Below are 67,046 nucleotides of genomic sequence, written 5' to 3'. Positions count from 1 at the left end.
GTGGGAGGTTTTATAAGGAGTGGGAGGTTTCATAATGTATATTTAACGGCTAATGTTGGCATGAATCAAAATTAAGTTATTGATTTGCAGAGGCAAGCGATTGAGTGGGAGAACAGGGAAAGGATGAACTATAATTGCAAGTGAGTGTTCGCCTTGAATTTCGGTTGAATTTGTGTAGATCTAGAGTGTTTTGTTTGCATTCCTTTTTTGTTGATCTTATTTTTGTGGGTATGTGATTCTAAATTTTGCACTTACATCAAGGATTATGTACATAATATTTAGCTTATAAATATGTTATTTAAAGGTTGAATATCCATGCATACCTACTTACCTTATGGAACTCAAGCATACCATTTTTGATTTAATGTTTAAATATTATATTATGTGATTTATTTATTATGCTTAAATGTTGATTTGTATAGATTTTTTATTCTCATATAACTAATATTCTTACTCATATTGTTCATTGTTAATATTAATTCTAATTTTATTTAATTAATTTAAAATTAAAACTTAATATTTTAAAAATATGTTATACTAATAGGGTTACAAAGAAATGAAGCTGATGGGTTTGCATTTTAATTTTAAAAAATGCCATTGTGGTTAATTTAAATGCATATTATAAGTTTTAATCACAATTAAGTTATACTAATAGGGTTACAAAGAAATGGAAGCTGATGGGGTTGCAACAAAGAAATATGGAAAGCCAAAAGACTCAACGATCCCATAAACTATAACAATTGGTGTATTTGGCATTCTCTATTAGCAATTACTAAATCATAAGATGTGCCAAATGAAACGCATGCATTATTACTTCATATATTAAAGCTTCAAACTTTTCATTTGCACCAACCCAAATTGCTTTGGTTCTTTGGTTCTATATAAACCATCTACATCATACTCCTTCCTCAATCCTCTTACTCCAGTGTCTAAGAATCTGTAGAGCTTCGGGAAGGACTTGAAATGAGATGGATCGAGCACTGTCGCCTAATTGTCTCAATCCAATTTGATGATCCATGAGGATAGATCGGGAAGCGGTATAGGAAGGAATAGATTGTGTGTTTCGATAGGTTTAATAATGTTAATTAAACCAATTAATGTAATATTTTTTTTTACGGTATTAACTCAGTTGTTTACGGTATGAATCTAAACTAATCCTAGTACAAACCCGGTGTCGTAGACGAGGTCTTCATTAAGAGCCTGGTGTGGTCAACGTTCCTTTCACCGGGACTATTGACACCTCGCCCAAAAAAGCAAGCAAGCACCTCTTTGCATCTTCTGTAGTCACAGTGATTTGAAATTTCATCCACGCAATCAGTCAAGAGACCTCTTTTTAGGGGAGTTCCAGCACCAGCCCTTCGCTCGGGTATCTTGGAGTCTTCCATCCTCTGATGTCACCAAAATTTTCCATTGCTTGCAATAGGGAAAATGGAAAATCCGGGCACCATCCTTTCACCCATATGCTTAAGCGCCAAAAAAGTCGTCTCTTTTCGAACTCCCAATTAGGCTTGAAAGCTTGAAAGATAATCTTATTTCGAATATCCCAAATGGACCATGTGCCCGAGGCTATCTCACGGGCCGGCCATTGTTATCTAATGTGTACCAAACAACCATAAATAACCTGAAAGCACTCTTTTTAAGCCTAAATATGACTCAGCGAATAGGCCCTTAAAGTTAGGGCCATTGTTCGTTGGGTCTTCGGTCGTCAGCTCCCATGTAATAAGGTCACCAACTTCCTTGTTCTTCCGACTCTAGGTAGACATCAACCGTCATACGTGGTGTTACAGCTACCCGAGCATGGTCACGCCGACCGCTTTGTGAGGAGGCACTCCTCTTACTTGTCTAAACTGTATCCCATTTATATTAGTTACTTCACCTCTCATCAATAGTCCATCTAACATCTACTAACAGTATTTTCAATATGATCAGTCATTAAATTTGAGGATTTGAGTCTAATTCTAAACAAGATTTAATCTTTTAGAATTTAAATTGTTAGTATTATAATAAAATATGGAAAATTGCCAACTTGTCTTATTTATGGTCAACGCCAACCAATTGAAAATAAGAAATAATGGTTCATTAGAGGAAAAATAGTCTTGAAAAGCAGCTGTAACATGTGTTTAGTTTGTAATAGTACTAATTTGACTTCCTACCAATAATTATGAATGTGCTCTGCATTAATTTTCATGATATAATCTCAACCTAGCTAGAACGTTAATTAAGCAAAATACAGGTCAAAACTAAGCCTAATTATTTGATAGTTGATACTCCGCTTGATAGTGTAAAAGTATCTAATAGCACACATCCATTTAGACTGAAGCTAAGACCTTTCACTTAATTAGAGGGTCTTGCTTCGCCTTTGCCATTTTCGCTAGGCTCAATGACGGATTTTAGAAATGAAATTGAACTTAGATACATATTGCTAGGTTGTTGGTGGCGTCAAAAGGCCGAATACAATGCGGTTTTCATTGGCAATGGACTGTATAAAAAGAACGAAAGTGAACCTTAATCCTATAATATTCAGCTTTTCGCACTATCTAGTTGGAGTTTATTGTTAATTCCGAATTCAGCTATCTATTCATTTAGCTGCCAGAGCAACAAGACACATGTTGCACCACTAACAATAGATGAGGTCTTGATGAGCCAATGGTAATATCGTCCGACCTCCTGACTCAACCCAGATCTGCCATTAGTTAGACTGTGTATGTGATAATAATGAATCCACTCCATATTATTTTAATTCAATTTTTTATATTATCCAGATCAATGGGATCTTGTCGCATAGCATATAGCTTGAATTGACTTAGTCTTCTAATTATAAATAGGAATATAATATATTATTTCATTATTTCTTCATAGTATATCTATTTCAGGAAGTTTTCTTTTGCAGTGTTTATTGTACATCCAACTAATCTCTAGCTACAAGTTGTAATATAGTAGTATCATCTTTGCCTTGGAATTCTTTCGAAATAATAGGATAAATGATAATTGCCTTTGAATTTTTCATGTAGTTGGCCTCATTATTCCTTTTTCCCAATTAAATTTATGCAGCCGTGTTAGTATTGAATATATCATCATTTTTCATCGACATCCAATAGTCTCCAATACTAAATCTTCCCAATTAATTTTCAACGATGCATTTCAAGTCAACTCGTAGAGGAGGAATTTCTTTGGTGCTTCCTTCCCTCCCCTAATTTGCTTTTTCATTTTATTTTTAAATAGGAAAATTTTGACTTATATATACACATGTTGATCACTATAATATCACTAGTAGGAATAATATTCAACTCTTCCTATCCTTCTTCACATACCTGCCACCATGGTCGGAGCACCAATTTCTTACTCCGGCAACCCGCCTCAGCCTCAGCCTCCGCCCGCCGCCGGTAAGTCCGCCAACTAAGCCTTATGCACTAATTCAAAACATTTCAAATCTCAAAATTTTCAATTATAGTCTGTTTGGTACATAAAATTGGAACGGCGAATTTTGGAATTGAAGTACTAGTAAAATATTTCAATTTCGAACACAGTTCCAATTTCATTATACTAGCACTAATTTTATAATGTTTTCGCGATATGTAGCTACTAATCCGGCCATGTATCCCGACGCGACGGCGAGATACGCTGCGCCGCCACCTCAAATATACGCCACACCGAGCGCGCCCATCTCGACGCTCCTCCCATACGGCGGCCAAACGCCGCCTTACGGGGCGCCACCGCCGACATCCGCGCCTATCAATACGAGCAACCTCTATCCACCGAATCCGCCGCCGACTTCGACTTATCCCTCCGCCGTCCCATACCCGCCGTCGTCGGCCGCCGCCCCGCCGCCTTTTTTTCCTCTATACTCGACTGCTCCGAACAGCAACACATATCCGCCCAATCCGGCGCCGACGCCTTTTCCGCCGCCGGCTTATGCTTATCCATCCGCCGCCCCCTTTCAGCCGTCGTCCGCCGCCGCGGCGCCGCCTCCTTTTCCTCCATGCTCGGCTGCTCCGAATCATAATAAATATCCTTCATCGGGTCAGCCGCCCTTTGGCGGCGGTTACCAGCCACCGGCCGCCGGCGCTTACACTCCGGCGGCGTATCATTCTTCACAGCCGCCCGCCGGTTACGGTGCGCCGCCGCCGAATGGTGGTGTCTATCCTCCCCAATATTGAAGCTCAACCACAAAAAATTGAATTATCAAATTTGTGATTGCATATGAAAGTATTTTCAGTAAATTTATTTTATCATTGTATGTTTGTGGATTGATTTTGGAGTTATTGATTGATTCATCATTAATTAGTTGGGCTCGATATTTCATAAGTAATTAGTAATCTTGATTTTTTGTGAATAAATTTTAGTCAAGATCTTCTCTTATTTTCAGTATTCTATATAAGTGTTTTTTTAGAATAGAAGTATAGAACTTTGAATTTTGGCAATTAAGTAGTAGTAGTAGTAGTAGTAGACTAGTATTAACTGATAAATTGGCGTTGGAATTAAAGTTGAATTCGTTCACCGATAAATTAGTGCAATTACATTTGATTGAAACAGAAAATTGCAAGTTGCAATTACACTTGTATTCAATTGACTACCGTGTTGAAATTTTTTAAAATGTTTATATAATTTAAATTGTTTAGAAAATTAAAGAAAATTCAGGTCATTTTAGAAAGGAAAAAAAAAGGATGGAGACAATGAGAATTGACAAAGTCCCGTTTTTTTCCTTTTTGGTGTGCATTTATAATTAGGATCCACTCTCACAACAGGAGAAATCCAAATAATTTTTAAAAAATAAACACTTTCTTATTTTAATTCTTAATTAGTCTGTTTTTGAGAGTGACGAAGGTTGCAGCTCACATCGAAAATAGAGGTGATGGATCTTGACGTTGATGTTGATGGCAAACGAAGAATAAAATTAAATCACAACATGAAAATGTTGAAAAAACTGTAAATTCGACGTCAACACCAACTTTAACAACTAAATTAAATGAATTTCTCAGTTTTTGTGGGCTGATGATATTTGTTGCGTAAAACTCTCTCGAATTCCAATTCCATCTAAATCCACTGTTGAATATTTTTACAAATTAAGACCAAGTCAAAATTATTAATTTATAAGAAAAAGTCAAACGAATGTCCAATAGATAAGTGATATTTTACAGCTAAGATCTCAAATTACATATTCGTTTGACTTTTAAAGATCTATTATAGTTTACATTCTTTTTGCATTAATTATTACAATAAAATCAGATACATCCAACGAAGTTTAAAACAAGATAATTAAATTATGAAGTTTTAATTATTCTATCTAAGTGATGATGAGGGGGTAATTGCACCGGACATACAAAATGTTTCAACAATGTTTCAAATCAGTAAAAAAAAATTTGCTTGAGAAAAATCCTTGTGGGGGTTGTCTGAGCCGGAAAGGTGTTTGAGTATCTTGTTGGGGAGCTGGTGCGGCGGCGGGCTGTCGACGGAGATGAAGGAGAGGGTATAGAAAGGGAATGGGAGGGAATAGAGGAGTTGGAGGAGATGCTGATGGTAGTGGGAGTTACGGAGGTATGATCTTGGATTTGCTTGAGATGGGGGGAGGGCGGTGGCAGACTGTGGCAGTGGCAGTGGAGATAAAGGTGGGTGAAGTTGAGAAGAAAAGTTAACGGTGTCAATAATTTAGACGGAATGTACTAATCTTGAACACTAATTAAATTTTTTGTATAATACTCTCTCCGTTCCAGATAATTTGGGACACTTTAATCCGGCACGGGTTTTAAGAAATCTAATGAAAAGTGAGTTGAAAAAGTTGGTGGGATGTGAGTCATACTTTTAAAGTATTAGTTTTATAATAAAATGTGAGTAGGAATGGGTTAGTGGAATATGAGGTCCACTACCAAAAATGGTAAAAGTGAAATGGGACAAATTATGTGGGACGGCCCGAAATGGAATACTGGGTCAAATTATCTGGGACGGATGGAGTATTTGTTAACTTAAAACTTTTTGTACTGATTTGAAACATTGTTGAAACATTTTGTATGTCCGATGCAATTACCCCGATGATGAGCCATAATTTTAATGTTGGGAGTCCAAACTTAAAATTCATAATTGTAAGGTATTTTCGATGTCTTCGTTGCCAAAAAATTGATATGACCTAAGTAGCAGAAACTAAAAAAAAAAAGATGTACATGAGATAAAAATTAGGTCATCCACAACGCTATCTCTTATCCATTTTTTAATCCTCTCATCTCTTCACTATTGATGGGTCTCACTGTACTTTTCACTCCATCTTTTAACTAAGAGATAGCAGTTAGCACCTACATCCATTCATCTCTTAACCATCTCATCTCTTAACTATTCATTCAATTTCATTTTTTTTAAATTTTCAACAAATCCAATTGATAAAAACCACACTTCATTAAATAAAATAAAATTACAATTTAAAATCTTCAAAATATAAAAAACACATAATTAAAATCATAAAAAAAACACCATTAAAAGTCTCATTTGTTTTTTTATGGTAGATAATTTGTGGGAATGATTTGGTATTTATAAAAATGATTGGTGGCTATTAAAAAAATTGAAAAAAAATTACAAATTTGAAAAAACGGCTAGTATAATTTTTGGAATTTATTTATATATTTTTTTTAATTTTTGAATTTTTTATGAATTTAAAAAAAATAAAAAAAAATCAATTTTAACGGATATAAACGACGCCCACTCGCGGGCCAACGAGTGGGCGTCACGCACAAACCACAGCTCGCCACGTCGCCAAGTCGCATGGCGAGCTGTCTCTCCAGCTGCCTCTTCGGAAGGAGACGCAGGACTCGACGGAGACGAGATGGCGACGAGACGGAGGTTGCATCGCTATCTCGCTGCCATCTCGTCTCGGAGAGACGAGATGGAGACACCTACGCTATGCGCTGTGGGTGCCCTTACTCCTATTTTCTTTTCCCATCTAACCATACATGCTAAATCATACTCCCTTCATCCCAATTAAGTTGTGGTAAAAAAATTTGGCACAAAAATTAAGAAATTGTGTTAAACGAATAAATAGGAGAGCGAGAAAAAGTAGGCAAGATGATGGAGAGTAAAGTAGGTCATTGAATAAAATAAGAGTAATCAAATGTTTTATTTTTGGTCAAAAAGTGAAATGACTCAACTTTGCGAATCAATTTAGTTGGGATGAAGGGAGTAGTGCAGTACTATTTCACAATCCTGTCTAATTATTTTTCCACATAAAATTTTATCAGAAATTCAGTATAAATGATAAATAAATAGATTTATAAATCTTTTTTGAAAAATATATAGGATAACTTCAAATTAATTAGAAAAAGTCATAAAACTAAACAAAAGAATTTTATGAAACTAAACAAGCAATAAATATAAACAAATCGATCTTCATGAAACTTAGGAAATGAACAAAAGGAGCTTTTTGGTGTGTCTCATGATATAGGGATAATACTCTATCGTCCTTTTATAATTGACTCGTATTTCCTTTTAGGTTATCGCATTAATTATAGTTGAGTTATTTCTTTTGAGCAAAAAATAACTTATTTCTTCTTACTTACTAAGTATTTTAGTCTCTGTTATTTTATTTTCTTTTCATTTCTATATCTTTTTTATTTCCTACTTTATTCTTCATTTATTTAAATCATTTTTAATACAATTTTTCAAATTTTGTGTCTGAACTAGAAATACTCCACTTAGAGTGGCATGGAAGGGCCATGTATTTTTGTTGTATATAGTGGCGTTTCCTTCACTTATATTCTGGCGGCTCAACAACAGACATGTATGTTGGTACAGCTCACGGCATCGTGCAACCATGACCGGTGTAGTTAGTCTATATAAACCTAAGTACCTGACACATACCAATTTTAGTTTTTAACGGTTTTTCCAAAGGTTATTTATTTGGTTTTATGTGTTACTCCTTCCAATCCATAAGTTAAAAAGTCATTTTGATTCCGCATGGATTTTAGAAAAATGTTTGATTTTGTAAAAAACAAGTAAGGGAGAAATTGAGTGAAACATTGAACTCAGTTAAAGTATTGATTTTTTATTGGATTGTGAGTTAAAAATTGGTGGAATGTTAGGTGTGCATACTAAAACTGAAATGAAGTGAACAGTTCTATAAATCATGGACAATCTAAAATGGCAAAATGATTCTTAAATATGCAGAGAGAGTAGTAATTTATTCATTTTTTTGCGGAGTTATGCGAATTTGTTTTCAACAAACGAACAAAACTACTTCCTTCGCGCGCCAATAAATATCCTAATTTTGACTTGTGCATATTTTAAAAATTGTTTGACCGGAGTATTAATTTCATATTAAAATGTGAGTGTAATGAGTTAGTAGAATGTGGTGTCTACTTACTAAAATTAGTAAAAATAAAATGAATTATTTATTGATGGAGAAAAAAGAAAAAAATGTGACATTTAATAACATACGGAGGGAGTATTATAATAACACCTCAATCAACCAAAAACCATAAATAATGATAGATGCATCATGCATTAACAATCCAAAATCATATATTAAATCCATAACAAGTTTAATTATTAAGAGTAACATTTGTAATTTCACTAGTGGAGGAGGAGGTGCTTCCATTCCTCACCTAATTCGCTTGTTGTTTTCTTTTAAAATAGGAAAATTTGCTACTTATATATACAAATTGATCATAATCACATTACATCATCCCTTCACATATATGCCACCATGGTCGGAGCACCACTTTCCTACCCCGGCAACCAGCCTCAGCCTCCGCCCGCCGCAGGTATGTACCACCAACTAAACCATCTGCATTAATTCAGCATTCCAAATCTCGGAATTTTCAATTAATCAACTACTAATAATATTCTGCTTTCATTATATATATGTAGCTACTAATCCGGCCATGAATCCCGATGCGGCAGCGGAGAAATGCGCTCCTCCGCTACCTCAGATGAACGCTACATCAAGTGCACCGCCACCGATGTCCGCGCCTATCAATACGATCTACCTTTATCAACCCAATCCTGCAACTTCTACTTATCCAGCCGGCACCTATTAATTTTCCACTTTAATCATTTTTGCCGCCCCATTAATTGTCTACTTTCACCATTAACCACAAATGGTAAGTAGATTTCACATTACATTAACTTATTTCATTCACATTTTATTATAAAATTAATATACAAAAGTGTAATCATATTCCATTAACTTTTTCAACTCACTTTTCTTTACATTTCTTAAAATTCGTCTCAAAATCAAAATGAACAATTAATGTTAAACTGAGGGAGTAAATGAAATGGTATGCATGAGTAATACGGTGTTGAAATTTGCCAATGTTAGAATTGCATAATTGTAAAGAACCTAAGATAATATATCTCACTTTCTACTAATTTAATCCACTTTCATTTTATTACTAAAATATAAAAATGTGACATATATTCTTCCGATTTTTTCAATACACTTCTGTTCACGATTTTTTAAACTCTGTGTCGATTTAAAAGGGGACTTATTCTGGATGGAGTACATTTTACACATGAAATTGTGTAAAATGATAGTAGTACTATATAATTCGTGAATATAGTATATAATTCTACTAATGCAATAGTATATAATTCGTGAATATAGCTGGTAACATGATATTTGCCGGCGGTTCCCAGCCACCGACCACCGGCCGTTACCCACCGCGGGGTTATCTTTCTTCACAACTCCAACCAATCAATTATCCGCCTCCAGGTGGGTTATGCAGGTATATATTGCAGTCGAATTTTCTGAATTATGGATAGTAGATTGCAAAATTAGTAGTATATATAGAGTATATTTTTAAGATAAAAATATTTCTTAATTTAATAACTAAAATTGAATTACACAAGAAGCAAGGATATTTTGTAGTTATTAAATTAAGAGATATTTTTATCTTAAAAATATACTAGTACTACTAATTTTGTAGTGAGCCATAGTACTTGCAATGGTAGACACACATATAGAAGCAAGGATAGACTTAAGTAACTTTTTATTCGTATAACATTATTAAATTTTTGGTACCTTATTTGATTCGTTTCATTAAAGTCTCTATAATCATAACAACACGTATGAAATTTTGTTATCTCAAAATATAGAATGTATAGCCTATACGAAATTTTTTATTGTATTACATGTATAACGGATTAATGTTTCCCTCTATAAACAAAAAAATCAACATTTTTTTCTTTAAACATTTCCAAACATTTATGTTGTGAAGCTGATGATAATGTTACCGCTTGGAACTATTATCCACATAATATAAATACAAGCGAAGCACCGCCGCCTGCCGGTGATGGTGCTTACAGTGTGCCGCCACCCAATGGCGGTGTCTATCCGCCCCAATATTAAAGCTCAGCCACCTCAAAATTTTGGATATGCATCTTTCAACAAGTTGGTTTTGTTATATTATGAAATTTGTGATATCAGTATTTTCAGCAAATTTTCATGATCAGTGTGTTTATGGAAAGATTTTTGTAGTTCATCATCATGGTTTCCGCTTTAACTTTTAGTTACTGATTTATCATTAATTTGGCTCGATATTTCACACTCCCTACTATATTAAGTACTAGTAATCATGATTTTTAGTTTAAAATATATAATCAGGATCTCCTTTAAATTACTACCTCCACCCACAAAAGAATAGTCTTAATAGGAAATGACATTAGTTGGAATGCAAAATTGATGATACTACTTGCTTCCTTAAAGTGAGGAATTTATCTTAAATAGGTAGAGATTAACTTTGATGAATAATATAAGAAATGGAAAATAAGAATATAATTTATAGATAATACAATACATATTTGAAAGCTCACATACATTTTAAATAGATGAGATTACGGAATTCTTGTATTGTACTATGCAGTATTCAATTCATAATAAATTAGTGCAATTGAAATAGAAAAAGGATGAGACCAAGTTCCATTTTTCTAGTTTATAATGGCAGAAATAGAACTTGTCAGATTAGATACAACGAATAAAATCTTCTCTAAAATCAGAAGATAGAAGCTAAGTTGACAGACCTTTAATGAATGACACATGAGAAATAAAAGTGAATTTCAACACCAAATTGCTGAGACTTGAGATTGAGCTCACGCCTAGTAAAATAATCTCACCATCACTCAACCATCACTTACATATTATAGAATTATTTTATTAAGTTATGAGCGTGGAGTAGGAATGGAATAGGAATGGTGGTGTAGAAGATCCGCTCCGCCTAAAATGACACCAACTTCAACCCTTGCGGTGATGATGGTGGGTCGGGTTGCTCTCTCTTGACCCACCATTGCATATTTGTAAAATTTGAGAACTAAGATTTTTTTTTATAAAAAAGTCAAACGAATTCCCAATAAATAAGTGATAATTATAGCTAATTTGATCTCAAATTGCATATATCCTTTTAACTTTTAAAGGTCAATTAAAGTTTACACTTAACATTCTTTTTGCATTGATTATTAAAATCAGATACATTTTAAAAGAACTTAAGAAATAAAACGTTGATAAAAGTATTCTTCATAAGAGGGAACATCTTTTTTATTCACGAAATTTGCCAAAGTATCATTTCAGATCCCGTGAACTTTGAAAATATCATTTGAGGTCCATCAACTATGAGTTAATATCATTTGAAGTACTTTTTTACTATTTTCAAATTTTTTTGAACAAAAATACTCTCAATACATTAAAAGTATATATTCTTAATAAACTTATTATATACTCATATTTTTTATAAATATCTTTACAATATACTAGTATTTTTGAATTTTAAAAAAAAAACAAATTAATGAATTCAATAAAGTGAAAGTAATATACCCAACCTACGTGCAGTGTAGATCCAGCAATCCGAAGACTATTCATCTCTGCAATTCCACACTCAAAATTATTCACACACAAAGGTAATTGACAACAATCAGAAACCAGTGAAGATTTAGGCGAAATGATAGAGATGAAGTTTCTCGGTATGGATTTCACCTGCGCTTTGAGTTCGTTGCAAAGCGGTCAAATTCCAGAAAAAGACTGCTTGCTTCCGTTAATATCAAAGCTATTGGGTTACTTGATCGTCGCCGCTTCCACCACCGTTAAACTCCCGCAGGTAAATGCAATAGCCTTTCCGATGACAATTGCCTCTTTTTTAAACTAGGTTTTGGGTGAATTTGTTGAAATTCTGTTATGATTTGATTTCGATTGGGTTTTCGTGATTATGATTATCTATAATTGATTTGAAGAAAGACTTGATTTTTGCGTGGGCGTGATGTAGTTCTGTATATTTGGATAATGAGTTTATTGTCTTTAGATGTTGAGATAACGAGTCTACAGAGTGATTTGGCTGCTCAAGAATTGTTGTTGAGTGGAAAGTTATGCGATTCATGAAGCTTTTATGGGAATTTAATGTGTGATTTCTTTGAATGCGTTAGGTAATCGAAAGAGGTATTTGTTCTAACCTAAGAAAGAGTAGTTGGATTTGAACAAATCATTGTCATTTAGTTTCTTCACTTATCCAACTCGATGATGGGCTAAATATAGAATCCCTTGGTCATAATGTATTGTCATCCGTTCGTACATGTGTATGGACTATCACAATTTCTTTTATGTGCTCCTTGGAGGTTTCGATTAATGTATAAGATAAAAAGATTTCTTTCTTGAATGGCTAATTGGTCTTAAAATAAAAATTTGATGCCAATTAGTAAGGCTGTCTATGTATTAACTTCACAGTAACCTGGATTTCGTGGCTCTGTGGCGATAGACAGTGTGACAACTAGAAGCTTAGAGTGTGAAAAAATGAGAAGTAAGCACTAGAACCTTTTTCCATCAAACTTCTATGTTAGTATCTGATATCGCAACCTGCAAGTTTGAATCTCAGTCCCATTAGTTTCTTCCATGATTGTTTTTTTGGTTAAGAGAGGTATTGTAAGCATAACAATGGTAGTTGGTACATCTCCATAGACCATAAGATAACATAGAGACGTTCAAAAGGGTTTAGTCATGTGCAAATCAAACACAGCTCCAATTCACCCTTTTGATTGACTAGCTTGTGGAAGGCCTTTGAGAAGGGTATGCCAAGGAAATTTAGATGAGTTCGTGTAGCTACCAGCAAGACCTTCTAGACCTTGGGTTAAGTGATGGCATGTGAGAGAGATCGCAGCTAGTAGCTGGAATAGCTTTTGATGATGATGATGAGACGTTAAGTTTCTTCCTGGAAGTTTATCACGGCCATCAATAAGCATGTTTATAGTTAAGATATTAATCAGAAGCATCTTCCCCATTAATGAATAATGAAGAGAAAATGCGGTTATGTACTTGAACATCTGTTGGATGCCAAAGATTGAGAAATTAGTCCTTTTTGCTTAATGATGAATTGTCTATCATTTGATTCATATTTTGATATAGGTTTTCATCTGTATTTCTGTTATGGATCTGAAATTTTTCACTTGGTCAAGGTGAATATTTTGTCATATGCTATCACTTTTGTAAAGTAGGGCCTTTTTGTGCATGAGGAAAGGGGGGCTGTGACAAGTTTGAAGTATATTGAGTCATTGACACGAACAATTATAGGTTGTTTAACAAATAAGTTGAATAACCTGACAAGAACTATGAATTTGTAGTGTTTGTCTTATAATGATAGGTCAAGACGCCATAATAATTGTGTTTGAAGATGTGTGTTTAATTTCTCCTCAGAAAAATAATTTTTTTTGTTTTTTTTTCAGATTCTAAAAATTGTACAAAACAGTAGTGTCAGAGGGCTTAGTGTTGTGGCGTTTGAACTTGAAGTTGTCGGCTACACAATTGCGCTAGCATACTGTCTTCACAAAGGGCTTCCATTTTCAGCTTATGGGGAGCTAGCATTCCTATTGATTCAGGGTGCGTACAGCAAAACTTTATCTATCTTTCTATTAATATAAATAAGATAAAGCAAAAGCAAGAAAAGTCACAAACTGTAGGTTGTGACTGTTGCAAAGGCCGCAATTTGGTTCCACCTTTTTATCATTTCTTCTCTGTGTTTCATCTACTGATATTCGTTCCTTTTATTTTTGCAGCTATAATTCTTGTAGCAATCATCTATTACTTTTCTCAACCTCTAGGAATAAAGACATGGATCAGAGGCTTATTGTATCCTTGAACTGCTCCATAATATTCATGTTTCCATCTAACAAATAAGCACATGCATAATGACATTGAACTGTTAATTCGTCTAAAAAATAAAGCCTGCAATCTCCTCAGCATTTTAACACAGATACTGTGCAATAGCTCCATCGGTGTTGGCTGGCAAAATTGATCCTATGCTTTTCGAAGCTCTATATGTAAGTCCTGGTATTTTTGTTTGTGCTTTTAATTTTTTCCATTTCCATGTCCCTCGTCTCCTCTCCTCCATTTGTTTTCCCTGATAGTTTCTTTAGATTTAATCATCCTATACCGGGCATTACATTTTCCCACAAATTTAACAGGCTTCCCAACATGCAATCTTCTTTTGTGCTCGAATTCCACAAATTTGGGCAAATTTCAAGGTATGCTACTTCGTTTTTAAATTTTCTATTCACGATGCTAATGGTTCTCTGATATTCTCTGCAAGTGAAATTTGCCGCTTAGTTGCTTATTCAACTTTACATTGAGCAGAATAAGAGCACCGGGGAGCTTAGCTTTTTGACCTCTCTAATGAATTTTGCTGGATCCATGGGTAAGTTGATATCGATATTGTTTTGGGCTAGCAGATTCGACTTAAGTATGTAGATTTATATAACTTTTTATGTTTGGCAGTGAGAGTCTTTACCAGCATGCAGGAAAAGGCACCAATGAGTGGTACCTATACTCTCACTTGATCTTCATCAACGCTTTCTTGACTTGTTTCGACATGAAATGCTTAAATCTGCTTACTCCATCTCCTGCATAAGTATAAACCACTAATCTTTCGACATGGACAAACTGTTGAATGTGTTATCATAGCTCAGAATTTAATCTATCTTTCTGTAATTATAAATTCACACATTTTATATCCCTCTTGGTTCTTATCTCTCTTTAATTTGTTCCTTTTTCGACCCATTTTCAGTGGTTATGGGCTCGGTGATCGGCATTGTCACAAATGGTACGATCTTATCGCAGATAGTTTTGTACCAGAAACCACCTGCAAGGAAAGAGAAGAAATCCGACTAGGGAATGAGCAACTTTTTCAGGCAAGTTCGTTGCATCGTGCCGCGATCTGTTTAGATGATCATAAACTCTAGTTGCAGAAGAACTACAGTTGTGTGTTTCTAGAAGATTTTAGAAGAACTACAGTTGTGTGTTTCTAGAAGATTTCCATATAATTTCATTTTTCAATATCTGGATTTTGTGAATTCATTGCCGGATTTTGTGAATTCATTGCCTTTAAATATTGTTGTGAGTTCAAGAAATATAAGCGCAAATATATTGATGAATGGCATTGAGGTATTGTCCTCTCTTTCCAGTCTGTATCAATTGCTCCATAAATTTAGTTAAAGATGAAATTTTGAAAGTTATCATGCAATTTAACTGTCAATTGCTCCATAAATTTAGTTAAAGATGAAATTTTGAAAGTTATCATGCAATTTAACTGTTAAATACATAAGTTATAATCTCACTCAATTTCTTGATAGTGTTGGACGATTCGCTCAATGAATTGAAAGCATCCATTGGGCGGAGAGGAAGCGGAAAAGCACAAAAAATAGTGAATAAGCGGAAAAGATAGACGAGAGAAATTTTGGGCGGAGATGTTGTTTTCAGCTGCAGAGGAATTTTGTGATTATGTTTGTTGGTAGTGTGGGAAATGAGTAATTTAGTCAAGAATTAGATTTGTTTATGTAAAAAGATGTGTTTTTCTTTAAAACTTTTGGGATTAAACTATGATTAAACAAGAAACTGTTGTAATCACTTGATTTGAGGCAATTATGGTGAGGAATTCGGAGGTGGCAGTTCATCTCGGCTGATTTGGTGTCCTTATTTCAATTCGTTCATATTCACCTTACCCACCATTTCATTGGTCAAAAACGATGTTGGGTGGGCGGTTAAAAATGCCACATATTTGGGCGCGTGTCTTGTCGCTCGCAGTAAAGTAAGTGGAGGGAACATCTTTTTTTAGTGTATCAACTATCCTAAATGAGTAAATTTGGTCCGTAACATTTCATAATATCTTTTGAGGTCCATTAACTACTCCCTCCGTCCGCCATTAGGAGTCTCATTTCTTGGAGGCACGGATTTTAAGAAATGTTAAGAAAAGTGAGTGTAAAAAAGTTAGTGGAATAGATGTCTCACTTGTATATATTAGCTTTAAATGAAATGTGAGTGGAATGAGTTAGTAGAATGTGGGACCCTATTACCATTTTTGGTAAAAATGATCGGGACTCCTATTTGCGGACGGACTAAAGTGGAAAAACGGGACTCTTATTCGCAGACGAAGGGAGTATAAGTTAATATCAATTCAAGTACTTTTTGGCTATTTCCAATATTTTCATTACCAAATTACCCTTAAGTCCATAATGGGCAATTCAATCTATTTACCATCTCATTGTCATTAAAGTATGTAATTTTTTTTTTTCTGTATTCATCCACTTTCTTCTTTCTAAAAATTTAAGTTAATCTAAATATATACTCCCTCTGTCCACAAAAAATAGAGCACATTTATCATTTTTGGTCGTCCACAAAAAATAGAGCACATTCATTTATGGAAAGTTTTCAACAAATAATAACCATACACATCATTCCACTAACACTACTTCTCACTTACTTTATCTCCTTCTCTCTTACTTTTTTTCTCTTCTCTCCTACTTTACCAATTCTACATTAAAATCCGTGCTATACACCAATTGCTCTATTTTTTGTGGACGGAGGGAATAATATATACTACGTTGAAATAAAAAATTTAATAAACTAGAAAAAATATGATTCACGAATAGTCAAGGGAATAGATATGAGAACTATGAACAGTTTTCATGATGTTGTTGTAAATGACATAATGATAATATTAAGACGTGACATTGTGATATTAAATAATTTATAGCAACTATTATTTTTTTATTTAATTAAACAATCATAAATTTAAATTATTCATATATTCAACTAAGGAATGCCATTGTCTTTTTTATTAAATTGATTATTGATAATTTCAACTAATTCTTTTAGACTACAATTACTACATAAGAGTAGATAAAACAAAACTTAGCTCTTTGAATTATTTAAGATTTTGCGTATGTTAATGAATTTTAATTTATTTTTAATTGTCAATTTTGTATTACACTTAAAAATAACATATTCTTCTATGTATATGGTATAGCTTCAAGATTGAAAAATTAATATTCCATCTAATAAATTGAACTACTAAAATTAAATATAGTTCAATGTTTACATATATTTATACCTATATTATTTTACTATTAATATTAAATATAGTACAATGATTTAAAATATTACAAATAAGTAAAACTAAACGTAAATAATTAATAGTAATAGAATATTAATATCATTAAGATATTTAAAAAAAAAATTAAAATTAGAGGGAACATCTTTTTTGGTATATCAATTATCTCAAAGTATATATTTAATGAAAATGAGAGGGTAAATAGATTAAATTGCTCTCATGGCCTTAAGGGTACTTTGGTCATGAAAATATTGGAAATAGCCAAAAAGTACTTGAATTGATATTAACTTATAGTTGATGGACCTCAAAAGATATTATGAAATGTTACGGATTAAATTTGCTCATTTAGGACAGTTGATGTACTAAAAAAGATGTTCCCTCAAGTAAGTGAGAAGAAACATAGGAAATGACTTCACTATTATGGAATGTACCAAAATAGAAAAAATGACTCTATTTTTATGTACCGAAGGGAGTATGATACAATGTTACAAATATATACTCCCTCCGGCCCATAAAAATATGGGCAATGAAGATGTCACGGGAATTAAGATAAAATTGGTAAAGTAAGAGAGATGAGGAGAATGATATGGTAAAGTAACAAAGAGGAGGAAAATTATAGTTAAAGTAGTATTAATGGATAATGAGACTTATATTATTAAATTGATATAACTTTCCAAAAATGGAATGCACATATTTTTGTGGGGCGGACAAAATAGAAAGTGCACATATTTTTTTGGGACAGAGAGAGTAGCATTTAATATTATACTCTCTCCGTCTTAAGATAGTTGAGGTGAGAAAATATTCCCTAGTCCAGACATAGCCCATGTCAAGATAAGTTGCTATGCCCAACAACTAATATTTCGACAAATGAATCCACAAAGGATCACTTGCATATGGAAGTTCAAGTAAATATAGAATTTTTTTCTTAAAATTGGGATCCTCACTAATATTTATACAAATACAAATTCACACATATATTTAGCATACTTAAAAAACAAAAGTCATACTCCATATAATTTCATGACATGCTTTAATTTTTCCTCTTTTATATTTGTTGCATATATACACGAAATATACTAATAATTAAAGTTGGTTATGTCTTATATTTTATTTGTATATTAATTAATTAATATTATATTTTAACATATCAGAAATTCAATAAAATATTAAAAAAATATCAAAATGGATTATTCATACATTCCGTAAACATAATACTACTAGACAAACAATTTATCTTTTAATTAAGTAGAGTTGTTAAGGAAAAAATAATAAATAAAAAAAACAAATGGAGTTGTTAAGGTTTATAGCATGATTAATTTTATTAATAATTGTAACGCAAGTTTAGAACTGCTGAAATAAATCAGAAAATAATCAATATGCTGATAAAATTTAAATATAACACATTAAATTAGTGTTTTTCGTATATGTATACATATAAATATAAAAGAGGAAAAATAAAAGGATGAAATGTCATGACATTTTATGATTTATCTTTAAATAATGCAAAATAGGGACATGATTGCTAACTAATTGTTAATCTCAAATTAAGATTTCATCATAACCGTTCATTCTTCTAATCCAAGGACTTGATTTAGCCTAGATTTGGAATATTTTTTTCCCTTTTATTAGTTTAAATAATATGAAAAGGGTATTTTAGTTCATCCAAATTGTTTTGCATACCAATACTCTAATTCACGCTCAGATTTTTTTCCCTAAAATCCCTCCTCTCTAAAATTTCTCTTCTCTTCTCTTCTTTGTATCATCAAATCAGTCTTCAAATCTCGGAGATTTCTTTCCAAATTCATATTTTCTTAATCACACGATTATAAATTGGAGGAATTGATTCTCGTTGTTCAATATCTACCGATCTTATCAAATTCAGTCTTCACGTATCACGATTTTCTTCTTTTTAAAGCTATTTTGCTTGTTAATTTCCGCCGAGCTCATCAACCTATCGCGATTGTCTCCTTTTCGAAGCTATTTTGTTTGTCTTTGTTCAATAATGGAAGATATGTGTTAATAATTGTGCTTTTATGTTTTTATTTTGAATAATTCGATATGCATCTTCTTAATTTTTGTATTTGAAGTTTCTGTTTTTATTCGAGCTGTTGTTTCATATATTCGTTAGTAATTTTTGAATTTTTTTTATTCTGATGTTCATGTTCCGATACATGTTTATGTTTTTAGTAGTTTTTTCATTGATTAGTAAGTACTACTAGTTTTAGTGGTTTTGTCACAGTTTGTTTGATGATTATTCTGTCAATTTTATTCATATGTCTGTTTCTTAGTTTTAATTTGTATATTTTATGTTGTGTGTTGATATTTTCAAATATAATTTATTGATGTTCTGTTCTCTATTATTGATTTTTGTAACTTGATATGGAGACGTACAAGAGACAAAAGATCAAAGATTGGCAAATATGACTGCCAATTAGATGATCGAAGACTCTGAGAATCTTACGTGCCAAATATTGCACAACTCTAGTGACGTCTACATTCAATTGCAACTGCAAGTTGGTGAAGGAGCAAAACACCATCTGACTGAATGCAACAAATTTGTCAAGGTTGATGTGGAAGAACTTATTGCAAATTGGGAAAAACAGTAGGAGCTTTGAGGATTATAAATAAACTTCTTTTGTGACTGTTGTCATTGAATATTTTTGTATGTAGAAATATTAATGGCATTACCTATATCATTTTGGACATGTTATGTGAGTATTCATTTTGTCAGTATTGAGAAGTATCATAACTCATCTACAAAATATTCGGAAGTACATGATTTGGTATTGTTTCAATGTTGTGTTGATATTATTTTGTTATTCACAGCTATATGAGAATGTGTATAGGCCAATTATTGAGAATTCCAAATAGTAATGTTGAGAAATTTTACACGAATTATTGTGAATTCCAAATAGTGATGTTGAGAAATTATACACGAATTATTGAGAATTCCAAATAGTAATGTTGAGAAATTATACACGAATTATTGAGAATTCCAAATAGTAATGTTGAGAAATTATACACGAATTATTGAGAATTCCAAATAGTAATATTGAGAATGGTTGTCTTCTTTATGTTCAATGTTTATGTCTCCTCCTCGTCTTTTTCTTTCTCCGCCTTTATAGTTTCTTTCTTCATCTTTTGTTTTCCTGCCTTCTCTTTCTATTTTCCCACCTTTTCCTTCTTTTTTTTCTGACTTCTCTCCACATTCTGCCTTTTCCGTTTCTTCTGAAGAATCACCATCAACTCCCTTGTTATCTTCCTGTTTATGTTCTGCTGTTTTTGCCTTTTTTAACTTTTTCAGCAAAAGACCTTAAGTTCTCATTGTTGTCAAACTTATTGTCATCTTCCTCTGATCTAGATCTTTTCCCTGTAGCTGTATTTTTGATAAACATAAACCATGATAATTAATTTAGAAACAAACTTATGTCAAATACTACAATCATTTTAATAGGCTGTTGAATTCACAAATGTCAACATATAGCATACATTTAGCTAAGACATCATTAACACATATCTTACCCAATATCAACATATAGCTTACACATTATTGACATTTAGCTACCTCAATATCCATATTTGTATTAGATATAGTAAACAAAAGCTTTCTAATATTATCAGAACTTCTAAATAATTCATCAGAGCTTCAAGCTTTCAGAAAATGAAGATTCATATTTATCAAATCAGAAATCAATCTAACAACACAACTATAGAAGCTTATAAACATATTTCACCAAAATCTGAATCCTAATTCTTTGTTGAAATCAGAAATCTCAAACTGCAATGCAAAAAAATCATCGGTAAATCAAATTGAAAAATACCTTTCGATTCAGCAGGAGCTTGCACTTTTTTTGAAGTCGTTCACTGCAAAATAAATGTATTAGTTTCGTTTCTGTTGAAATTTTAGCAAGTTTAATACAAATTTCGTAGTTTAAATTTCATATTTGCCGTTAATTTTCTTCAAATTTGTGAATCTGCCCTAGGTCGAGCTTTTCTTCGGAGAAGAAGGGGAGTTTTCGAGCTGTTCTTCTATGTTTGAGTGAGAGATATGTGTTTTGGAGTAGTGAATCTGGTTTTGAACGGCGACGAGTTTGAGAGAGAAAATAGAGTGAACGGCGACGAGATTGAGAGATTGGGAGAGAAAATGTAGTGAACGGGCGACGAGATTGAGAGATTGAGAGAGAAAATGGAGTGAGTGGTGTGGTTGTTGAAGGTGGATTAAATGGTTTGAGAAATGAAATTGAAACATGTGCTTTTAATTTTATGCAAATTGTCAATTTTACCTTTTCGTTGAGATTGTTAATTCAGTGTATTGATATTTTTTTTATTCAAGCTCAGCCTTTGATTTTTGAATCAAATGATCCATATCCGGTTTCAATTTGGGATTAAAGTGCTAAACTCATTAGAAGATGACCCATGCAAAATATATGTATGAATTTGTACTTATATAAATATATTGAGTAAAGGCCAAAATTGGTCCTGAACATATGGACCATTTTACGTTTTTGGTCATAAACATTATCTTTTGGATTTTTTAGTTCTGAACATATGAAAATTTGATCATTTTGGTCCTTCGTCAACATTTCCGTTAAAAACTTAACGGTCAACGGGTTTAATCCCAATTTTGACCAAATTAGACTTTTAATTCTAATTTTTTACTCCCTAATTATTTTAGTAATTATTTATTTAAAATCAGATTTAAATAATATGAAAAATAAAATGAAAAATTGTAATTCCTCTTCTCCTATGCCCCAATCTCCATCTCCGTCCAATCCAACTCCATCGCCAACAAAAGCGGATTTCCAACTCCGTCCAATCCAATCCAATCCTACGCCCCAATCTCCAACAGCTCCGCCTCCGCCATCTCCCTCATCCACCCCTCCACATACAAAAGCGGATTTCTCATTCCCAAACCAGGCATACAAAAGTGGATCTCAAACTGCAAAAAATGGCCGAGGGAGAATAAAAGTGAAGAAGAAACTAGAATATGGCAGAACTCACTTTATTTTGGATGGAGAAATTGATGAAGTTAGTATCCACCAACCCTAAAGCAGTATTGTGCTTGAAGTAAAGCGCTGATGAAACTCGAAATAAAATTTAGCATAATAGTATAGTATAGTTCCAATATGAATTCTAGGCTTGGAAAGATGAAACTCACACATTGCGGGAGAGTTTCTCCTTGGTCACTATTTATTTTGAGAGAGATAGACTTTGAAGGCGATGTGGAGGGGTGGAGGTATGGATGAGGGAGATGGTGGAGGCGGAGCTGTTGAAGGCGGGGTAGGTGCTGTTGGCGATGATGATAGAGTTGGATTGGACGGAGATGGAGATTGGGGCATAAGAGAAGAGGAATTACAATTTTTCACTTTATTTTTTATACTATATTTAAATCTGATTTTAAATAAATAATTATTAAAATAATTAGGGAATTAATTAGGAATAAAAAATTAGAATTAAAAGTCTAATTTGGTCAAAATTGGGATTAAACTTGTTGACCGTTAAGTTTTTAACGGAAATGTTGACGGAGGACCAAAATGATCAAATTTTCATATGTTCAGGACCAAAAAATTCAAAAGATAATGTTTAGGACCAAAAACGTAAAATGACCATATGTTCAGGACCAATTTTGACCTTTACTCAAATATATTTGATGATTGCAAATTTGAAAAACTTTCTATATACTCCCATTAGAAATGAAACGTTTTCTTTTTTCTCTGTCCCATTGAAAATGAAACGTTTCTAAAAGTGGAAACAATACCCTCTCTACTTTTTATTCTCTCTTACTCTCTCTTCATTAACCCACAAAACAACACTGCATAAAATCATGTGTCGAAAAGCAAATGTTGCATATTTAATGGGACGGATGGAGTATAATTCAATTTCTATTGTAAGTAATTATTTGTGGATCCATTTGTCAAAAATATTAGTGGTTGGGCATACCAACTCATCTTGACATATGGTATGTTCGGACTAGGGAATATTTTCTCGTAGTTGAGTCATTTTTAAAAAAAAAAACTTTATTCCTCACTTATTTTACTTTTTTTTCATTCCTCTTACTTTATTCTCTCTCATACTTTACTCTCTCCATTTTAATCTTTAATAAATTATTTTTTAGTCTCATGTAAAAAAAAAATGCTTTATCTACATAGGACGATGTAATATTTTCTAAAAACTTTGAAAATAGAATATTCATGTGTACCAGTATCAACTATGTGCCTGTTAGGTTTAACCAATAAAGATCACTAGTCCGATTGACGAGCCAAATCATGAATCTTATTACAACTATTATCATGTCTAATCGAAATATAACTGGTCTATTGAACAAGCCATGCGCGTCACTATCAATAATCTCTCTTTCATTTTTGTATTTCTGGGCTATTGAACAGCCATGCGCGTCACTATCAATAATCTCTCTTTCATTTTCGTATTTCTGGGCTATTGAACAAGCCATGCGCGTCACTATCAATAATCTCTCTTTCATTTTCGTCCAAAATGATTTCCACACCAATTTATATTTTATATCTCGAATATCTGTATGTAAGTGAAAAATTGGCCTTCCTTCGATATTTTGAAGAAAAATAAATAATTCGAATACTAAAATTTATCTAATTATATGAGTAAATAAAAAAAATGTATGAATATGAAATGGGAAATCGTGTTTGACTGGTCTTAACCACAATTTCCTCTTTAAAACTCCAAAAAAAACAAAACATCTCCACATTTGTTTCATATAGTATAGTTCCATTCCATGGCGGATTACAGCAGATCAAACATGTACAGCGATTCAAACATGCAAATAGAGGCTTATTACGGGCCCACACCCGATTTCCGGTCATACAGCACCTCCGGCGCCTACTACCAAACAGCGGAGGCGCCGCGGAAGCTGAAGAAGGGGAAGAGCACCGGCGGGTCGATGTCCAAGTCTTGGAGCAACTACTCTTTTTCGATAGAAAACAATTCCTTGAGTTCAGAATTAATGGCTGCTCCGCTTCTCAGAGCTCCGCCGCTCCTCCTCCTCCGCCTCGTCCAGCGCAGCTATCATCTCTCCCTCATAAATGTCCCGCCGCCTCGCAGGCCTCTGTGCACCTCCGCCGCTGATTCCACCGGCGCCGACGGTGGCAAATCACCCTCTCTAGCTCAAGTTTTTCAATCAACCGATGTAAAAGATCGTCCCCATTTTCCTAAATTGGACGACACTCTTGTGTGTTTCTAGATGTTCTGACTTTCAGTTTTCATAGAATTTCATTTTACAATATCTGGATTTTGTTGTGAGTTCAAGAAATATAAACGCAAATATATTGATGAACGGCATTGGTATCAAGATGCATAATTAAGTTTGTCCTCTCTTTTTCTCAGTTTTAAATTACTCTTTTTCAATTGGTCAAAAAATTTAAGAAATTTTGAAAGTTATAATGAAATTTAATTGTTTGAGTACAAATATTATATACTATATTGCATTCAACCGAGGAGATTTAGCTTAAACAAACAAGAAAACATGTATTTTGTGTTCATAAACAACCCTACAACTAAAACTAAAGCAAATTTCTTACAAGATTGCAAAGGGAGTGCAAGGGCTTTCTCCCTTTCCCTATTCTAATCAAATCCGCTATTGTTAACACTTCTCATCAACACATCAAAAGGCTTAACCCGAAAATAACGAGTCACGTATAATCGAGCGCAGGGAGTTACCGGCATCAGCCCCTTCCAGAGCAGCTCCTGAATCTTCCACCAAAGCTCGACCACCTCTTGAACGTGCACATCACCAATCCTCTCCGCGAGAAAGACCCTAGCCTCATCTTGAACCTCCCGTTGCTCCTGCTCGATGCAACGTTGGTGTCTCCACTTCCCCCACCCGATGGAGCCTCACCGTCGCCATCACCACCTCCCTGCTCGCTAACGCTTGCCTCGGGAAGTTCAGGCTCGACAGCATCCAAATTCACGCAGAGAGACCCCCTGTTCGCCCTCAACCAATCCGCTCCCTCGGATGTCACCCCCCGACACTTCTTCACCTTCACCTTCACCAGATTAGGGCACCCTCCCGCCAACGCCTCCATGCCATGATCCGACATTGGACAGCTCTTGATGCAGAGCTTCTTCAACGCGAAGCATTTTGCAGCAATGCAGGATATCTCCGTGTCCCCAACGGTTTCACTCCCGCAAATGGCTAATCTCTCCAAACTCTGGCAATTCGAAGCCAGCTTCTCCAAACTCAACCGTGTCGGATTCACACCAATCAAGACCAATTCCTGTAGATTCAGGCAGTGAGTAGCCACAGCAATCAATCCATCATCGCCTATCCTATTAGTCTTCCATCCATCGACATGGAGCTTCCGAAGCAACCTACATTTCTCCGCGACTGCAATAACCCCTACGTTCGTGCATTCGGGCGTTTTCACCAAATGCAGCACCTCAAGATTAGCAGATTTGGAGAGGGATAAAAGCCCTGAATCACTAACTTGAATCCTCTCCAAATGCACCTCAATCAAACTATCAACCCTATCAGCAATCAATTCCAACAGTTTATCCCAATCACCAGAGCATCGAAAAAGCTTCAAACTTTTCAAATTCTTAGCCCCAATTATTAAAGGGCTAAAACACTGCCCGTTGTAAAGATCCTTCAAACAGATCATCTTCAACGAATCAGCAGCTTTACCCGGCCCGATCGATTCAGCAGCTCCGGCATTATTAATCCCTCGCAATCGCTTCACCGAGAGCTCCTCGAGCAATCCGCAATTCTCAATCAACGCATTCATCCCTCTCGCCCCAAAATTGGAAGAACCGCACGAGAATTTCCGGAGATTCCTGCAATTCGCGGCGAAAATCGACATCCCCTCGTCGGTGAGCTCGCGGCAGGCGCGGAGCTTCAGCCGAGTGAGGCTCCTGCACCGCTGCGAGATCAGGATCAGCGATTCGTCGCCGATGCTGACGGATCGGCGGTCGCATTTGAGGGCGAGCTTCGTGACGGAATCGAAGCGGGAGAAGAGGCGGGGGAGGGCGACGGAGAGCTCCGCCGGCGCCTGGAGGGAGAGGCGGTGGCGGCTCTGGCCCTCCACCGCGAGCCAGCGGCGGCAGACGGCCGACGCGCGCTTCCTGTCGGCGGCGGAGAGGGAGTGGAAGATGCACGCCAGGCATTCGTCGGGGAGGCTGAGAGAGTAATCGGTGTCGGAGGAATCGTCGAATTCGGCGGCGGAATCGTCGGGGCTGTCGGGGCGTGGCTCGGGATTGAGCGGCGAGATGGCGGCGGTGGATTTGGAGGATCTGGGCCTCGCGGAGGAGACGGTTTGGCCCATCGGCGGCGGCGGGTAAAGGTGGGATTTTTAGTTTCAAATTTATTTGTTTTCAGCTGCAGAGGGATTTTGTGATTATTTTTGTTGGTAGTGTGACTGGAAATGAGGAATTTAATCAAGAATCACATTTGTTTAGGTAAAAAGGTTGTGCTTTTTTGTGTTAAAACTTTTGGATTAAACTATGATTAAAGAAGAAATCGTTGTAATCATTTGATTTGAGGCAATTACGGTGAGGAATTGGGAGGTGGCAGTTCAACTCGGCTGATTTGGTGTCCTTATTTCATTTTGTTTGTATTCACCTTACCCACCATTTCTTTGGGCAAAAACGACGTCGGAGTAGGCGGTTAAAAAATGCCACCTGGGTGGGCGCGTCTCTTGCCGGTATAGATCACCTCCAATATTTTTTAAAACATCACCTATTAAATCTCTTACTGTACATTCCACCGTTAAATCTCTCCCTTTCCTCACAAATTCGCAACCACCATTAAATCTCTCTTTTCCCTCTTAATTTTCAAGCATTGCTTCCAATCTGAAATTGTATTGATGGTTTATGCTAATGTGGAAGATTAAATTCATGGTTACACCATGCACAAAAAGAACAAATATGTAAGAAGAAAAGAGATGGGAAGTTTTTCAACATTGTTTTGCAAAGCTTTTGCATTCTCTTCTTTAGGAGTTCATGTGGCAAAGTTTTGGTTTTGCACTGAGATCTCGATTAGAATTTGGTAAATCTCTCTACCTCTCTTCTTTATATTCAATTTTATTGCTTGAATTCAGATTTATCACCATCATCGGCTTCCCGCGGCGGAGGTCGTCGACTCATTGAATTCCAACAAGGGAGATCATTGCCGGCAAAATTGAAGACGCCGGATTTTGATGTTGTCCGGTTTAAATTGCTAAAATGCAAGTTTGAGTGGGGATGAGAGGTAGAGAGAGAAAGGGTGTTTGGCGTGAGGAATTTGGAGTTGCAATATCTTTATCATTTTTAAAATAATTCCACATGTCAATTTCTTTTTGGTATATTAGGTGATGTTTTATAAAATGTTGGAGGTGATCCTTACCGGTGTCCCGCTCCCTCGCGTAAGTAAGAAGAAATGTGAGAAATGACTCAACTACTAGAATGTAGTAGTACCAAAATAGAAAAAAGAATAAAGGCCAAAATAAACATATGTCTATTTTATGATTTTAGTCTTATATTTTATCTTTTGAATTTTTGCATCCTGAACATTTTTACTCGGATCACAATTGGTCATACACTAACAATTCCGTCAATTTCTAAACGGTTTTAACCCGATTTTGATCGATTTTGATGGTTCTAACAGTCCTATTCGGGTTAAAACCGTTTAAGACCTATTCGGGTTAAAACCGTTTAAGAATTGGTCAAAACCGTGTTAAAATCGTATAAAAATTGACAGAATCGTTAGTGTAAGACCAATTGTGATTCGAATTGAAATGTTCAGAATGCAAAAATTTTAAAAGATAAAGTATATAACTAAAAAAATCATAAAATAGACCTATGTTTAGAACCAATTTGACTCTACTTTTATGTAAGGAAGGGAGTTTTCTTTTTGAAAAAACTTTATTCTTTACCATTTTCATCTCTCTTGTTTAACTCCCTTTATTTTGATCTTTAATAAATTATTTTGTTAATTTCATATTCAAAAGAAATGTTTTAACTAATACACGAGGAAGTAATATTTTTTAAAACTTTTGAAAATAAAATATCCATTACTAGTACCAACAAAGATCACTAGTCCAATTGATATGCCAAATCCATGAATCTTATCACGACTATTATCATGTCTAATTGAAATATAACTCCTCTATTGAACTATCTATGGGAGTCATTATCATTAATCTCTCTTTCATTTTCGTCCAAAATGATTTCCACACCAATTTATATTTTATATCTCGAATATCAGTATGTAAGAAAAAAAAATCGGCATTCCTTCGATATTTTGAAGAATAATTCAAATACATAAGGTCTCTTTTTCGATTGAAAACAATTCCTTGGGTTCAGAATCAATGGCTGCTGCTCCGCTTCTAAGAGCTCCGCCGCTCCTCCTCCTCCGCCTCGTCCAGCGCAGCTATCACCTCTCTCTCATAAATGTCCCGCCGCCTCGCAGGCCGCTGTGCACCTCCGCCGCTGATTCCACCGGCGCCGACGGTGGCAAATCACCCTCTCTAGCTCAGGTTTTTCAATCAACCGATGTAAAAGATCGCCCTCATCACCCTAAATTGGACGACCCGGACTACCGGAGATGGAAAATCAAGGAAGCAGAAATATTTGAAGACATCGAGCCCATTGTTTGCCTCACCAAAGAAATACTTCACTCGAACAGGTGCGTGCTTTCCTTCTCTCTCTCTGAGATTAGGTTAAATTGTTTCAATTTCTTTCTTATGTATACTATTTTCAATTTTTTGTTGTGGATTATTGTTTGATGATGGCTTTATTTTTCAGTTTCACATTGATTTTAATTGTTTTGGGGCTTGAATGGATTCTTACTTGAATGCAAGATTTTCAATTGGGGGTTTGATTGAAGGCATACTATGTAGGAGCTGTGAGCTTCTTGATTCAGGTAGAAATAATCGATAAAATGTCACTTAAATTGATGAAAGGAGTACATGAGATTGGAAAAGATAGTAGCTAAGTAATCAAGGAATGTCGTCTAATCCCGTGGAATACGAAAACCAAAATCAGTAGAATGGACTTAGTTGCTCTCAAATTAGATAATTTAGAAGTAGAGTTGGAATTCGATATTTGGCGATGTAGCACAATTTAGTTGGTATGACGCTTCTTTTCCATCCAATAGGCTGGAGTCTGAGTAACCACGGTGCAAAATTGGGTCCTCTTAAAAGAAAAATTAATTAGGTATTTAGGTCCCAACAGGAACTTGTAAAGTTGTTTGGACTGTGAATGTAGTTGCTTTTGATTCAAAGTCGATGAGCTCTTTTATTAGTTTTCTATTCTCTTGAAGGACTCTAAGCTGAATAGTAAATACTGAGATTGTGTAAAAGGCTAGTAGTGACGTAGTCATTAGTAACCTTTTGATATGTGTTGTGGTATCTAGATTTTGTTTGTTAGCCTAAGTCTTGCATTCTCTGGTAACATAGATTTCTCTATATTTCAGCCTAACCTTGTGGCCGGGACAGGTTATGAACTACCACTACCTTCCGAAATTTTGTTATCGTATCACCCAGTAGCATTTCCATCTTAGCATCCATTTTACTCATTGCTACTTGTTTGTTTTCCGGTAGGATCTTGCTATCCTTCTTCTAGTATAACTGTTCTCTACTTGGGTGATCCATGGTCTATGGCACTTAAGATTCTCAGACTAATGCACAAAGATTTTCCCTTTCTGTTATGTCATAGTAATATTTTTAGAGCTTGTGTTCTACCGTATTTGAAATGTAGCCAAACCTGGAATACAGTAGAAAATTAGAATAACAGTAATATTACCACTACAGAAAATGAGTTACTTATCATGCCAAAACATCTACTCCCCTCTGGAATCTATGGTCAATCCATGTATCATATAATCTATCACAGATTAAAACTTTACAAAGGTGACTGCTGAAAATTTTGGCGAAGGGTTACTCTCTTTGAGACTTTACTTGTTTTTGGCTTGTTCAGGTAAAGAAGTGAGATTTGATAAAAAAAAATCATCCAAAAAGCATTATCATTTTAGTTTCCCTGCTAAAAGTACTTGCAGAAAGTATAACTGGCAATGAAATTCTTTTGCTGTAACCTTTCGATGAAAGCTCTATCATGGTTCTGAGAGACTTATTTGAATATATATGACTTGAATAAAATTGAGTGTAAGTGGATCCCATGTTTGCTTGAGTTTTTTCGTAACTGATGCATGCATTCTTCAATGAATTGATGTAGTTTGGTTATGCAAAGAAAGTAAGGAAGTCAAGATATCATACTAACATAAGAGTAAAAGTTAGTTTTTCTTAATTAAATTCAAATTGAATGGATCTAGTGCTCTACACAACAAGCTGGAGTAAGCCTATTTTGGAATGACCTTTTACATAGCACATCTATATATTCTTGTGAAAACCGATTGTAAAATCTTGTCGATTTTGTAAGACTTAGAAATGAACCTAGACTTCCTGGTCACAACTTGTCCTTCCTAATCCTTATATAGCTAATTGGTGGATTCTCGATCACGAACTGGTATTGTACAATAGAAATCCATGAGGTTCCATGTTTCTGAATCAACTGGTCAGCTTCCTTGATATGGCGTGCCTGTGCGGCTGTGCCAATCCAACCAATGCTTTTGGTCTCTCCGTCATTGCATGTGCATTAGATGATTGAGAAACTCAATTTTAGATAATCGATACTATGCTTTCGTCTTTGTTGGTTGTGTGATGAACGAAGTCCACTGGCATGCTTACCTAGTAGTATGTTCGTCCGCCAGGTATATGGATGGAGAACGCCTCACCCCAAAAGACGAGCAAACTGTGGTAGATCGGCTTCTTGCACATCACCCTCATTCCGAAGATAAGATTGGTTGCGGACTTGATTCAATTATGGTTAGTTTCATTTCTGTGGCAGACTGATTGTCAATTCAATCCCTATAATATGCTTCTTTGGAATTATTCATCTTCTAACTTGTGATTCAAATGAAGGTTGACCGGCATCCCCATTTCTCGAATTCAAGGTGCCTCTTTGTCGTAAGAACTGACGGCGGATGGATCGACTTCTCCTACCAAAAGTGTCTCCGAGCCTACATCCGAGGCAAATACCCCTGTTATGGAGAAAGATTCATAAAGGAGTATTTCAAACGCGGCAGCAGCTGATCTTTTCTCGAGAAATTAAGCTTCTTCTCCGATGTTAAAACGCCGCTCAATCCTTCTCGATGGGGTACCACTTTGCGTCGAATACGGAGTGCTAATAATATCTGCAGATGATGCATAATCTTGTGCCTAAACTGATGTTTTGAAGGGAATGTTAAAGTAGATATACAAGTTGGTAGGTTTATTTAGTTTGAGCTGATTGAAACTGGTTGGATAATACCAATTTCCTCTAACAAGAGCAGAAACTATTCTGCTGAATCCATTTCAGAGAGCAGATTGTAAGTCTGTTTTGGTATCGTGTGTATGTCTAAACGATGTCGTTTTGTCGTTACAAGTAGCTCGATCTAAAAAGCGTATTTCAAATGTATTTCAAATGTGTGATCTTTGAATTGGAGCCTAATTATTTTTATGTAATAGTTTTATATAAAGATTTTATAATAGAACGTGAGTGTAATAAGTTATTTGAATCGGGGGTCTACTTCTTAAAATGGAAAATAATAAATGAAACTTTTAATAACGGATATCTTGAAATGACAAAATAAGACTTTTAAATCATGGAATTACATATATTTTGAAATAGCAAAATGAGACTTTTAAATTGTAGACAGGTGGAGGACGGAGGAGAATAAATTTATAATATACTCCTCTGTCTGCGAATAGGAGTCCTATTCGCGGACGTACTAAAATGAAAAAGCGGGACTCCTATTCACAGGCAGAGGGAGTATATATAATAATGAGGTTTATATTCCATTAACTTTTTTCACTCATTTTTTATAATATTTCTTAAAATTCTGTTGCCGAAGAATGAGACTTCTAACATGGAAAGAGTAACAAATGTGTGAAAAGTGATGATGGGTCAATGCCATGGGTTTGGCAAAAAGTGTGATGTGTCCTTGTTGGGACTATAAAATCTTGTACCACTCGCTGGAAAAGTGGGACAATGGCCTCTTATCACATCAGATTTCCTATTCTAACCCACCACCTGCAATCTCCTCTTTTCAATACATCTCCACCATATTTTATTTTTATAGGTTCCTAAATAAATAATTCATCTTTTCTATTTTGCTTTGTTCTTCAAAATCTACCTACTCCTATTTTTGTGAGTTTTTCTTTTTAAACGAATGAGGATTATTTTTCACAGTTAATTTTTTTTACTCGTTCTTAATTACTAATTTCATAGAACTATTAAAACTCATGGCATTTCTAAATATTCTATTTTGTGGCTAGGAATATAACGTGAGTTGGGGTCATAGCCAATGTGAACCACTATTTTAAATGATATGGCCATCTTCCAAAGTCCAAACCATTGAATTCAAATTAGTAATAAGCCAAAATATTGCTCTAACTTTTTTGACTTATTGCATACACATATGGAGTATTAGTTCTGTTTCAGTTGAATTTGTTGTTGCCCATCCATGTTCCATAATTAGAACAACACTAGGGCTGCGTTTGGTATATAGAATTGGAAGTCTGGAATTGAAATTGAAGCCTTCAATTTCACATCCATTGTTTGGTATTAGAAAAATTCTTGGATTTGGAATTGAATTCCAATTTCAAATCCTCCAATTCCACAATTTGAATTCCGCATGAAATAGTGGAATTCCAAATATTTATTAAATTACACACACAATGCATAATTCTTACACACATTCACACACACACACAACACACGTTCAGACACACACACACTACACACATCCTCACACTACACACACAGAGCAAAAACACACACACACACTGCACGCACACAGCGCGCACGCACACACACACTGCACATCACACACACAACACACACTGCGCACACACACATCACACACACACACATTCGCACGGCACAGCACACATATTCACCATTCAAACACACACACAGCACACACATTCACCATTCACACACACAGTACACAACACACACATTCACACACACTGCACACACACACACAACACACTCACATTCGATTTTTTAAATTCAATTCCATAACAATTATTTCATTTTGCCAAATAAAGGATTTGGAATTGAATTCCAATTCAATTCCTTCCAATTTAATTCGATATAATTTCAATTCCAATTCCGTGTACCAAACGGATCCTAACTTTTTTTTATTGCATGTAATTCAAAACGTTCAAATAATAGTATATCGGATATCATCTACTCATAACATAAGCAACAAGCAACACATAATAGGACTTTGTCCGTCAACTTTTATCCACCAAAGTATAATGGTTTCAACTTTCAAAACAATTATCGGATGTCATCTACGCATAAAAATCGAACTACACATATATTTTTGGCCTTGTATAACCAAACATAAATGTGATATAATGATCATAGACAAACATAAACATAAAATTGAAAAACAAAACTAAACCAAATACCTAAATAAAACAGTAATCTTCCAAGAATACTGCTTCCTCCGTTCCAAGATAAGTGAGCAAATATTTTTCGGCACGGGATTTAATGAAATACAGTAGGATTTTGTTAGTAAAGTGGAAAGTGAATAAAGTAAGTTAATAAAATAGAGAAAATAAGTAAAAAAAAGAATATAAAAAAAGGAAATGACTCACTTATTTTAGGACGTCTCAAAAAAAAACGTGAATCGCTTATCTTGGGACGGAGGGTACGGTGTATGAATTAGTGAATAAGTGGATGATTGCTTGAAGCAAGAGCTTTCAACTTATAGTGGATTAGTGAATAAGTGGATGATTGCTTGAAGCAAGAGCTTTCAACTTATAGTGGAACTTGTGCCGACTAATCAAAACAGTATGTTGCCGGAGCCTATCTACTGAATTTCTGATCGCCGTGAATTAATTGATTTCACCATTCATCTTTTTAGTAATGTACTGAAATCGGGTACAAATTTAATATTTTAAATATCTCTTCAAATTCCAATTGCAATATTGCCCGATTATAAATTTAATGCCATTAACAGGATAATACTCTGTCAGTCCTGAAAAATAGAGCACATTTATCATTTTTTGTTGTCCACGAAAAATAAAGCAAATTTTTTTTTAAAAAAAATCAACAACTTTTCTTACTTTTTTCTCTTCTCTCTTACTCCCTCAGTTCCATAGTAATAGAGGCATTCTATTTTACGCATTCGTTTTGAAAAAATAATTATAAATAGTTAAAGTGGAGAAAAAATGAAGTAAGAGAGATAATATTATATATAAGTCTCCTCTCTATATTATTCTCTATTTTACTTTACTTTTTCTCGACTTTAACTATTTATAATTATTTTTTCAAAACGAATGCACAAAATGAAATGCCTCTATTAATATGGAACGGGAGGAGTATTAATTATATGGACCCCACATTCCACTAACACTACTTCTTTCTTACCTTTTTTTTCTCTTTTCTCTTACTTTACCAATTCCACATTAAAATCCGTGTCATTCACAATATGTCCTACTTTTTTAGCACGGAGGTAGTATGTACTAGTAGGAACAAGTGGAAGGGGATTAATAGATTTTTTTGATTACTCAAAAGGCTGGAACCTTAATATAGGCGAGTTGCGGAGCACAGAAGAAAAGAAAATTACATAGATAAAACAAACATAAATAAAATAAAACACTCCATCCAAAACTAAGCAAATAGCGTGATATCAAAAGACCATAAAAAATACCATATGCCTACCGGAGAATTTGCAGCTAAAAAAGAGATGCTCGATGATCTCACTTTCGTCCTTGCAAAGGAACACATGTGATTCCGAGGATTTGGTGTTTGTTCTTTGGATACTATCCTAACAACCCGATTAATCATATCTGTTTTCTCTACTATTTTTTCTATTCTACTTTATTATTTTTTTATTTTTACACATTTTTTTCTAAATCTTGTGGCATTAAAATTCCTCCACTAAGTACTATGGTACAGAGAGAGTATGATTTAATGAGAGTAATAGTATTAAGTCATACCCGTCCAAATTAAAACAAAATTTATTTTTAGTTATTTAATCAAATATTCCCTCCGTCCAAGATTAAGAGTCACTTTTTGCCATAAAAGTTTGTCCCAGTTTAAGAGTCACTTTTAAAATTTTTCATATTTGGTCATACAATTTTACCTCATTCTTCATCAAAATTACATAAAAATGTCATTATCTACATTAAAATAAATCAAAATAAAAATCAAAAGTCAAAAGGGACCCACCTTCAACCAACTCTACAATCTCACTTCATTTATTGCACACTCCACCATCTCACTTCATTTATTACACACTTCAACTCTATCTTAAAATCCGAGCCATAACAATAAGTGACTCCAAATGTGAGATGAAGGGAGTACTTCATTCATCTTTAGAAACGGCCATTTTTGGCAATCCATCCCAAAGTTGATGAATTTCTAATTTAATAAGTGTATTTCTTTTTAACTGAATTATGTATATTAATAATATTTCAATTATTTTTATTTTTATTTTCTATTCTCTTTTATTTTATTCATTTTGCATTATAGTTAAAGCATAATGGTTTCTAAACTTTCAATTTCTATTTAATTAATTATTTATTTGTAGAGTCAAATCATCGCCTCTCCTTGGAATAACTCAAATGATAGTAGTATTAAAATAATTCTAAGCATTAAAAAAATAATTAATAAAATGAATAGCATAAAAGTACATTTTCTGTAAAACATTGAATATTTTCTGTAAACGCTGACTATGAAAAAAGCAAACAACATTCGTATATCAATCATTCCAACGCATCGTTCATATTTGCAGAAGTCCTTTTATTTTTGTTTCACTTTATGTCTCTAAGCATGTTGCAGATTTGCCGAAATCAATTAATAAATCTCCTGTTCATATTTGTATTTGGCGACGCATTAATTTAGTGCAACCTTACATATATGTCTGTCTTTTTTTTTAATTATGTCTGCCAAAACTACTCTCAAAATGTATGCATATTCATTGTTTTTTACTTATTACTACTATTACAACTTCAACTTGTACAAGTTACACCTTGGATTTTAATTCAATTATGCTATTTTTTTTAAAAAAAAAATCATTGCCTAAACCCTGATTTAATCTAACAAAATCTAACAATTGACACATATTTTGGGTTATGATTTGGTTGTTGTTCACATTCTTGCATTTTTCTATTAATACATACAAGCGTTCAAATCCAAACAAGTCAAAACGAATAAAAAACAAACATAAAGACATTATGTCAAAGCCCTCGAAACACTACAAGCGCGACATAGACAAGAGGAGATATCGGATCAAAGAACATATAGAGCAAAGACAACAACCAATTAATTCATCATCAAACACGCTCAACAATCACCTTCACGTATTTTCAATTTCTTGCTATTTCCGCAGTTAGGATATGTATTGACCATTTGCTTCTCTTTCTTATAATTGTCCGAATCTTTTCTCACACAATGGCTCTGAATAAAACGTTTACTTCTTTCTTTACCATGATTTAACTCCTCATTTTTTATTATTTAGGTCTTAACTATTTCTATAATGGTCACTAATTTTTTACTCTGATCATATTTCTTTTATAGAATAGAAATGAAAATTTGCCATGAATTTTTCGTGACCTATAAAGTATCACCTATACGAATGCCATTAATATATTCTGCAATCTTAGTATGTTGTACTTTATTATATGTAAAAAATAAATTAAAAATGATTCATATGTATTGAATATACCATTGGCGTACTTGGTGGATGATGAAAAATGTGATAATTGTGTTGCCACTATTGCAGAATTTAATTTTTATTGTTGGTGGCAATAATTCCTTAAATTTAATGACGCCCACGATTGTTTGATTATTTCTAATATTCATGACTATTCATCCAATTTCGGCGCAACAGTTTATTAAATTGACTTCTCACTACTTATAAATGTAAGTTTGTATTTCGTTTTGCCTTGTATTTAATTAAACAGCTAAGTAAAATAATAATACACAATTATTTTTCCAATAAATGCAATTAATTCGCGTATAATTATAGCCCCAAAAGCTGTCGATACTACACTTAATCATAGCCTTCATTCTCTTTCATTTTCGTGATTCCTCTTAATCAAACGGTGTATGATCATTAAGTTGGGATCTAGAACTTGGATGATGTACTAATATGAAATCTCAAATAATTTTAGAATATAGTATTAAATTTTTTATTTAAAATCAGGAGTGATCATTGCAGATTATTGTACATAAAAGGTGACATATTGTACTTATTAAGATCTACTCAATAGTACAAATATCATACCAATTCAACACAAAATATTAAGTAAAACAAATATAACTCCATTTTTCACCATTTGTCTATATACACAAATTGCAAAGTACTACCACCTATAGGGTCATCTGTTGTAACTTCTCCAACACTTGAGTGGTTTAACATGTACGCATAATAAATTATGTTGATAGGAGATATGTATTTTAAATTTTGAATTAAAATTTTATGATAATATCTATCATATGTTTTGTTTTGTATAACAATGCGCATCCGCACATAGATGATATTATAAAAGAACTTTTTGTTATTAAATTGGGGCTTAAGCCCCTTGTTACCTCTATATCGGTCTGTCAAAACACATATTCGAGTTTTAGATTTTCAAAATCTCCAATTTTTTTGAATATTATCATGTAATTTCATTTTTCTGCTTGGTTTGATTTTTTTTAATTTCAGTTTAATTTGGTTTTATTTTTCACAAAATTTTAATTTTTATAGTAGTAGTTTAGTTGAAACCGAATGCTCTTTCTCATACACTCTGTCTCATTACATATAAAACATTTTGGAATCGGTACATGATTAATATAATGTTGTTTTTGTGAGTTAATGCAAAGAAAGTAAAGTAAAAGAGAAGAAAAAGTAGAGATATAATTATTTTCATTTTAAGGAACGTTTCATTTTTAATAGGACAATCTAAAAAAAATATTTCACTTTTAATGTGACAAAGGGAGTATATAGTTTGGGTTCAATTTATTCAAAATTCAAGTTCGATTTTATATTTTAGAAAAAAATGGTTTTCCAATTCGATTTGGAACCGATCACTCTCTCTCTTTCACACACAGTCTGGGTTCAATTGTATTCAGATTCGATTTGGTATAATTTTGTTTCTGAGAGAAAAAGTCATCTCCCCATCTCAAAGAAGATAACTTTTTTTTTTTCAAACTAAGATGATTCATTATTAGAATTAGAAATACATTTGTCTTAATTTTAATTGTACCCTTATTTTCTCTCTCACACACATACACACACTCTCACTTAGGAACAGACTCATAAGGGCATTCGCAACGCGGCTCGATGCTGTCTCGGTCTCGTCTCGACGAGACGAGACAGCATCGAGACAGCGTTGCGACGCTTGTCTCGTCTCGACGAGACGAGACATCTCGTCGCGCGACGCGTCCGGAAGAGGCCGACCTCGAGCTGGCGAGACGACGCGCGGGGCCACGTGGTGGCGCGCGCTAAGCGATGGCGTGACGCCCACTCGCCGGCCCGCGAGTGGGCGTCGGAATTATGACGTCATAAATTTATTTATTTTTAAAAAAAAATCGAAAATTCGAAAAAAAAAATTGTAAATTTTAATTTTTAATTATGTATTTTTAATTATGTATTTTTTAATTTTTTAGGCCTTTAAATTGTAATTTTTATTTTATTTAATTATATTATTTTTTAATTACGTATTTTTAATTATGTATTTTATAATTTTTTAGGCCTTTAAATTGTGATTTTATTTTATTTAATGAAGTGTGTTTTTATTAATTGAATTTGTTGGAAATAAAAATAAAAAATGAAATTGAATGAATAGTTAAGAGATGGATAAGAGATGGTTAAGAGATGGAGGGATGCAGGTGTTGTCTCTTAGTTAAGAGATGAACTGAAAAGTACAGTGGGGCCCATGAATAGTTAAGAGATGAGACGGTTAAGAGACAGCGTTGCGGATGGCCTAAACACGAAAAAAAAAGGTCCATGAGAGCAAAACCCACCCATAAATATCCATTCTTTAGCCGTTTCCTCTACTATCCACCACTCTCACACATGTCTCACACCAAATCTCCCTCCCCATCTCTCTCTCATCTCTATTCCCCTACAAAACTAGAATGACTCCTCCCCACCTCCCCCAACAAACATGCTTCCCCACACACAGTTCCTGGACACTCTCCTCTGCAACGAAGACCATTTCGACACCACCCAAAACACTCCCCTCCAACACCAACATTCCCTAAACTTCAATTCCTTCACCACTCCCTTCGAACAAGACGACGAACTTCGCTCACTACTGCACAAAGAGCAGCAAAACGAACCGCACCGCAGATCCCAAACTAAACCCCAAATCGAAGAAGTAATTCGATGGATGCTCAGAGCCATCGCCTACTATTCCTTCTCCCCTCTCACTGCGGTTCTTGCAGTCACCTATCTCGATAAATTCCTCCACCGATTTGACAGCGACAAGCCGTGGATGTTTCAGCTCGCCGCCGTCGCTTCTCTCTCCCTCGCCGCTAAAGTGGAAGAAACCGATGTCCCTCTTCTTCTAGACTTTCAAGTATGTCGATAAAAATCCAATCTTGGCGATAAAAATCCAATCTTGATGATTAAAATCCAATCTTTTTGAGATTTTCTTGATTTTGATGAGATGGGTGTGGCTGATTTGTGCAGGTGGAGGAGCCCATTTATGTGTTTGAGCCCAGAAACATTCAGAAAATGGAGATTTTGATTCTGTCGACGCTGGAGTGGAAGATGAATCTCATCACCCCATTTTCGTTTCTTGATTACATTGCAAGAAGGCTATTGTTGAATGAACATCTTTGTGGGGAGTTTCTTGCGAGATGCGAGCGTTTGATTCTCTCTGTTATTGCAGGTAATGAAGCATTAAAATTCTCATCTTTTTCGGTAAATTGTTACAAAAAATAATTTTTGGTCTAATTTTGGTCAATTATTAGTCAATGAATAGTAGTCTTATTTTAGAATGCATGAATTTTAATAGATAGAAAATAAAAAAGAAAAGGTGATGAGGAGAAAATGAAAAATAGTTAGAAAATGAATCTAAATTCTGTGGACACCTAAAATAAAGAATTACTGTGGGTTTTTTTTTTGAAGAAATTATGATGGTGAGTTTTTTTGGTCAAATAGTGTCTAATATTACTATAATTCACATGTGAGTTAAACGAAGTTCTTTATTTATAAAGAAAATATGTTATTTGATTCAAAAATAAAAACAATAATACTCCATAATTTATTGTTTCCTAGGCTAATGTCTAAAGTTGCTAGACCACAATTGACTCTTTTGACAGTTTATATTTATTTATTTATTTCAATTTTATTATCTTAATAATTTATTTCTATTAAATCCAGACAATAGATTCATGGCATATCTACCTTCTACAATGGCAACAGCTACAATGATCCATGTGATCACCAACATTGAACCCTCAATTGATCCGGAACACCACAATCGATTATTGGGCATTCTTGGAATCAACAAGGTACAACAATTTCCATGAAAAAATGGGATTCAATTTTTAGAAATGTAAATACTAAAATTCTTGCAATGTGCTATGAAATTAGGACAAAGTTGAAGATTGCTTTATGCTAATTCAAGAAGTGGCTACAAACGTCAGAATCAACAAAAGAAAGTTTGGATCTTTGCCTTGTAGCCCAAAAGGGATGTTTGATCTCTCATTCATCTCAGATTCTTCCTCAAACGATTCTTGGGCAGTTGCTTCGAATTCTTCCTCAGTTTCTTCATCGCCACAATTGAAGAAAATCAAGATCTCAGATCGCCAAAGTTAGTATAGTAGTAGTAGTATATTTATTTTTAATTAAATATATTTGTTGATTTAATGTTTGTATTTAAATGCCAATCACCCTTGCAAGAAATTCATATTGTGGGCCATGTTAAAAAAATTGGGCAAAGATGGTTGGCATTTTAGGGGAATGAAGGGAATAGAATGCAGAGAAATTAAATTTGTACTACTTGGTATTTTATTATTTATATAAGTTGATTTGTAAATTGATTTTGTGAATCGTCTACACTCTACAGAAGTTTTTGTCTTTTGTCTGTGCATGATTCTTGGATATGTAAGATTGAATAAAATATTTTACTGCTATATGTGTTTTATTTCAATATTTTTTAGGTGTATGCTTTGTGTGCGCATTAAATGGTGGTATTAATTATATAATGTATAGTGCTGATCTAATCATAAAAAAATTATTTGCAGACATTCTGATATAAATTTTCCAACCTGGATCTTTTATTTTTGTGATATTATTATGGTAAGAGATAAAATAGCCCAAACTTTTAACATTAATGCAAATAATTCTAACATTGCTTGTTATTATCAATCTCTAGATCGATTGGAATAATAACCTTAAAGAGTTAGTATATTTTTTTTTGGTAGGAATCGCATTATATTCGCTAACTTTCTTAAGTTGCTAGTTCTCCTAACTCATCAACACAATATATTAAAAATATTAACAAGATCACATTAAAATATGTAATATTAATATTTTAAATATCAATATTAGCACAATATATTAAAATATCAAATTACAACTATACCTATACAGTTGAGGAGGTCCAAATTCGACAAAATATTTAATTGTTACGTATGATTGCTTAGATTATGGAGCCAACTAAATAATGCACCATAGAACTTAAAAGTAGCGTGAATGGCGGTGGGAGCATTTATAAATGAACAACACATATCTATATCTAATATTTATATGAATAATATATTCATTAAAGTAAGTTCATTTCCGCTGAATCTGACTGTCTGTGGAGTTGATACTGTATCTTTGTGGACTGTGGGTTGTATGAAATGAATTATTAAGCAACGTGACACTTTGTTTGTATTATTACATCATTTTCCTCTATAGTGTTCAACTTTAAGCTAGCAAAGTTGGCTTGTGAAAATTATTGATCGCCTATTTTTAATTTCCCTTTAATGAAGGTGATCAATTTCCCTTATTATTTGTGGGCTATGTGTGAGCAAATACATGGGTGCGGGCAATTAATTTGTTGGATGTGATCAAATTTGGAAATAATGTTTGGTTTTTGTTTGACAACTGAAATTCTTAGCTGATGCTTGCATTGACGGACCAAGAAAATAGAATGTGGAGGATCAGTCTGGTCAGACAATGATAGTGTGACACCTTGCGCTATAGTGGATATGGATGATGGACGAAGAACAAAAATAAATCGGGTTGGCGCGGAGTGGAACTACCACATTGGATTGATAGAAGCTCTGGAGGTTGATTTTAATGGATTGAGTTGCAGTAGACTTGCTCAACCCTTAACTCCACCTAAATCCGGCGTTGAAAGTTCACATTGAATAAACTTGTAATACATCGAGCACAATAAAGAAGATTGATTCTACCATCAGAAGACAAGGTTGTATTGACAACTACATCTGGCAACGAGAGATGGACAAAGAACGGAAGTGAAGGCAACTCCAAATACCGAAGTTGTCTGACCTTCGTATTCCGATGATAGGGTCGACCGAGAGCTTACTATGGTTGGAAAGAATGATAATCACTAATTGAAAAACACATATCAGGACTATTAAAAGTATCACAATATAATGAATAAATTTGTGCATTTGAGTGTTTGTCATTATAATTTATGACAACAATATAAAACAGTCCTACTTCTGTCTGTTAACAGTAAAAACTTTTGAAATAGTATGAATTTTAATATATAATTGGTAAAGTAAAAAAAAGATAGAAAGAAAATATAAATTAAATGTTGTTAGCGAAAAAAGTGTATCACCTCATCAGAAATAAAAATATTTTCTAAAATAGAAAGTTTCTAGTTTTAAATAAGTGAAGAAAAAAAAGTTCTATTTTGAAAGTACGGGATAGTAAATGATACGAATCACAGGACAAATAGTTAATTAGGTGGAATTAGATTAGAGGTGGATTAAGATCGGACTAAAATTGGAATTAAGATTCACCTAACAAAAATCACATAAATACAAGAAAATTAGAACAGGTGGAAGTGAGAGATTGGGAGACAGTATCTTCTGATTAAGGGTTTAGATGCTTTTGTTGGCTCTTTTGGTCATTGGTCGAATAGACTATAGTTTTTTTTTTCAAACCAAATAATTAAATGGAGTATAAGAAAAGACACACATCCATTATTTTATTTTATTCAATAATATGGAGTTGGTTCCAGTTAATAATTCCTCCATTTTGGGACATATTTGACCATGTCAAGGCTAATGTGGTCTAGCTCTTTTTTTTTTCTTTTCTACTTTTTCTTTTTAATTTTTGTATCTTACCTTTAATTATGAGAATTTGTCTTTTCCTGGTGCTACTTCACATGTTAGTTATCAATTTTTAGAAGAAATGATGTTACTCTACAAATCTACATCTATTTAACCGAATGGAATGAATATGCAGCAAAGCCAGAATTTTTTTGGTGGGGGTTCTAAATCACTATTAATAGTTACATAGTTCATTTAACGTTGCTGATGTCGAAAGTTCGAAATAATTAATACTCCTATTTACTATTTTCAAGTTTTATATAAAAATAGTATAAATAAAAATGAATTTTCAAATATAAAGTGATAAAGATTTAAGATTAACATAATTAATAGTGTAAAAAAGGAACAAATAGAAAGCATGTTCTGAAAAATAGAGAGTAGAAGTATTATAATATACTACATAGTATTATATTGCATTAGAATAAAGAAAAGAGAAAAAAACTAGCATATAGAGAAAAAGAGAAATATGTTGCCGCAGAAATTCAAACTTGCAACATCTGGGTTACAACTTACAAGACTACGTCTCAAATCAACTGCGCCAGAGACACTATACTTGCAGTGTAGTTTGCATATGTTATATATAGTCAATCGACAAATTGATGGGGGGAACATGGGGCCTAGCCTCAACGTGGCTTCGCCACTGTTTATATGTACTATTTAGTCATGTACTCCACATTTATATTTTTCGTAACCTTTTTAGGTGATCTTGACGAGTTTAAACTTATGGGATATTAATTTGGATTAATACCTATCAAAGAAATTATTTGGAATTGAGATAGACTAAGAGGAGCATAAAGTGGCAGATTGAGAGAGAGGTGGATATATTAATACACTCGTATTAATAATTAATAGATTCTACATTATAATTAATAAAATATTCAACGAAAAATTGTCACATCCCGACTTCCTTCTAGAGCTGCCAAAGGTTTATCGAACCGACAGTTAAAACTGAAACCGTAACAGGTGGTTACGGTTCCAAAGCGAAACCGCGAGAAATTTTCTGAATCGAAACCGTGAATTTTAGAACCGCGGTTCTGTTCAAGTTCCAAATTTTTTGAACCAAAACCGCGACCGAACCGCCGGTTAACCGTGGTTCACGGTTCCGAACCGCCAATGCAATGATAAAATTAAACATAGTTAATCCTTATATTAAAACTATACTCTATTATGGTAATAACTTTATAAAACTATTTCCAATTTTATTAATTAACACACTTTTTTAAATATGGAGTCTATGGAGTGTGAATCATTATTAATAAATATTTATCAACATTGTTTGATAAAACTTAGAAGAATTGAATACTTTAAATAAAACATAATACTCTAATTAACATTGATTGATGAATCGGCAGTTTTCAAAATTGATTAGTCGAGTCTTCAAAATTGTTTGGTTGGCGATGGGTGATGGTTGCACTATTCAAAATTGATTGCACAAAACACCATTTCTTTTTTATTTATTTATTTAAATGTTGATTTTAAATTCAAAATGAATCTCATTTCCCCCTATTTTTATCTATAAATGCTCCCCTCTATCCTCACTTACACTCACCTCATACTTGTGTTAACAAGAATTTCACCTTACTCGTCTTAATTAAATTTAAACTATCCATTTCCGTATTCCAATTTATTTTACGATTTCAAACTACATGGAAAAAAAATTAAGGATAAAAAAAAACCCGCGAAAACGAACCTAAACCGCTACGAACCGTCCAAAAACCAGCCGTTCAGAATTGAAACCGTGAAACAGCTTCACGGTTCAGTTCCGGTTCCATATTTCCCAAAACCTGAACCGGCGGTTCCGAACCAAAACCTCCGGTTCATAACCGTGGGCAGGTCTACTTCCTTCTCCTTTTCTACTTGTTCGTCTTCCTTTTGCAGTTTGAGTCGATCTTTTTGAACTTGTTGAGGGCTTAGAGGATCAAGGATGAACTTGATTCGATTATAGGTGAATGAGTACCTATTGGTGTACCCATCATGGGTAACTCGACGATCAAATTGCCACGGCCTTCCAAGTAACACGTGAGTGGCCGTCATTGATATTACGTCACACAATATTTCATCCTCATAATTTCTCATTTTAAGTGGTACCTTCACCTGATAGTTCACCCAGGTGGAACCATCTTCAATCAAGCACTGCAGCTTATATGGCTTGGGATGCTCGATGAGCTGCAACCCTAGTTTTTTGACCATCGTGTTGCTAGCTAAATTTTTACTGCTGCCTCCATCTATAATAACAGTGCAAACTTTATCCTTCACCTGGCAATGCGTATGAAAAATATTCCCTCGTTGCTCATCTTCATTGCTTCTGTTTTGGGTATTTAGGGCTTTTCGTGTTACCATAGTTGAACGAATATGACGCCACGTTCAAATGCAATAGCTTGAACGATAAGCTATTTCGAATTTGAACACTTTGCTATGAGAAATCGAAATAGAGAAAAGATTAAAGAGGAACTATCAAGAAATTCAATTAACAAAATAAAAAAACTTCAAAAACTGACTAACATTGGTACGGTAGTTTGGCTTTTATTGGCAAATAAAACCAAACTAATCTCTAAACCTATATCTATCTACTATTTAAATAATAATAAATTAATAATAAACTATTCCCCAAGGATATCTGTAAACGGAAAATTGCTAAACAATACCGCAAAATTTGCTCAAATTTTGATCAATCATGCCACTTTTAAAAACGGAAAATTATATTTATTAATTTTGACTTTTCTATTGATTATCTTATAATCCCAAATTAAAGAAAATTATATAATTTTGATGTATTTCTTAATTATATTTTAATCCCAAATTTAAGGATAATTATGCATCACATCAATAAATTCAAACACTCATAGCCTGTCGAAATTTTTACCAGAAGACCATAAAAAAAATATTTAAATTATAATATAATTAATCATTTTAAAATTACGATTTTTTATTACCAATTTGACCAATTTCTTCGGATTTTCCCTAATTTAAATATCCAATTCGAAAATTCTTTATTGGCCCATGCCCATATTTTGTTTTGCACTTATGATATTATGGGCTTAACATGTTGGGCCCATCCCAACCCAGAGAGTTACCTACCTGTCTTAATCAATATTACTACTGTAGATGTTTATTAACATATTTTTCTTTTCATTACAAACCCTATTAGTTAATGAAATACAGATGTTTTATTAACATATTTTTGTTTTCATTATAAACCCTATTAGTTAATGAAATCCTTCCACCGTTCCACAATAATTATCACTCGTGTCCATTTCGATCCATTCCACAATAATCGACACACTTCATATTTACCCTAACTCACATTTTATTATAAAACCAATATAAAAACATAGAGTCTCACGTTCCACTCGCTTTTCCAACCGAACTTTTTCTTTACCTTTCTTAAAACTCGTGTACACAATGAGATTGACAATTATTGTGGAACAGATAGAGTAATAAAAGCGTCATTAAGTTCCGGTCGATCGAAATTATATAAGTAAACGTTCATTTATGATATGCAAATAAGGATCTTTGAAGACCAAGATGTATAAAAATAAAGCACTAGAACACCAAAAGACGAGGCATTCATAAAATTAACATTGAACGAGATGAGTCACCGCCACCTTCTCCGGCCGTGGCTCCTCCTCTCCCGCCGGCTTCCGGTAATCGACTGTCTCCACTTTTCTCTCCACCACTCCCTCATCGTTAACTCTTTCATTACCCTAAAAATGTGCAAAACCATAATTACACACACATCAATGTAAATTTTAAATTAAAAAAAAAATAAAAAAGACACTTACCTTAGTTGTAGTAGAATCCATGAGATGAGTCTTCAACTTTAAATTTTATGTAACTAGGATTTAATGTAACAATTTAGATGCCTAAATTTATTGAATGTGTGTGTGAGTTATATATGTAGTACAAAATTGTGGTGCTTTAATTAAGGTGGGAAATTTGTAGTTTGGACACGTAATAGGATGAGTCATGTTTGTTCCGTAGAGACTTCTACAAATAAGCCTTCTCATTTTTCCTTTTTGTGAATGTGAAGCTAAACTTTCATTAATTATTAGTATTATATATTAAAAGGTCCAAATTAATGGCTATTACCTAATTTAAGCTTCAATATAATATATGTACCTTTTTTCGATATTATGAAATTCGATATAAAACTGTAGTAAAAGAACTAGCTCCCATATTTGATCGAGCAAACGGTATTCAATATTTGTGGATTATATAAGTTTTAGTTTTTATAAAATGGTGTTAGGTTGAAAGGATAAAATTAGTCCCACACCAATTCAATATTCTTGCATCAACTTAATCTTTAATACGAAACATGCTTCATCGATTTTCATACACTTGATCAATCCGTCACTGTTTATGGAAATTTTTGTTGTTGTAATCAGTAACGAAGCCAGAAATATTATATTGGGAGTCCAAGACATTGTTTATAAATATGAGACATTTTTCGGCATTGTTACTGGTGTCGCCAAATTATTTGCGGAATGTGAATAGGAATAGCGAGAGATAAAAAGATGATTATTTTAGTAATAATTAGAAGATTAGTTATAGAAACCAGTGATACTCCATGCGGTGACAGTCTGTTAAAAGCATATTAATGTCTTATTGATTGTAGCTTAAATTTTGAATTTATCATATTGGATATCACATATAGTGATGCTAAATGACCACATTATGGCTGACCATAATTAGATTTTTCAACTAAATTTAATGTACTTGGAAAGTATCAATATTTTCAAGACTATTCTACCCCTTGCCTTAATTCTTACATCAATGTTTTCCTCAACTTTTGTACTTATTACATTTATTTTCTCAGATTTTTATTTATGATAAAAAATAACAATATTAAGTAAAAATAGTCGTATAATATAATATTATAATTAAATATTTAAGTTCTTTTTATTGCACAGGTCTAAAGTGTGTGCCACGTTTTGCACTAATAATTACTCCGTAGTACTATCAGTATATGATAAATTAATATATAAATTTAGCGATATATAGTAGAATACAAAGTTTAACATTTGATATTGAGGATAATTTTAAAAATAATGTTATTATAATAAAGTCAACGACAATAGCAAATACATTAATAAATATTAATAACAATAGTAACAATAATAATTAGTACTATATCACATTTAATTGTTTAAAGTTATTGTATTATTTTACGAATTTCATATTACTAGTACAAATGTGTTTGGTGTTATCAATTACTTTTAAAAATATAAAATAATTTTATAAAATATATGATAATTATTAATTTGTATGCTAAGTATATATATAATGGAAAATAATACCTCCTCCGTTCCACGAGAATATGCACTTTGGGTTATACACGAATTTTAATGCCCAATATAATACACAAAGTAAGAGAGAAATAGAAAGAAAAAATAAATCAAGTATTGAAGTCTCACCTTATTATAGATAAAAAAAAATATTCAAAATTAATTGTGCATACTATTGTGGGATGGACTAAAAGAGTATCCAATCATTTATATTTTCCCAATTGATCTAATGAATCCCCAATTAATCAATTTGAATCAATCAATTTGAATCAATCAATTTTATTTCTAATTGATTTTTCAATTTAAGTTAAATTGATTAATCTAAGCTTAGATCAAACACATGCCCAATTAATTGATTGAATCTTCAATTTTCCCCCACTAATGGCCTAATCTATCAAGTTCTCGTACTACACTAATAATAAGTACAACTAGTAGATTATCATATTATAAAAATTCATAATATTTCAATATGTAAAACTATGATAATTCATAGTATTAATTATAATATCATCATATATGGTATAGTATATGCAATATTAATAATTCATAATATTATTAATCCATAATAATAACTTTATACTACAACATTAATACAATTACGTAGTATTAAATAAGATACTATACCATATTATAATATTGATTAATAAGAATTCATAATAATAACTTTATACGCCAGAATATATTATGGTTACCCCTAGTCCCAACGAATATGATCCCTTTCTTGGACGGTACATGATTTTATGCAGTTTTAATTTTGTGTATTAAGTAGAAAGAATAAAGTAAGAGATGAAGAATAAAGTAGAAATAAAGTGGTTTCTATTTTCGGTAATGGGTATTGGGTCATATTCAGTGGGGTGGAGGAGTACTGGAGAGTATTAATGTGTATAACAAACTACTCCATCCGTCCCTCTCTAAGTAGAGCATTTATAATTCGACACGAAATTTTATGTAGTGTTGTTTTGTGAGTAAACTATAGATAATAAAGTAAGAAAGAAGGTAAAAATAGAGAGAGTGATGTTTCTATATATATATAGAAATGTGTCATTTAGAGTGAGAACATTTCCCCTAAAAAATGTGTAATTTAGAGTGGAACGTAGGGAGTATATGTTGTATAAAATTTATAATTAAATATACTAAGTAATGACAATACTACACGATATCGAATTATAGCCGTTGTTAATATGAACTAGTGACGCTATATAGCGGTCCATAATTATGATAATCATGACATTAAATTATGTTAGAAATTTATATTACTCATTTGATTTAGTATATACTTATTTATTTACTAATTATTCTTAATAGTATTATTTTTTAGAATCACAATTAGTTTATAATATAATTATAATCATACGGTTAGACTGAATCCATTTTGGAGTGTTACGGTAAATGTTACTCGCTATGTTTTTTCATAGTCGAGACACTTCTTTTTTAGCATAAATGGATATTTAATGTGTTAAGGATATATAGATGATAAAGTATAAAAAATAGAAAAATAAATCAAATAAAGAGTAAAGCAATAGAAAAAATAAATTAAGAGTGAAAATATATATTCATCATAACAATATAAAAATGATTAGACTTTAGCGAAACTTTTCTAAATAAAAAGATTACTTAAAGGAGAAAAATTTTGATAGATGCAATTAACTTACATATTTCATTAGTTGAGAATTAATTGATCAACGCTTTAAGGATCCGATAATAATTATTTTTTGGGAATCGGGTTGCAATTAGGATAGAGAGAGATTGATTTCAAATTTGAAATTAAATGTATATTCTCTCTTCAAAATTGGAAGGATAAGGGTGAATATGTAAAAATACTTGAGCACTATCTAAAACTATTATTTTATAATATTATTTTGTTCAACTATTTACAAAACTGCTATTGTATGGCCAGCCACATTGTGGCCACATAGCATTACTCTATCACATAGGATAATGCTATGTGGTCACATTATGGCCGGCCATAAAAGAGTATTTAGATTAATATATAGCATAAAGAGTGATGTTAAATGGCCATAACGTGGCTGGCAAAAAAACTAAAAAAATAGTACATTAAATGCTAATTTACTTGAAATTAGTTCATCTTAAAAGTATTAATTTTTTCGAGACTAATATACCCCTGTGCATGAATAACAAACTGAGTCATTAAATCCTTTTCGTTTCTTTCTATGTTTGCTTTCGTTTTAGATTTTTTTATACTTTTATTTATTATTTTAATTGCTTAGTATGCATAGTTACTTTTCAAATCAGTATATAAATACGTTTCTTTTATGTTTGCTTTCTTTTTGATTTTTCTTTTTTCTTACAGTTATTTGTTTTCTAGTTTATATTATTATATTAATTGTTTAATATGTATATATTACTTTTTGAAATCAGAATATAATATCTTCACGATATTAAAATTGTATAAATATTTAAAGTATACCATACTTAACATTAACATTTAAATAACTTATAAATAAAATAAATGTAAACATTAAACTGTATAATTATTTTTAGTTAGATATTTTCAATATTATAAGTATATATAGAAAAACATACTAGTATTATTCTTAATTAAAATACTCCATCCGTCTCATGTTTCTCACACTTTTCATTTTAGGCCGTAAATTTGAGATTGATTTTTAGTGTATATTGAATTAGAATTTAAGTGTAATGAGACATTACTTAATAAAGGAGCTCTTAACTTAAATTAGCATATTAATTAAATGCATTACATCTAACTTAAACTATAAATAGTGTAAGGAGTTTGTGACCAGCCAAAAAAGCAACATTGCAAGTAACTAGTGCGCCCTCTCACTCTATGTTGGACAACTTTTAAGACATTTGGAAATCAAATTCTTAAACACAAAAACCAAAACAAATATATAAATTTTTGTTTAAAAAAATTTATTAAAAATAAATAAAATATACCAAATAAATTTTTATTTAAATGTACAAGGTATTACATTTATAAATATTAGTAGTACTCCCTCCGTCCCATAAAAGTTGAGTTGTATTCCTTTTTAGTCAATCCCAATAAAGTTGAGTCATTTCCTTTTTTAACAAAAGATAAAACATCTAATCTCTCTTACTTTATTCCTTCATTTACTTTACTCTCTCTTATCTTTCCTACTTCTTTCATATCTCCTATTTATTTAATATAAGTTCTTAATCTCCGTATCCAAAATTTTTGTCTCAATACTTTTATAGGACGGAGGGAGTATAAAGCATGATACTATAGACTCCTTCAAAGCAATGAATTTATTATAGTATTAGTATAATCGGGAATTGGATACCCGATATCCAAACCCGAAATATCGGGTAATTGGATATCCGATATCCGATTTTTCGAGTTTCGGGATCGGGTTCGGGTATAGAATTTTTGGATTATCGGGTATCGGATAACCCGATACCCGATCGGGTATCGGGTTATCCGGGTATACCCAAATTACCCGAATTACCCGATTTTTTAAGTTAAATTTAATAAATTATGTATTTATTTTATTATTTTAAAATTTTAATTAAAAGTTTATAGTTAATTTTCTTAAAAAATAAAAAAAAATTAAAATTAAAATCCAAAATCGGGATTGGATTCCCGATTTTTCAGGACTGGATACCCGAGTCGGGTATTTGGGTACCCAAAATCATTTTCGGATCGGGTATTGGGTATTAGATTTTAGGAAATTCGGGATCGGGTACCCGAAATTTTCGGATCGGATACCCGCGGGTATCCAATTTGACAGGCCTAGTATAAACAAAAGTAATTAAAACTACAATATTATATCAATCGAATTTCTATTTTTTAAATTGAATATCCAATATATTTTTCAGATTCAAATTCTGTTAAAAGGGTCGGTACAAAAATCAACCGATTAACTGGAATCGGCCAAGGCATAATTACAATATGACATAATGTAAAAAAAGAATATTTTTTACAAACATATCTATATACACATTGAGACACAATATAATATTTTATTGTTCAATTGTACACAAAAATATCATGATCATTTAGTATAGCACTCTCTCAATTCGCGAATAGGAGTCTCGTTTTTCCATCTTAGTCAGTTCGTAAATAGGAATCCCAGTTGTTTGATACTACATATTTACGGTTGTTTATTTCGGAGTCTGCGAATAGGAATCTTAGTTGTTTGATACTACACAGTATAAGCATCATACTTGTTTGATGGAGTACTACATATTTACGGTTGTTTGTTTCGTTTTATGTATTCAGTTTGATTCTAATTCACTAAAAAATGTTATTGATATTTTTATTTTATAAAATTTATAAAATTCAAATGCTCTATTTATTTTCTTTATTATTTTATTCATTTATATGAACTAATAGTGAAAACGATAAATTAAGCTTTAAATTTTATTGTAGTGTAATGCGAGTAACTTCTCAAGAAGTTATCAAATTGTATAAAAATATGCTACTATAAAATGTTGTTCTAGTTAAACTTTAAGGATCAAATATATATTTAACACGACCTAACATAAACATAATTTTATTATAAAATAAAAAAAAATCAATAACATTTTTAATATATTAGAGTTGAAATAAATATATAAAATAAAACAAATAATGTTAAAAGTGCATCGAACGAAAGTAGGGTTCACGTATGTAGCATATCATTTTCTTTTAATTTACTAGATCATTTCTTAATTAAAATATGTAAGAATATTCTTATAAAATAAATACTCTTAAAAAAATTATACATCTAATTACTAGATTCTAACCAATTATAGACATTAACATTAAAATAAAGTTCTAATTCCTTTCATCAGGTTATTATTTTTTAATTTCTCTTTGACTGATTTTAATAAATAGAATATATTTTTAAAATTTATTTTATTTGAGTCTGCATAGTGAATTAGATATTAACTTTATTTGATTGAGATAGTTTAGAATTAGATGAACTGAAATTTAGCAGAAAGGAGAAAAGGAATAAAAGGTGGGAATTTAGCGGATCGTTGGTTCATGGAAGGATATGTGAGAATATATAGTGGAGAACTAAAAAGGAATAAAACCAATAAAGACATGTCGTAATTCAATATACTAGATTGGTTAATAAATGGATAAAAGAATCGAAAACAAAAATTTTCTATAAAAGGGCTATTTTGTAAAACCAGTACAGCACTCACAACTAAACTTATTATATTTAATGATTAAGAAGCTGAAATGATTATTATACCCTTATGTGTCTAACCTTAGCCTTGACGTGGCCTACAGCGCCATTCTCATTGAAATAAGGGTAAACTGCCTCTAAAATCGTCAACTTTCACAAAAGGCTGGTATTTCCCGTGAACTTTAAAAGTTGCACGAAAAATCGCAAACTTTGCCGGGTTATGCAAATTTCCCGAATGACCCGACCCTGAAATTTTCCGGTATTAACTTATCTTATGTGGCAGCCGGAAGCATGACTAGGCAGCCGGAACACAAAACGACGTCGTTTTGTGTTATTCTAAAAAAAAATTATTAAAAAAACTCATATTATTTCAATTTTTAATTAAATTTCGAATTATTAAAAAAGCTCAATATTTATATATGGAAAATTTCTGGAAAACTCATTAGAAAAACTCAATTTCTGGGAAAATTTGTATCTTCACCTAAACACCAAAATCGCGCTGAGATTTCTGGGAAAATCACCACCGCAAGAGAACATCACCATCCCAAAATCACCATTGAGCACTGCTACATCGAACAGCAAAAATCATTAAGGATTGGGACAAATAACATAATTTAATGAAACCAAAATTCTTCCTACACAAAATCAACAAAAAATTGAGCAGCAGAGGTTACGGAATGCAGAACTTCCGGAGTCGCCGACGCCATCCGCCGTCGCCGTCGTTGTCGTTGTCGGGGAAGAGCTCACGTCGGCGCTATGTGAAGAAGAAACCGTAAGAAACCCTATTTGGCAGAATCAATTTTTTGTTATCGGGAAGAGTTTGGGGATTTTGCTATTTAAAATATGATTTCAAATTTATAAAATTTAAATTCCATGTCATTGCACACATCAGCGTCCACATCATTATCCACGTCAGACAATTACACACGTCACCACTCTACATAGCCGGAATACCCGACTCGAAAAATTTGCACACGGGAGCAAAGTTTGCGATTTTTCGTGCAACTTTTAAAGTTCACGGGAAATACCAGCCTTTTGTGAAAGCTGATGATTTTAGAGGCAGTTTATCCTTGAAATAATAGCTTCTATTTTCCAAGTAAAGGCACAACTAACATGGATGCTAAAATAGCATTTGAAGCACGCGAACGCCGTACTATCACGATGCCCAAGGTACCCTTTCCTACATACCCCACACTGACGGCCACAGACCATGTGCACGCGGACGAGAGTGAGAGGGCATTCATGACATCTCTCAGACACCTCTACCATCTCGTACTTGACCAAAGATAGCTTATCCAAGCACGGCACGCATTCCACGTGGAACGCCTGCTTGCACTCCGCGCACCCATAGTGCCACCGCGCGTCGTCAAGGCCCCTCTCGCAGGCGTCGCAGTAGATGGTATTTGTCTGCGGCTGTCTGCGAGGAGGTGGGGCCGTGACGAGCTTCAGAGGATGCGGGTCGCACACGTGGCGGACTGTGGCGGGCAGCCGTGCGCACGTGCCGTGAATGCTGAAATTGCGGCACGTCCCGCATTTGTAGGAGACGCCGCTCAGGAGTCCGCCGCAGCAGCGACACGCTTCCAGATCGCCGGATGCGGAGGAGCGGAGCACGTGTGTCTTAGCGTGCGCGGCGTGCGTGATTGAGGTCGGCATCAGGGCGCACATGACGTCCATGTTGGTGCTGTGGCGGCGAAAGGTGAATGCATTTGTGTTGCGGTTACAACACGTGGTTGATTCGATAGTCTTTAAGTCGATGAGATCGAGCGGAATGGCGATGGGGTTCTGGCGCAGCACCGAAGGGAGACGCGCGCAGCTGTCGTGGAGGAAGAGTTTCGGGCACCAAGAGCACGAGTAGAATGGAGGTGAGATAAATTGGACGCACGCGTTGCAGGTTGGGGGCCGATCAACTTCGTCATCGGCTTCTTTGTAGATGGGATAGTCATGGTGCAGGGTTAGTGGATGTCTGTGCTGAAGTTTAACATCACTTGTGGTGGGGGTATTTTTGGTTATGTGTCGGACAATACTTGTGTATTCATCGGGAACCGGAAAATGAACTAAGCCTGGAATTCGACCATCTCCAAAAGCTTCTCCAAGCAAAACTGTAGTTCAAAAATATCAACTGGAAATTAAAATAAGACCTTGTTAATTTCCATATATTTAATTATAGTCAATTTTCTATTTTAATGCCTAACTAATGAGAATTCAAGTTGTTTTAGTACTCCCTTTGTCCCATTAAAAATGAAACATTTTCCTTTTTGGTTTGTCCTACTAAAAATGAAACGTTTCCAGAAATAGAAACAATACTCTCTCTACTTTTTCTTCTCTCTTACTTTACTTTCTTTTCATTAACTCACAAAACAACACTACATAAAATCCTATGCCGAAAAGCAAATATTGCATATTTAATGAGACGGAGGGAGTATTTCTTTCTCTTTGATGTGTCTCCCTAACAAAAAATTACGAGTAGTTGGTACAAAAATAGGAAAGTACCAATGTGACATGAAGGAGAAAGAAATGATGTCTAAAATTAAATATCTTGTTAGGTGACCACAACTAACTTCAAATAGTTTTGATATTTCTTTCACTTTTTAGATAATACTACTATTTCTTAATTTGAAAATTTAACAAGTGCAAAAATGTGTTTTTTTTTTGAAAAATTAATTTTGAAGTTCACTATTTAGGGTAGAAAGACAAGTCAATCTAAAGCCAAACATGAATTCACCTGATTCGAAGCTCTGCCTTTCTGTGACGGCACACATGATATGGACATAGTAACGACACATAGTGCACGAATAAACCCCCCAACTCGAGACCTCCTCTCCACAAATCGCACACTGACACGTGGACGATCTGATCCCATAGTTCAGAAGAAGTGGGTGCTTGTGGCTCTGATGCTCTATTACATTTGGCAGTGCAGCGCAGTGCGGATGCAACCAGAAACCACATGGGCCGCACACGTAAACCAAAGGCATAGACGGGACCCACAACAGGCCCGGCCTATGCCCGGTCCCACACGCACAGCAGGCAAAGGAAGCATCCGCTGCTGAGCAGCGGAAGACCGTCAACCTGTGGTCGTGGCTCCGGTGCATGATCTTGACCGTCCAAGCGCACGTCACGTTGAGTTGGAAACCGCACCCTGGGCCGCGACAACGGTACAGGACGTCCCCGCAAACGGCCTTGCAGTGGGAGCAATTGCTTTTTTCGAGATTAGGCTGCTTCTCGAGGGGTTCCAAGGAAGGGTGCAAATCGCTGCAATCTGAATCGATAGGCAGATTACTGCACTGGTCGTGCAGGTAACCACTTCCCGACTCTGTTGCTTTGAACGGGGTCGAGAAGATAGGCACATTGCAAGCACCGCATAGCTTTGAATTCCCGTCATCGGGATCGATATTGTTTTCTTCCTTGTGCTTACTGTGAAATATAGATTTTGCATCAAGCGGATCAATTTCATTTCGATTAAGTATTCTCAAGTTAAAGAATACTAACATTTTTCGATGTATTAGTTCATTAATAGATGGTCTATTTATATAGTGTCACCACATGAAACTTATTGTTTACTAGTATATCAAGAATTGTAATCTCACGTTTCGAATTACTTTATGCATGACTTATTTGTGACTTTATTGTACAAGCACACGTTTCGAATTACTTTATGCATAACCTTGCTACATAAGATAAGAATGATATGCTTCTTTTTGTGCAAGGATATTAAAAGAATTACTTCCTCAAACGTTTGGAATTACAAGTCGACCAAGATATATAAAAAGGAATGACTTTAGAACTATAGTTCAAAGACCATTATAAAATATAAAGAAAAAAGTATGAATAAAATTTATTTGAGTTTCGTAAAAACATATGAAATAAATACAGAAATTTATACCTGAATAAAATTAATAATTTTTTCTCACTCTATTTATTTATATTTTATCTTAGGTAACACCGTCACAATTGTTGTTTGCTTTTTTTTTAATGAACATCACTGTATCCTAGTATTAGAAAACAGAAAAGACTTAATTTATGCAGAAATAAATTTTTATAACCTTGTTCATAAATAGACCCATCTTCTATATGTGAATGTATTCTTCACCTCATTAAATTCTACACATCTACAATCAATATGCCGTTGAAAAAAAGTGAAATCATAACAAAATCAAATTAAAGTACTATTTAAAATATACAATTGTTTGTTTGCATGGGAGAGCAAGTACACAATATTAAAGAACGACGTATATATGACCGAGAAGAATCACCAATGACATCTCCTACCTATACACTCTCCACCTCCACGCAGTGATATAACCGTACAATTGTTCATCCAAAATACAAAATTATATAAGGGAATATTCTGAAAGAGTACCTGAGGACATATTTGCCCCACCTTTCCACCTCATTACCTTCTCTCTCACTTATTATTTGAGGTTAAATTTGATAATCCATAACTCTATTAGGTTAAAGTCAGCATTTAGATTACTAGTATTAACCCTCGCCCTACGGGCGACATAAATATTTTCATTCTATTATTTTGATATATTATAAATAAACTAAGAAATAATATCATAATATATGATTAAAAATTAAAATATATTGTATATGTATTTCGCTTTGATGAACGATGTAGTATTGATAGATTGGAGATCTTAAGGAATGTGAATTCAACATTGAAAAAAAAATTGTGGAAGAAAATCCAGTAGTGAAAAGAGATAGCCTATGAAAAAGTGGATCGGATAAGAAGCTACCAAATGAGAGCTCGTTGTCGACATTAGCATCTTCATTTTTTTAGCCCCACTCACTCATCATTTACCGCCCTTATCCTCCTCCTCTCCAAAGATCGCGTCCTAACTGCCAATAATCCGACTTGTTAATATCGCAGCTACTTCTTTTCCCCATTTCTTTCTTCTTTTGCAAATAAATTCCTATTTTGGAGATTGCTTTCTCACGTCGTGAATGTCGGTATTTATAGACCAAAATTTATGTATTTTAACTTTAATTTTTAAATTAAATTTGAATTTAAATTAATGCACTTTTAAAAGCTCTTTGAATAAGATTAAAAGGCATCGATTTTAAAACATGATTTCATTTCAAATTCTAACTTAAAACAAGAATAAAAAAACACATAACTACAGTACAACCCGCATTTATAACCCAATAAATTTATATAGTATGCCTATAAGTAACAATCAATTTAATAATCCGTTATAATCATATTTAGAACACGTTCTTCTCATGAAAAAACCAATCCATTTATATACTATAAATATAAAATTAATAAATGATCCGTTACAAATCATATTCAGTATGATTTCAGTTTTTTATAAGAATACAAATTTAAAATTCACCCCATAATTTCTAAATATTTACATTTTGTTATAAAACTCGGCTTTTATATATGTATAGATTTGGGTCATATTTGAAATCAAATCTTGTACATTGAGCAAGTCAATGGAAATTTGAATTATATATGTGCCTAATTCTCCTTCAATTCTTTGAAAATTTTCATTTCTTGAAAATGTTAGAATTAGAATTCTTCTAAAGTGAAGACACCCTTAAGATGTACAAATTTATTAATAAAAATAATTTTATTTAAAAATTTAAAATATTTATGCATCCTGCTAATAGTGTACCCACAGATTCACTGACAGCAGGCAGTTTCTCAGCCACTTTAGCGGCTGCTCCGCTGTTGCCGGAGTTTTCATCATGAACGAGATGAGTCACCGCCACCTTCTCCGGGCGTGGCTCCTCCTTATCTCCTGCCGGCTTCCGGTAATCGACCGTCTCCGCTTTTCTCTCCACCACTTTACTCTTTCATTACCCTAAACATGAGCAAAACCAAAATCACACACACAAACACATTATTTGTAGTATAAAAGTTAAATTGAAAAGAAAAAAAAAAGACACACACTTACCTTAGAAATATTCATGAGATGAGTCTCGACTGTTAATTTTATGTAACTGATTTGTACATTGAGTGTTTGTCATCATAATTTATGACAACAAAATAAAATGGTACTACTTTTATCTTTTAAAATTAGAAACTTTTAAAATAACGTGAATTGTAATATATATTACTACTTAATTGGTAAAGTAAAAAGAAGATGAAAGAAAATATGATTGAAATATTGTTAGCAAAAAAAGTAAAAAAAAGATGAAAGAAAATATAATTGAAATATTATTAGCGGAAAAAGAGTCGTACTTCATTAGAAAGAACAAATATTTTTAAAAATAGAAAGTTTTAATTCTTAGACGCCAATAAAATAAAATTTTCTATTTGGAAAGTACGGGATAGTAAATGATACTAATCACAGGACAAATAGTTAATTAGGTGGAATTAGATTAGAGGTGGAGAAAGATCGGACTATAATTGGAATTAAGATTCAGCTAACAAAAATCACATAATTAAAGACACTCATCCATTATTTCATTTTATTCAATAATATGGGGTTGGTTCCAGTTAATAATTCCTCCATTTTGGGACATATTTGACCATGGCTAATGTGGTCTAGCTCTTTTTTTTCTTTACTACTCTTTCTTTTTAATTTTTGTATCCTACCTTTAATTATTAAAAAACGTTCTTTTCCTGATGCTACTTCACATGTTAGTTATCAAATTTTAAGAAGAAATGATGTTACTCTACAGTCTAAAACTCTACATCTATATAACCGAATGAATATGTCTGTGTGCAAAGGCGAAGCATAGAATTTTTTTGACAAGGGATCCAAATCACTGTTAATAGTTATATAGTTCAACTTTTATATAGAAATAGTATAAATGAAAATGAATTTTCAAATATAGAGTAATAAAGATTTAAGATTAACATAATTAGTAGCGTATAAAAGGAACAAATAGAAAGTATGTTATAAAAAATAAAAAAGTAGAGAGTATTGTATTATATTGCATAAGTATAAAGAAAAGAGATAAAAACTACTAGCATATAGAGAAAAAGAGAAATATGTTGCCGCAGAAATTCAAACTTGCGACATCTGGGTTACAAGACTACTTCTCAAATCAACGTGGCTTCTCCACTGTTTGTATATACCATTTAGTCGTGTACTCCAAATTTTTATTATTCGCAACCTTTTTAGGTGATCCTGACGAGTTTAAACTTATAGGATATTAATTTGGATTAATACCTATCCAAGAAATTATTTGGAATTGAGATAGACTAAGAGGAGCATAGAGCGGCAGATTGAGAGAGAGATGGATATATTAATACACTCGTATTAATAATTAATAGATTCTACGTTATAATTAATTAAATATTCAACGAAAAATTGTCACATCTCTACATCCTTTTAGAGCTGCCCCAAGGTTTACCGAACCGGCAGTTAACACCAAAACCGTAACCGCCGGTCGGTTCCGAACCGAAACCGCGAAAAATTTTCTGAACCGAAACCGTGAATATTAGAATCGCGGTTCGGTTCAGGTTCCAATTTTTTTAACCGAAACCGCGACCGAACCGCCAGTTAACTGTGGTTCACGGTTCCGAACCACAAATGCAATGATAAAATTAAACATAGTTAATCCTTATATTAAAACTATTCTCTATTATGGTAATAACTTTATAAAACAATTTCCAATTTTATTAATTAACACACTTTTTTACATATGGAGTCTATGGAGTATGGGTCATTATTAACAAATATTTATCAACATTGTCTAATAAAACTTAGAAGAATTGATTACTTTAAATAAAGCATAATACTCTAATTAACATTGATTAATGAATCGGTAGTCTTCAAAATTGATTAGTTGAGTCTTCAAAATTGTTTGGTTGGCGGTGGGTGATGGTTGCACTATTCAAAATTGATTGCACAAAACACTATTTCTTTTTTCTTTTCTTTTTTTTTTTATGTAAATGTTGATTTTAAATTCAAAATTGATCTCATTTCCCCCTATTTTTATCTATAAATACTCCCCTCTATCCTCACTTACACCCACCTCATTCTTGTGTTAACAAGAATTTCACCTTACTCGTCTTAATTAAATTTAAACTATCCATTTCCTTGTTCCAATTTATTTTATAATTTCAAACTACATGGCAAAAAAAATAATAAGGAAAAAACCATGAAACTGAACCTAAACCGCTACGAACCGCCCAAAAACCGGTGGTTTGGAACCGAAACCGGCGGCGGATCGGAACCAAAACTGAAACCGTGACTGGAACCGTGAAACAGGGTTCGGTTCTGGTTCCATATTTCCCAAAACCGGAACCGGCGGATCCAAACCGAAACCGCCGGTTCATGAACCGTGGGCAGGTCTACTTCCTTCTCCTTTTCTACTTGTTCGTCTTCCTTTTGCACTTTAAGTCAATTTTTTTGAACTTGTTGAGGGCTAAGAGGAGCAAGGATGAACTTGATTCGATTATAGGCGAATGAGTACCTATTGGTGTAACCATCATGGGTAACTCGACGATCAAATTGTCATGGCCTTCCAAGTAACACGTGAGTGACCTTCATTGGTACTACGTCACACAATATTTCATCCTCATAATTTCCCATTTTAAGTGGTACCTTCACCTGATAATTCACCCTGGTGGAACTATCTTCACTCAACCATTGCAACTTATATGGCTTGGGATGCTCGATGAGCTGCAACCCTAGTTTTTTGACCATTGTGTTGCTAGCTAAATTTTTACTGCTGCCTCCATCTATAATAACGCTGCAAACTTTATCCTTCACCGTGCAACGCGTATGAAAAATATTTTCTCGTTGCTCATCTTCATTGCTTCTGTTTTGGGTATTTAGGGCTCTTCGTGTTACCATAGTTGATCGAATATGACGCCACGTTCAAATGCGATAGTCTGAACGATAAGCTATTTTGAATTTGAACACTTTGCTACGAGAAATCGAAATAGAGAAATATTCAAGAGGAACTCTCAAGAACTTCAATTAACAAAATAAAAAACTTCCAAAACTGACTAACATTGGTACGGTAGTTTGGCTTTTATAGGCAAATAAAACCAAACTAATCTCTAAACCTATATCTATCTACTATTTAAATAATAATAAATTAATAATAAATTAATAAACTATTAATTTTGACCTTTTTATTGATTATCTTATAATCCCAAATTAAAGAAAATTATGCGCCACATCAATTACTATTATAATTTTGATATGGAGTATTTCTTAATTATCTTTTAATCCCAAATTAGGATAATTATGCATCACATCAATAAATTCACACTCATAGCATGTCGAAATTTTTACCAGAAGACCATAAAAAAATATTAAAATTATAATATAATTAATCATTTTAAAATTGCGAATTTTTATTTCCAATTTGACTAATATTTTTCGGATTTTCCCTAATTTAAATATCCAATTCGAAATTTCTTTATTGGCCCTGGCCCATGCCCATATTTTGTTTTGCACTTATGATATTATGGGCTCAACTCATAATTGTTGCATGTTGGGCCCGACCCAATCCAGAAAGTTACCCACCTGTCTTAATCAGAAATAGATGTTTTATTTGCATATTTTTCTCTTCATCATAGACCCTACAAGTTAATGTATATTTTGATAATAAAAGGGTAATTAAGTTCCGGTCGATTAAAATTATATAAGTATATGTTCATTTATAATATGCAAATAAAGGTCTTTGAAGTGTTCATTTTCTAATACTCCTAAATGCTAAAATTAGATATTCCTAGATGTATAAAAATAAGCATTCATACAATAAGAGGTTGAATCCCCAACCCTAAGGGCCCCCCACATCCAGTCCGTTGTGAGGGGTGTTAAATTAGGGTACGCAGTCATCCGGTAAGGGAGAGGGCTTAACGTCTGCCAGAAGTTCACCTCCCAAGGCCTCAACTACACGACAATAATGGAGTTTGATCCTTGGCCAAAATCAAGCATTAAAACACCAAAAGACAAGACATTCATATAATTAGCATAGCAACTAGTATTCAATAAGTAATTAATTTAAATTAATGCATCCTGCTAATTGTGTCACCGACGGCTTCACTGACAGCTGGCAGTTTCTCAGCCACTTTAGCGGCCGCTCCGCCGTTGTCGTCGTCGTGAACGAGATGAGTCACCGCCACCTTCTCCGGCCGTGGCTCCTCCTCTCCCGCCGGCTTCCGGTAATCGACGGTCTCCACTTTTCTCTCCACCACTCCCTCATCGTTAACTCCTTCATTACCCTAAACATGTACAAAACCATAATTACACACACACTAATGTAAATTTTTTTATTAAAAAAAAAAGAGTATAGACCAAAATTGATCCTGAACATATGACCATTTTACCTTTTTGGTCATAAACTTTATCTTTTGGATTTTTTGGTTCTGCACATATGGAAATTTGATCATTTTGGTCCTCCGTCCATAGTTCCGTTAAAAACTAACGGTCAACCCGATTTTGACCAAATTAAACTCTTAATTCTGATTTTTAATTCACTAATTAATCTCCTAATTATTTTAACAAATCTCCTAATTCCGATTCGTCAAACCCTAACCATCTTCCTGCCGCCACCGACTGCACCGCTTTTCTCTCGGATGAGCTGCTGCTGAAGGTGTTACTGTTGGGTAACATTCGTGAAAGGGAGCAGCACATTGCGAATTCATTGGTTTGCAGGAGGTGGTGCGTGCTGTGCGGGAAGCTGGTTAAGTCGATTAAGTTAATTGGTTGGGAGTTTTTGGAGTCAGGTAGAATAAGCTTTCGCTTTCCTAATTTAGAAGATGTTAATTTAGTTCCGGCTTGTGTTAAATCTGCTAGAAATTCTGGTATTTTGTTGAGTAATAAATTGATTGAGGTTCGTCTGAGTTCGGGGATGTTGGAAAATGGTGAAGAAGGGTTGTTCGTTAGGAAGGGGGATGTTGTTGAGTCGAAGGCTATCGATGGAGGGGTGGCGATATTAGCGGAAGGGTGCAAGAATTTGAGGAGAGTAGCGTTGATGAATGTTAGTGAAGAAGGGTTAAAATGCGGAATGGATCACCTCCAACACTATATACTACATTTGTTAATACATCACTTTAAAGTGGACATGTGGATTTATATTGAGGGAAAGAAAATCTATTTCTAACATAATCTTTTTAGCCTTTCCGTGACTTTCTCTCCTTTGTTTCTATTTCTACTATTTTAATCAAAGTAATTGTGTTATCTCATTTTTTAAAAAATACTAATAATATCACATTGCTACTTATTCTGAACGAATGTATTATTAAGATTTCTACTTAAGCCAAATGATTTATTCTCCATAATTTTATAGTTATGATAAAACACATGCTAAATACTGATGACGTATAATATAGTATTTTGATTATTATAAAACATAAAATGGCAATATAAGTTTTTAGTGATTGTTTCAAAATAATTTTTCTTTTATTATTTACTTAATTTTCATATTTTATTGAAACAAATTCCCCGATATAAATGATTCCTATAAAAATAACAAATATTGCATGGCATATTCAAAAGTTAAAATTTTGATGTGATTATTTTTCACTCTAAAGTTCATGTGCTTTAAGTTGTTTAGAATATATATATATATATAGGTCCATGATCAATTGAGATTTTTTAGACTAATTGAGAAATGAGATGCAATATCAGCCACTCATTTTTATTAAATGAGTGGTCCAGATTTTGCCACATAAAAAATATTTTTAGATTAATTTATTATGAAAGGGTATAATAGTCATTTTGTGTTTTAATTAGGTTCTTCATCTTCACTAAAAACCCCAATCCCTCTCCCTGCCACCCTCCACCATCTCCGCCATTGAAGCCCTAAAATCCAGGAACGGATCCCTCGAATTCATCGCCACCACCAACGCTACGCCGCCGCCGTGCTCTGATTCTCAACCTGCGCTGCCTGATTCTGCCTCCGCCAGCGCGGAATTCGTCGCGCCGGGCTCAAAGAAGAGGCGCTCCGATCTCAGCCCGCTGACCACGACGGATTCCCTAGCTCGTTGTTAGACGCCTCAAGCAGATAGCCTAGATCCGGCCGCGATTCGCCGGAATCCGACGCCAATTCGACGATTCCTTCCTCAACCCCTCCGGATTTGCCGCAATCTGACGATTTCCTTCCTCAGCCGCTCCGGATCTGTGACCGGAAGCGGGAGATGCAGTGATTTCCTCCTCGCTGAAGGAGATTCTGTCGTCGCGGAAGGAGATTCTCCAGTACCTGTCGTCTTTGTTCATGCTGTACAGTCTTCCTTCTTTGTAGATGGATGAGGTCGGAGAGGGGAAATCGCGGAAGGAGATTCTCCAGTACCAGTGTAGAATTATGATTCTTGGCATTTTTGGATGAAATTCGCTTCAACTTGGAGATGACGCGAGTGAACAGATTTTCTGTTTGAGGATGTATGATCTCCAAAAAACAAAAACAGCTGATAAAACAGAGACACCTCACTTCCTTTCCACGCCACGCGTCCTCTCCTCCCTTTCCCCCCTTTCCCTTAAAATTCCAATTCCACAAACTCTACATCTCCACTCCCTATCTCTATCTCTAATTTGGAAAACGGCGGTTTACTTCTTCGCAATCGCAGTTTACGAATTCCTGAGGGGATTCGAGGAAGCACACCTCCGTGCCACTGCGCTGGAGCACAATCGCCATCGAATTCATACAATTGGAGCTCATCAGCAACTGCAGAATCTGCTTATCGTAGTTAGAAACCGGAATGTGACGCAGCACTGCCACCGCCTTTTCGCAAGCCCTAAAAACCGCGAAATCCAAATTTTCCCCTAAAACCTGCTCCATTATCCTCACCAGCACCTCAACGCCGCCCAACCTCTTGATCCTCCTTCACCTCATCCTCCAATTCACCAATCGACCTCAGCCTTTTTAAGCAGCTGACCTTAAACGGCGTCGAATCGATCTCCCCTAACGCGGCAGCCAACTCATCGCGCTTTGCCGCGCCGGCGGAGGCGGTGGCGTAGATCCGCTCTTCCGCGATTGCCAGGCAGAAATCAGGCGCTGGAGTGTGTGATTTGGAGTCATGTCGAAAGCTGCATAAACTGCGATTTGGAGCGTGCGCATAAATTGCAGCGGGGAGGAAGAAGGATCGATTGGGTTTGGAGAAA

At 33.9% G+C, this 67,046-nt stretch overlaps 5 protein-coding genes, 1 long non-coding RNA gene and 1 pseudogene across 7 annotated transcripts; 4 read left to right on the top strand and 3 right to left on the bottom strand.

Moving 5' to 3' along the window:
* The first annotated feature begins 3,236 nt into the window (after positions 1-3,236).
* Positions 3,237-4,359, top strand: LOC125209283 (uncharacterized). Its single transcript, XM_048108890.2, has 2 exons — positions 3,237-3,383; positions 3,580-4,359. Exons 1-2 carry the CDS (start codon positions 3,320-3,322, stop codon positions 4,155-4,157), a joined length of 642 nt encoding a protein of 213 aa, XP_047964847.1. The 5' UTR covers positions 3,237-3,319; the 3' UTR covers positions 4,158-4,359.
* Positions 4,360-11,796: 7,437 nt separating this feature from the next.
* On the top strand, positions 11,797-15,907 carry LOC125200662 (Mannose-P-dolichol utilization defect 1 protein). 2 transcript variants are annotated; one of them, XM_048098380.2, is made up of 9 exons: positions 11,797-12,065; positions 13,678-13,831; positions 14,008-14,080; positions 14,205-14,271; positions 14,416-14,475; positions 14,585-14,645; positions 14,726-14,767; positions 15,015-15,138; positions 15,580-15,907. In XM_048098380.2, the coding sequence occupies exons 1-8, from the start codon at positions 11,910-11,912 to the stop codon at positions 15,116-15,118; spliced, it is 717 nt and encodes a 238-aa protein (XP_047954337.1). In that variant the 5' UTR covers positions 11,797-11,909; the 3' UTR covers positions 15,119-15,138; positions 15,580-15,907. The 2 variants fall into 2 exon arrangements, with proteins under 2 accessions (XP_047954337.1, XP_047954329.1); XM_048098372.2 differs by lacking the exon at positions 15,580-15,907 and having other exon boundaries at positions 11,798-12,065; positions 15,015-15,386.
* An 8,906-nt stretch (positions 15,908-24,813) lies between these two features.
* Positions 24,814-26,846, bottom strand: LOC125215667 (putative F-box/LRR-repeat protein 8 pseudogene; annotated as a pseudogene).
* A 1,697-nt stretch (positions 26,847-28,543) lies between these two features.
* Positions 28,544-31,793, top strand: LOC125208273 (DCL-like protein). Its single transcript, XM_048107858.1, has 3 exons — positions 28,544-28,965; positions 31,048-31,162; positions 31,259-31,793. Exons 1-3 carry the CDS (start codon positions 28,649-28,651, stop codon positions 31,427-31,429), a joined length of 603 nt encoding a protein of 200 aa, XP_047963815.1. The 5' UTR covers positions 28,544-28,648; the 3' UTR covers positions 31,430-31,793.
* Positions 31,794-39,399: 7,606 nt separating this feature from the next.
* On the top strand, positions 39,400-41,374 carry LOC125218233 (cyclin-D3-1-like). The gene is made up of 4 exons (XM_048119870.2): positions 39,400-39,907; positions 40,021-40,222; positions 40,717-40,847; positions 40,930-41,374. The coding sequence occupies exons 1-4, from the start codon at positions 39,494-39,496 to the stop codon at positions 41,152-41,154; spliced, it is 972 nt and encodes a 323-aa protein (XP_047975827.1). The 5' UTR covers positions 39,400-39,493; the 3' UTR covers positions 41,155-41,374.
* A 5,724-nt stretch (positions 41,375-47,098) lies between these two features.
* LOC125198618 (uncharacterized) lies at positions 47,099-47,503 on the bottom strand. The gene is made up of 2 exons (XR_007172436.2): positions 47,411-47,503; positions 47,099-47,332 (listed from the first exon to the last, which is right to left on the bottom strand). It is a non-coding gene; the product is annotated as an uncharacterized LOC125198618 (long non-coding RNA).
* Positions 47,504-54,854: 7,351 nt separating this feature from the next.
* LOC125199766 (uncharacterized) lies at positions 54,855-66,723 on the bottom strand. Its single transcript, XM_048097670.2, has 6 exons — positions 66,517-66,723; positions 66,148-66,333; positions 63,995-64,168; positions 59,649-59,826; positions 56,750-57,508; positions 54,855-56,126 (listed from the first exon to the last, which is right to left on the bottom strand). Exons 1-6 carry the CDS (start codon positions 66,721-66,723, stop codon positions 55,081-55,083), a joined length of 2,550 nt encoding a protein of 849 aa, XP_047953627.2. The 3' UTR covers positions 54,855-55,080.
* Positions 66,724-67,046: the final 323 nt, after the last annotated feature.

The sequence above is a fragment of the Salvia hispanica genome, chromosome 2 (assembly GCF_029641045.1).
Source record: "Salvia hispanica isolate PSC_SH4W2 chromosome 2, Shi_PSC_v1, whole genome shotgun sequence".
NCBI classification, from domain to species: domain Eukaryota; kingdom Viridiplantae; phylum Streptophyta; class Magnoliopsida; order Lamiales; family Lamiaceae; genus Salvia; species Salvia hispanica.
The sequence above is the reverse complement of the archived record's forward strand: the minus strand, read 5'-3'. Positions and strand labels throughout refer to the sequence as shown.

Coding starts and splice junctions, on each gene's coding strand:
- LOC125218233 (XM_048119870.2), top strand. CDS start 39,494: ATGCTTCCCCACACACAGTTCCTGGACACTCTCCTCTGCAACGAAGAC. Junction 40,223..40,716: donor GATTCTCTCTGTTATTGCAG/GTAATGAAGCAT, acceptor TATTAAATCCAG/ACAATAGATTCATGGCATAT. Junction 40,848..40,929: donor GCATTCTTGGAATCAACAAG/GTACAACAATTT, acceptor CTATGAAATTAG/GACAAAGTTGAAGATTGCTT.
- LOC125200662 (XM_048098380.2), top strand. CDS start 11,910: ATGATAGAGATGAAGTTTCTCGGTATGGATTTCACCTGCGCTTTGAGT. Junction 12,066..13,677: donor CCACCGTTAAACTCCCGCAG/GTAAATGCAATA, acceptor TTTTTTTTTCAG/ATTCTAAAAATTGTACAAAA. Junction 14,476..14,584: donor AAATTTGGGCAAATTTCAAG/GTATGCTACTTC, acceptor TACATTGAGCAG/AATAAGAGCACCGGGGAGCT.
- LOC125208273 (XM_048107858.1), top strand. CDS start 28,649: ATGGCTGCTGCTCCGCTTCTAAGAGCTCCGCCGCTCCTCCTCCTCCGC. Junction 28,966..31,047: donor GAAATACTTCACTCGAACAG/GTGCGTGCTTTC, acceptor TTCGTCCGCCAG/GTATATGGATGGAGAACGCC. Junction 31,163..31,258: donor GCGGACTTGATTCAATTATG/GTTAGTTTCATT, acceptor ATTCAAATGAAG/GTTGACCGGCATCCCCATTT.
- LOC125209283 (XM_048108890.2), top strand. CDS start 3,320: ATGGTCGGAGCACCAATTTCTTACTCCGGCAACCCGCCTCAGCCTCAG. Junction 3,384..3,579: donor TCAGCCTCCGCCCGCCGCCG/GTAAGTCCGCCA, acceptor CGCGATATGTAG/CTACTAATCCGGCCATGTAT.
- LOC125199766 (XM_048097670.2), bottom strand. CDS start 66,723: ATGGAGCAGGTTTTAGGGGAAAATTTGGATTTCGCGGTTTTTAGGGCT. Junction 59,827..63,994: donor TGGCTGAGAAACTGCCAGCT/GTCAGTGAAGCC, acceptor GGGTAATGAAAG/AGTAAAGTGGTGGAGAGAAA. Junction 56,127..56,749: donor AAGGCAGAGCTTCGAATCAG/GTGAATTCATGT, acceptor TTTGAACTACAG/TTTTGCTTGGAGAAGCTTTT.